Raw genomic sequence first — 72,089 nt, forward strand, 5'->3', positions numbered from 1 at the left:
TACAAATGGTTCATTGACCTCCTTGTAACATTGTCGCCTTGTAATCAAGGGGTCCCGGGTACAATACCTGGTGGAGGCACATGGCACAGTGTTTCCGATTCTACTTTAAACTGTACCTACAGTTCCGATTAGCCTTTCTGTGCATAAGGTGGACTTAAAAACAATTAAATTCATTGACCTCCTTAATATACGTATGTTACCAGAAGCACCAAGCTTTGAAATGCAAAAGCTGCTGCATATTTAGACATTTACGCCAGCATGGAGGTCTGCTTATCAGGTCATGCAAATTGCCTAATACAGTGGAACCCTGATTTAACGTTCCCAGTTTTTGCATTTTCCCACATTTCTCAACATAGCAAAATGTTATAAAATTTTCCTCGATATTACATTTTCCTAAATTTTAAGGGTTTCTTTTTTAGCTTGGTCCCCTGAAAAACGTAAAATCAAAGTTCCACTGTATATGACAGTTCTTTTACCTGCTAAGTGGTATCTGCTCACCCCTGCATTACACACTATCATCACATCAACAGAAATGTCATGATGGCAAAGTCATAGGGCTCAAACTCTGCTCCTTCAAATCAAATCATGTATCACCATCCATGCATACGATACTTATCCTATTATATGCTGTTACATTAAAGATAAAATCTGTAAATACCATGTTCTTAATTGTGCTATAGTAATCAGCACATTGTTCAATAAAAAATCCAAAAAAATCAGTAGCAACCATGAAAGTGTGCATGTAGGACAGAAAATACAGTTCTTTTGGGGTCTTTCAACATCAATAAAAACACTTGATGAGAAAAGTAAAGTTGTTGGTGGTTTGTAGATGCACATTGCAAAAGTTATTTTTTGTAAATTTCTACAGGATGGCTACTCTAGGACCTTGATAAAATTTAAGTATAATTCCCGGTTTTCAAGATATCTTGCAATAATATTCCATCTGCCTATAAATCATTCTCCAAAGGACACTAACAAAGCAAACAAACTGAGATAATTCTGTTTTATTTTCCATGCAGCTGTCTTTTCTTTTTCCTACTCAATAAAAAAAAAACTGAAAAACTTCCCTCAACACATTAATAAATATGTATAAATTCAATGGGATTTGGATTAATAAAAGTTGCATTTTTCATGTCTATGAATTCACTAGAATTCATGCATAATTCCCAGAATTCCCGATGAGTAGTCATCCTGTACTAAGTATTTAAAGCAAGTAAATTAAATTATAAATATTTAGGAAGTAGAAAAAAGTAGTAACTATGAATGTGCATTCATAGCACCAAAAGTTGAAATTAGAACACTTCAAAATGAAATCAAAACATTTTATTCATTTAATGCTACATTTAATGTTAAAGAATAATCCACCTTCACACTTGAGCAAACAAATCACAAAAGTTGAAGTTGTTTTCTGAACAACAAGTGTTATACACTTTCAGGTACTTGGTGATTATAATTTGAATCAAATCGCTAGCACCTAACATTTTTCTGATAAAAGGAACAAATTAAATTATAGAACTAAGTAGAGCCAAGGACTCTGCTCCTTTCAGCAGTCTACAGTCTCTTCCTTGTGTATGCACCTACAATACTAACTTCTTGCTTACATTCCTAAAAAGTCTTTTTTTTTTTTAACATACAATCAGGTACCTGTTTCAACAACTCAAGAGCAAAATCTTGCTCTCAGAAACTTTGAAAAATGAACACTAACATATTAAACGCAAGCAACTTTAAAAAATGAACACTAACATATTAAAAGCAATCAAAAGCAAGTAAATTAAATCAAATATTTAGGAAGTAGAAAAAAGTGGTAACTATGAATGTGCATTCATAGTACCAAAAGTTGATATTAGAACACTTCAAAATGAAATCAAAACATTTTAAATCACAAAAGTTGAAGTAGTTTTCTGAACAAGTGTTATACACTTTCAGGTACTTGGTGAATATAATTTGAATCAAATCGCTAGCACCTACAATACTAACTTCTTGCTTACATTCCTAAAAAGTCTTTTTTTTTTTAAACATACAATCATGTACTTGTTTCAACAACTCAAGAGCAAAATCTTGCTCTGAGAAACTTTAAAAAATGAACACTAACATATTAAAAGCAATCAAAAGAATAACATATAATTACTGGAACACTTTTTGGTGATACCCTGAGAATAATTTCTTTGGTTACAATCCTAATAGGATTGTTTCTGTGCCACAAATCAGCTCTCAGGCATTCAATGACGAAAGCCTGCATACTCGCAAATGTTACCAAAGAATACACTATGCAGCTTCCGTGAGCGCTGAAGCTGAATAACAGCTACTCCATCGTCTTCACTTGCATATTCCACCTTAGCTAGCTGAAAAGAACAAGAGACAATTTGAATCAACTTCAGAAGTAATGTAATTGTAAAATCTTTTGGAACAATAAGCTTTTTTGTAGACCATCGATATGAATGTATAGCCAAACTCCAAATTAGACATCTCAGTTTTAACCTTTTGCAGACAGCTGGTTTCAAAGGAAACCACAACCATGTGGTAGAAATTAACAAATCATTACTTGAAAACTTCAGATGATAATTCAGTTCCATCTTTTGCATTTATTTATACACATATGGAGGTATGGAATGACAGAACAATATATTTATTAATATTATTTTTAATAAATGCATTTTGAAAATGTCGACCCCTTCCCCCCCCCCAAAAAATGCAATTTCATATTGATGGGGTACTACTCTTCAACCACTACTTTATCTTGATATGTTTTACTTTAACATGTAATAATGAAAACAAATGTTCACAAGATGCAACAATTAGGGGTCCCGTGGGAGACATCCAATTTTCAAGATTACAATTATCTAAAATTAGTTGCATATTTTCCATTTTTTTTTTCCAAAATTGGGAGACAGGGATTACATGTCCTCGAAGAATGGTCTTTTGCTGTGCTTTCCTGCAAATTTGGCACATATGGCCAACGGTACAAGCAATTTACTGTTTCTTTTTTAGAAGATGGCAACACTGCTTTTCTTCAACACCGTTATTATATTTTCCCCCAAATATCTGCCTATTTTCAACATAACTTTGAAAGGTTGTAGGAATATACTAATTCAACATTCTTCATTTTACGTTCACTTTGGTCTATTGTAATGCCACAGGGGCATGTCCAAAATTTTGATTTTCTTCTGCTTTCTTTAGCTGTCATTATTGGGAGGTACAATGTACAAATTTCACATCCCCTAAGAGTCCTGTCATTCCAAGAAAATAAAAAAAATCACCTCTCTACAATAATAAGTTCTCTTGCTACGGGTTATTTTTTAAGTTTGAAAAGTGCACAAGTGGAAACTTTCCACCTGGAGTGACTTGTCCGCTGAAGGCTAAAGGTTTTTCTTTTCTCCTTGAAAATCATTTTATTTTTAACAAACATCAAACAATCACGAATTATATTTGCTTTTAATTCACAAGGAAATTTAAAGTCTCACCCAAGGGTGATCTACAGGGCTAAGTGCATAATGATGTACCATTAACTGATGGCATTAGTATTGGAAAATACCATTTTCAATTTGATCAAAAATACTACTTGACTGGAAAAGATTATCCTGGAAGGTGATAAAATATAACACAACTTTGAAGTATCAGGATTATGTTACAAAAAATTTTAACAAGTAAATATATTTGTAAATAGCCTGTAATTCAGTTCAAAATTCTGCCATTCTGTTATTATTATTATTATGAATTACTTACAATTCATTTGTCATGGTTTTTGTAAAGTAAATGCCACATTGACTGCCACAATAGAAAAAAAAATGTTTCCCTGGATCCATGATGTTTTATTACAAGGTTATAAAAAAACATTGAAAGCAATATCTTTCTTGATGATTAAATGAAAAATTGTTATTTTTTTAAAAAAAAAATTATGCACGTGAGTCATATGCAACTCATGTGGCACTAGAATCATTTATTATGCTGCATTCCACATGAGTTATATTTGGCTCACAGCATATTTATTATATTTTTTCAAGCATTCTTATTGTTTTCTTCTGAGCACTGAGTCTTTTGTTATTTGTAACATGAGACTGCAATATACTATTGCACTGATATCTTTCAAGGAGCTGGCCAAGTGCACAATCGGGAAAAACTTGGAAACAGTTCATGAGTGAAAATGTTTTTTTTTTTTTTGTTAACTTGTCAGATTTAAGTGAAATTTAAAGGCATAAATAAATATAAAAGGAAAAGTTAATGTACATCTATTCATGTGATCCACGCTTGCTTGTATTAAATGTAATAATAACAGCATCACTAAATAAGATTTTTTGATTGATTGAGTTGGTGTTTTAAGTCCACTTTATGCACAGTAATGCTAATCAGGACTGAACCTACAGTTTCAATTGGGATCCGAACCACTATGTGCCTCCACCGGGAATCGAACCCAGGACCCCATAACAAGATTTTTCATGAACGATCTGCATAATTTTGTCCACAGGGCCACTCTTCACATAACATGTATGTTAATGCATGTAGCGCAAGTTGCCGGTGCACTAGGAGGCTCTCAAGGTAAAGAGATGTATGAGTTAAATGCGCTTCATGAGGCCCCTGGCATAAAACTAGCATGAGTTAAATATAAATTATATGGCAGTCAACGTGTTAAATAAGCACTTTGTTTTTCAAACTGGAAATTGCTTAGTTACGTACATTAATTAAGAGGTGAATGAACTCTTCAAGGAACATTTGAAATTTTTTATCAGTAAAATTTCAGTTATCGATATCAGTAAATTTTATGTCTGTAGGTTACAGCTATCGGCAAAAATTTCATCAGTTCACTTTCTGATACCAATAACAAAACTAATTCAAGAAATAACTTATATCTAGTATTACTAAATTCTGTGGAATTTAAACACCTTTTCAAACTTTATTATAGTGTATAAAATAAAATTTGAAGCATAATATATATGGAACAAATATTTCCAAACTTTTGGCAAACAGTAGTTTCCAAATTAACACAATTATCAATTAATGTGTAATCCAAAATAAACATATATCACAAGCCTATATCTTCAAAGTAGCTTCAATGGGATTCATTGATCGTTATTTACTTGTAATAGCAGCCAAGCAAAATTTAAACAGTGTATCACTTCACATTTTTAAAAGCCCATAGTTATTCAAGCGAGAGGAATAAAGTTTCCTATGAAAGGTGTTACATAAAAATCAATGACAATGCTTAATACTTTCTTTAGAGCACATACAGGACATGTATGGAAGAATAAATCAGTTGTTTCAATTGTAAACTCTGGGTACTGGCTCAAGGGCACAAACACCTGAATATGTGAGATTGATGGTTACATTACAAAACAATGAGTAGAGTTTCACTTTGTTTACACAATATCTCGTCAATTAAATAACCATTTCCTCTTTTAAATTACCCTCTTCCCCTTTAAATTTATTAGTTACTTATTAAAACTCGTATGCCTCTTGTGCTGTATATATTATCTAACATTCTCTGCATGCTTTGAATCGAAATTGCAAATGCTAATGGGAATGTTATGTGAAATGCTTCCATGTAAAGTACTCTATGACATAAAAGAATGCTTTAAGATTTTTTGGAATATTTATGCTAGCGAAAATGTTGAAGGAAATGCTTCCTTCTAAAGCAGACCTATGTTAGCCACTCAAAACACTAAGCCATCAAAGCAACTACGCTTAGCTTGTACACAGCTGAAAAGCATAGAAGGGGGGTGCTCTTTATCTTGCTGTGTAGATAATGGTCACACTTTGCTCTTAGAATGACAAATTATTTGAAACTGAACTTGTCATTAGAAACAACAACAATCAAACAATTTGAAAGAGTCCCACAGAAAAAGAAATCACACAATTAACAGAATGAGTCAAAAACAGCAGCTACTTTGTAACTAACCTTTCCCTTGTACCGGCCATGGAGGACCAAAACCTCCTTATTCCTCAATAGTGGAATTACACTCACAAAACAATCTTGGCTGACATCTTTGAAAACACGACCAGCCCGATCCCTCACAGTACAAAGTCCTTCCATATTGTCAGTATGCAAGACAAGAAACTGGAAAAAGAAACACTCAATAAATGCAAGTTAAGATTTAAATACAATGTAAATCAACAAAATTGCCCACAGAACTGTCAAGATATTCTTCCCTTATCATTTCAAACAACTGTCAGTTTCTTTTGAGTTTGTTTTCAAGTCCACTTTATGCACAGAAAGGCCAATTGGGACTAGACCTACAGTTTAAAATCAATCTGAAACATGAAATTTAGACATCGTACTCTTCATTGTATCCAAATGAAACAACACAAGTGGCTACTTTTTGTTCCCATTCCTCCATGATGCCTGCCCTTCTAGTCTTCAAATCTGATTAAGTTTGTTACATTTGCTTACACTACAAAGAACACTGAATATTTGCATTATGCCTAAAGCACATGCAATAGCAAACAAGACAATAAAAAAATAAAGAAAGGTTGCAAAATGCAACACTTATTATTAGTTTGGTGCACAGCTGAATAATATCCGGTTGCCATTTGTGGTGATTAACCAATTTTAATCCTAATTAGGGATGGGACAGATTAATCGGTATTGGCCCATGTAGGCCTATATCAATATGTATACATATCTATAAATGTCTTATAATTTAGTCTGCTCTTCTGTCATTTTGTTACAATTTTTATGGATATAAACATACAGTTTCCTTTTCCTTCTTTTGCATTGCAGTCACCTTGTAACAAACATTTCATAATGAGATCAACTAACCTTTAAGGTTCTTGAATGTCCATTTGGAATTTTATATCATATCCATGGAATATCGGTTATCAGTATCCATAAATTTTATATCAGAACTTTTATCATTGTAGGCCAAAATTTCATCAGTATATCCCTAATCCTAATAAATATGTTGGAAAATTTGCATGTTATCTTAATGCAAGAACATGGGACTATTTGATATTTTAATTTATATTATTGGAAAACTAATATTTAATTTAGATACTCAATGTTATTTCATTAGTGATGAAATTCATGAATCCACAAATACAGTGGAACCTTGATTTGATGTTCCCAGATTTTACATTTTCCCACGTTATACTTGATGGTCCCAACATAGTAAAATGATAATAAATTTTCCTCGATTTTACATTTTTTCAGCATGGGCCCCTGAAAAATGTAAAATCAAGGTTCCCTTGTAAATGTCAGCTTTACAGCACCAACAAATTTGTGTTGCATTGCATGCACCTCTGTCAAGACATCACACAAGTTATATTTATAGAAATATACTATTTCTTAGTACTCACTTCCTCTCCAAACAAACGCCCTCCAACACATGATCGGCACATGCATATGACAATTATACCGGGCACCATCCATGCATGCCTGACTGGACGACCCATCCTGTAATAACAAAGTTACTAATCAAGTGTGTGTGTGTGGAAAAAAATTATACTACCCAAGTGAAGGCACTTTTTGTTCAAAATATGTAATATGTATGTTGTTCCTTGTGCATTGGAGAGAGAGTCTCCATCTCAGCTATAAGGAAGGCTACACGATCAGCATCACGCTTGTTACGTGACACTGAAAAGCATAAAATATTCATTTTGTTGTATTTTCAATGTTGCTAAATATCACAGCACTGAATTAAACCATGCATCCAATGACCTTGTGTACGTGTCCACATTTGTTTTCCCCCCCTGTAGGCAGTGTGTGAATAAACACTAAAAAGTACATTAAATTCTTTACTTTTGTAAACATTTTCATTATACAAGACCAAAGCCATAGCTGGAGGGAGCAGTCAGGGTGGTCACTTTGGGTGCTTGGTAAGAGGGTACCAAATTAAAAAAAAAGAGAGCAAAAAAATAAGGAAATTATATGATAATGCACCCATGAAAGTCTTGGTGCCCTCTTAACTTAGTCCTGATATCATTTTGCGAAGAAATAGAAACCTGTTCAGATAAATCTCTTCCTTACACAAGTTTTCATTCATAGTAGCTACGAACGTGCTAAGTCATTCTTATGATGTAATTAATAAATACAATAATTTTAATTTCATGTTAGTTCATTAAAAGCAGATATTTGTAAATAACAATGTAAATTTGCCTGTTTTTGACCAACTTCCCCTGTTGTAACTATATTATCCAACAAATATCAATCTCTATTTTTTTTACAGGTACCCCCTCATAGAGTACCTTTTATGCCACACCAGAGATATTATGGCCCAAATTTTGGAACAAAATGAAAAACTAGCATTTTTAAAGAGCTATAACTCGGAGAGGAAACCAGTAACAGAGCTCAAATATTTTCTGCTAAAACTTTGGATGTATGTGTTTTCCCTAAAAAAAAAATATATAGTTCTGATATTATATTTCCCCACTAAAAAAAAATCCTAAACTTTGATTCTTCTTCAAAACTGAGAATCAGATTTGGAACCCACATTTCAGCCATTTGCAATAGAGATGGTGAAAAAAGGTACAGAAAAATGTAGCTTGAAATGTACTGAAAATGACATTTTTACCCTATCCTTTTATCCTCTCTCTTAGCCAGTTATCATAATTATCACAACTGTCTGCAAAAGTCAAAACTTAAGGTAGTCATGAAACAAAAATTGCCTCTATCGAACGATCCAGAATAGCAGCCAATGGGCACTGCTGCTTCAGTCATGCGAGGCTGCTGGTTTCCCATCATCCATAGTGGCAGCATGACCAACTTGAGATCGGATGAGCTTTGTGCTCGGAACTGGAATGTCTACATTTTGTATAAAAATGCACAATTTTCTTACTCCTGTTATTATCTACCTTATTCTGTGTAAGGTGAGTGATATATATATACATATTTTCTGAAATTTCAACTTTACATTGATGTAAGACACACATCACAATTTTGTTTCATAACTGCGGTCACAATAATTGAAGCTACTCTTTACAATGGAAAATTCAATGCATTTGAATAGGTGAAAAACACATTTCCACTTTGTTTAGACTAAATATGTGCTCCGTTGGCTGCTGTGATGTCACCACTAACATCGTTCATTTTTATTTTTTTGACCGTTTGGTATGGATTGACCTATATGCACTTCGAACTTTTCTTCAAAACAGTTATGTTCCGTGAACTTTCGTTGGGCAGAGATTTCATACAAGGTTGATATGTTTGCAACACCTTCCTTATAGAATCAGGGAGTTTTTTTTCTGAATATCAAAAAGAGTGAGTAAAAATTAAATGAAAACAATTGCATACATCAAGCAGGGGGGGGGGGTCCATGAAATTCGGAAAAGAGGGCACCAAGAACTATTTTGGACCTTTGAATAAAACTCTCTAGCAATGGCTTTATGTAAGATACATAAAATGAGTGTATAATTTCAAACATTCTTTACGTGTGTGCAACAGCATTTGATATAACTACAAAAATATAAGTATATTCAATTAAGACCTGATTAAAATGTGGCCAACAGTGCATCCACAGTTGGTCACTAAGGAGTCATTCCATGCCAAATCAACACAGATATGTGCAATTTCCAACCTGACCATCTCCGATTTTCATGAAATTTGGGGAGTTGAAACTATGCATGGAACTTAGTAACTATGAAAATTTTTAGTCTCGTGCTTCTTGTAATTGTTAAATTATTCAAGGTCAAAGTTAGCAGAAATTGCCCTTTTTGAGCCCGCTTAGCTTTACTAAATGTGCTGTAACTCCGCCACTATTTTGCCTAGAAAGCTCAAATAAAGCTTATTGTACAAGGAATTGAACAAGCTTTCCAGTGATATATAACAAGCACACCTTTCGATAAAAATATAATTTTGTCACATGACCTTGACCTTTGACATTGAATATCTCAAAACATGTCATCACCAAAAATCGTGAAAAAAATATGTTTGGTCCCTCATTCCATACTGTAAAACGTATCAGAAACTCATTCTGGGACTGCAATGGGATCAGAAGATACAAAATATTATGTGTAACTATGTGACTTATAAAAGCCTCATTACATGAACTATGACGAGTCAAAAGTCCCTTAACACCCTTTACAAAATGTAAAGGAGTTATCCTGGTCATGAAAGAAATAAGTTAAGCACAGGGAGATCCCCAACTGTGTGTGTCAAGCGCAGGTCCGGCACATTGTTGACCGCCATATTGAATTCAACGCAAAAATTTCAAAAGAAAGGTGGTGATGTGATATATCAAATCAGGCTAGAACTTCACGAGAAATGAAGCAGCGAAGGTTTATCCAAAGTATCTTTAACCAGCAAAAAGTTATTACTGCATGCTTGTAACCATTTTCTCCTTTTCGAGGTGTTAAAAACAAAGTTTTAAGAATGCTCCTAACGTGTTAGGAACTCGTCGAGATCACGCGGACATCTTGGGAGAGAAAGAAGTATACGTACCATTGCATATGATTATAATCAGCTACAGTCACCAAATACTTGAATAGTGGAGAATATTGGGAAAAGTATCTCAAACAATTACGTGACACTTCCTTTTTAATGAAAAATTCTTCAGTGACGAGACTAATTTTTATGTTCACGGTAAAGTTAATAAAAATTATATGCAATACCTGTGATTTGATAATCTACAGTAGACAGATCCCAGCCGAATGGTTGTTGCTGGTAAGCTAATGATGTGGTATAGTGTATGGAGAACGGGAGTGGTTGGTCCATATTCAGCAACGGAACCTTAAATGGTGAGGGCTTCTTGGATGTGTTAAGTGAACAGGTTTTTCATCCTTGCTTACGGGACATGGCACTTTTCCAAAGTTTTGAAACAGGACAGTGGGTGACCACACGATGTGAACAATTTGGCAATTTCTTCATGGTAAATTTTTAGGTAGATTAATGGGCAGACGAGGATGTATTAAAAGGCCTGCACATACCCCAGATCTAACATCTTAGGAGGACTTTTACCTTCAGAAACATTTGAAGAGAACAGTGCATGCACTAAAAGTCCCTGATATTGACCATCTGAGAGAAGGCATAGTTGCTGCTTGCGATGATGTTGCACCTGCTACATTGCCAAATTTTCTGTGCGAGTGTGAGAGACGTCAACGAGTGTGCTCACAGGAATATTGACAAAACTATGATGTGCATATATCGTAAGTGAAAGATATGTGTATAACGTTTTGCTGCCTAAAAATAAGTTAGAAAAACCTTCATCATTTCATTTCTCGTGAAGTTCTAGCCTGATTTGATATATCACTTCACACCCTTCCCTTTGAAATTTTTGCGTTGAATTCAATATGGCGGTCAACAATGTGCCGGACCTGCGCTTGACACACACAGTTAGGGATCTCCCTGTGCTTAACTTATTTCTTTCATGACCAGGATAACTCCTTTACATTTTGTAAAGGGTGTTAAGGGACTTTTGACTCGTCATAGTTCATGTAATGAGGCTTTTATCAGTCACATAGTTACACATAATATTTTGTATCTTCTGATCCCATTGCAGTCCCAGAATGAGTTTCTGATATGTTTTACAGTATGGAATGAGGGACCAAACATATTTTTTTCACGATTTTTGGTGATGACATGTTTTGAGATATTCAAGGTCAAAGGTCAAGGTCACGTGACAAAATTATATTTTTATCGAAAGGTGTGCTTGTTATATATCACTGGAAAGCTTGTTCAATTCCCTGTACAATAAGCTTTATTTGAGCTTCCTAGGCAAAATAGTGGCGCAGTTACAGCACATTTCATATAGCTAAGCGGGCTCAAAAAGGGCAATTTCTGCTAACTTTGACGTTGAATAATTTAACAATTACAAGACGCACGAAACTAAAAATTTTCAGTTACTCAGTTCCATGCATATTTTTAACTCCCCAAATTTCATGAAAATCGGAGATAGTCAGGTCGGAAGCTGTGTTGATTTCGCATGGAATGACTCTAAGGCAGCTTTCAGACCAAAGTGACACATGACATACAACATGGGAATTTCACACCAAAGCGACACGACATGAGCCGCTGCGATCGGTTAAAAAAACATTTGACTGTACATGTGTGATGAACAGACTGAGGCAATGCAGCTTGTCACGTCAGTTCAGTATGAAAGGTTACATCTATTTCTGAAGGTCTGTTTCCAGTCACGAACTGCTTTCCACTTTGGCCAGAAAGTTGCCTACCACCCATCAGTGAATGATCAGAGAGAGAGAGAAAGAGAGTTTATCAGAGCTAAAGAGTGACTTTGCAGCAATTTTAGGCCATTGACACTGCACAAGGAAGTTTCAAGAGGCAGGCATTTACATGAAAGGCTTCTTGACAATCCACCATTTTTCAGGACTTGAAGTTTGGCACCCAGGAAGTATGAGCGAGTTTGTCAAGTGTAGTCAAGGAGAAGGTCCTGATTTACTTGGAGGAGTAGGCCCTAGTCATGCCCTTCTGCTGTTACCGTCAGTGCCAAAAGAGGTACTATTCACATGGAATAAGTGACCAGTCAGGTACCCAACTCATGCTCTCTCTCACTCTCACTCTCTCTCTCTCCCTCCCTGCCAGGCAAGGAATAAATGAATGTCTTAGAGACCCCTTTAGTTTCCCTGACTCACCCCAAATTGTGGACATTTGACATTTGCACAACCAAGTACTTGTGAGGACTCATTTTTCTATTATTTATTTATTCTTTTTGAAGCGTATGCAGGTTAACAATATCTGTGTGTGTGTGTGTGTGTTTTTTTAAAAAGAAAAGACAGAAGTACAAGAGCGGATAAATTAAAATTATCATTTCAATTCTACCTATAGACTACAAATACTCACACAGCTCCTACAACACTCCGTAAGCGTTTGGTATACAAAGTACTCACACTTGGACCTGTATCTTCATCACTTAAAACAAAAACAGTACATACTTTATTTACTGTAAGAAAAATAGAAACTCGGACATTTTTTGTATAAAACATTTCAAAGAACGTAAAATATTCAATTAAAATAAGAGGGTTGTCCAGAAAATAAGTTCCATTGGGCTATTAAGAAAAAAACGAATATATTTACAAAGCATTTACAATGCCATTTGATGTAGTCATTGATTCTTTTGAGTAGTAAGAATTCCATTTACTTAGAGTGGGATTGTTACAACCCACAAGTCTATGGCTGTACATACTGTATATTACTTTTCGGCACAGTTGAGTCACTTGTCATGGCAGGACACTAGTTTTTGTACGCATTAACAGTAGATCCACTCTGTGTTCATCATGTATATTCCAACATCCTTCATTGAAGAGTCATGGACATTTCTGTAACACTGAATCACTCACAGTATGTTCTCCATGCACCTCATGCCAACCTCCATGGCAGTGTTTAGCACAGCATGCTATGATGCCGGTTGTCCCGGGTTCAAATCCCAACCTGGCATGAGTGTTCTTTGTGAATGTCCATTCATTAATTTCATCTTATCATCCATCAATCATCCTCATCTTCATGATTAGTCAATCCATGTACCTCACAAACTTTACTATGAAGTTCAGCTGGTTTCATGTTTGTTGCATTCAAGAAACTGATTACAGACAAAATTTCAATGCAGCAGGCTCCTCTATTTACTTAAACATTATAAACACACGTCATGATATGCAAATGCTGTTTGAATGTCTGCAAATGGTGTTCATGCCTTGCCAAATAATCAACATTTTGGCATGCATGTGTACACATGGCCACAGTGGCAATATTTGTAAATGGAACTTATTTTGTGGATATCCCTAATAGTTACTAAGTAAATAAAAAACTTATAATAAAAGCAAACTCAGAAACTGAGAAGAGAAATCAGACACATACCTGCAACATTTAGGTTTGAACTAGTGTTGTTTTGCTTTGTGTTTTTCCTTTGTTGGTTTTATTGACTTCTCTTTGACTGCTATATTCCCCTATATACCATTCATCTACAAAACACCACCCATACTGAAGAAAAGATTCTCTAAGGCTATTGACCAGGTGAGCTGTGAAATAGATTCGAAGCTTCTGAGAGCTAAGTCACTCTCATCTTCAGGATAGAAGTGCAGTGTTGATCGCCAACTAAGTTTACGTGTGTTCCAGAGATGGAGGTTCCCGGTGAAGATTGCTTACCAATTGGGAGCTGTGTTTGCTGTGTCCACGCTGCACACAGCATCTTCACTGGGAATCTCCATCTCTGAACACACATAAACCGAGTTGACGCTCAGCACTGCACTTCTACTCTGAAGATGAGTGTGACTTTAGTTCTTGGAAACTCAGAATCTAATCCACAACTCACCTGGTCGATAGTCTGAGAGAATCTTTTCATCATTCGTCACCAGGAAAGCTTCAAGACTTACCACCCATATTGTGTAATATTCTAAAAAAATCAATTTAGCAATAAAGCCAACTATAAGACATGAGTGCATTGAAGTGGATACATTAAAACTCACTAGTTCCGTGCAAAGCTAATGGAGCAGTTACATTGACACCAGGTGTGCATAAACCCCAGAACAGATCTATCTACAAGGAATAGCACCTAATATAATTTGCATAATTCTTGACCAACAAGCTGTTGCATGTTGCATAAGCAGGCTTATTTCAAGAAAACTCAACGAGTTACAAATTCTGAAAGGTCCTTTCATTACCTGCCAGTTGTTCTAGAACTAAGAAGTCACATGGAACACTGTTTAGTTGCAAGTTCCACCTGCTGTGTGACATACCAATGGTTATAACTCAAGTTCTTCTACAGAGCCCAATGGAGTCTGTTCAAAGCATTGGATTGTGATGAAACTTTGTATAAAGGCTATGCTGACCATGGGGAAGCAAATGGTGATGTAAAATATAGTTCAAATTTTAAACACCAGTAGGAAATGTGGCACTGAATTCTGGTGTACAGTGAACATCATCTTGCTGCTGAATCATTGATTATACTGTCTTATGCGTTCAAAGGGTCATTCACGTTGACAACATGAATACTGCTGCACAAAATAAAAATAACATGTCTGACTTCTGGTTATTTCAGTGGCACATTTCCACCTGGTGGTGAAAATTTGAACGATCTTATTTTTTCACCATCATCTCCATAGCCTCAATACTGAAATCTGATGCTTCGAACAGGCTCCAGAAGGCTTCGAGTCTGGGAACTGACCACTCGGTACATGATTCACTTCAACACAAACAGTGACTGCATTGCACGTGACCCTGGTCAGTATTTAATTGTAATTTGCTCGTTATCAGCAAAATAATTGGGTCTTTGAAAGCATAGCAAGTTGTGCTGAAACCTGTAGACCATCTGGGGCTTGGAGAAGCAAAAACCAAGCAGACTTGTCAGGCAAGACGAAAACTTGGCTCAGTGACCCGGCAGGTCAAGCTGAGCCTAGGAGAAATCAGCATATTTGAGGACTCTAACTGATATACTAATAAATAACAAATTTCAGTTCATGTATGTATTTGTTAAAAAATTAAAATTGTATGGAAGAACTAAAACTGTCATAATGGAAGGGAAACAGCACAACTACGGACTAAACAAAATTCACACATATATCACAATACATACATAAAAAATATTAGTCATGCATTGTACTTGTGTGACAAAAACTTAAACAAAATTATCTCACGTTTTCCGCAAAGCTGTTTCACATTAATTTCTATTAATTTCGGTAGCCACTGCCACCATCCTCGTTCGAATTCCAACGAGAATGGTGGCAGTGGCTACCGAAATTAATAGAAAATAATGTAAAACAGCTTCGCGGAAAAAGTGAGTACCTTAATTATCTATTACCGCATCTCCCATTCCTATAATATGAAAATGATCTCTTTTGTAAAAATATTAAATAACTCTTCTGACAAAAAATTCCTTTGCTTAAGGTTTTTGAGTCCCAACTTGTGGACCTTTGGCAGCTGTTTCTGAATTTTTCTCTTCTTTCGAAAAACTGCTGATATCACGAAATATGAAAAATTACATGTGTTTAGAATTCCTTCCAGAGCATTCACGTGGTTTGCTTCAACAGTTGCCTAGATATTCTCAATAGATTCATGACTACATAAGCCTATTGTACTATTTAATATCTACACAACATCAAAAGCAAACCACACCAAGTTTCATGTGAATGCTCTAGAAGGAATTCTAAGCATACATAATTTTTCACATTTTGGAATAACGGTTTTTCAAAAGGTGAGGTAAATTTGAAAACAGCTGCCCTGGCCATCAGCCAAAGGTCCAGCCATGCCTTAAGGATGGGTTGTTTATGAATGCACTTAATCAAATTCATCAAATCATAATTTATGCTTATCGTCGAGATTAGACAAGTTCAGCAGGAAATTGTACAAAGCAAGAAAAAATAACACACAACACCTTTCCCAAACAATCTATTAGATATCTTGTTGCTGTGAAGCAAGCCCAATGTAGCGTATTTACAAACAGTGCCAGTTGTTTACTAAATTGCTTTGGTGGGAAAAGTGTATGGAGAGACTTTGGGCTGGATGAAAATAGCAGTACCTGGACTTGGGGCAGTAAAAAAATATCAAATGAATTACGGATGGGACAGAATAGTTGATACACAAGGTATACTCTTAACAGTGTAGGCCAATCTGAGTATATGGGTTATCAGCAAAATTGATGATAATTTTACTGATCCCAAGATATCTTGGAAATTCTGCATTTGTTATTATTTTTTTGAATATAAAGGTATAATTCATTTACCTTGAATTTGTAAATTAAAGGTCTAAACATGCAGTTTCGTTTTCTAAGGGAAAATCCACTCCAGTCACCCATGCTTACATGCATTAAGGAAGTGAATAGACAATTTGAATTTTCTGTAATTATATTGGATATGCAAAACATCTGTTATCAGTATAGGCAAATTAAATATTAGTGCATATCTGTAACTGTAAAAATGTCATATTGCTCTGTCTCTAAAATGAATAAAAAATAACTGGACAAAATTGTAAAACAAGGTGAGAGTGAGAATTTTTTCATTGTATGCCATGTGACAGTATTATTCAGGAAAGTGAACCAAGCTGTGCATAAAGCACAAAGATCTTTTAAGATCAGAGCATTTTTATCTGTAAATGTATTGTATCAAACATTGAGTGAAGAGTCGTGTAATGTCTCTGCAGTTGTTGTCAAGTTTAGACTTTCTATGCACGTTCATTTTTGCATTCAAAATTATGCCTAATAATGTGTTTAAAAAAATTCAAATTCTAAGGACAAAGAATTAACTATACTTTGTACTGACTGAACATCTGTACTAAAACAAAACAAAAATATGCCTACACCTAACTGAAAAATATGCATTGCAGGGAAAACATATTACATATTAGTAAAAGAAAGAAAAACTAAGGTAATTTGTATCAACCTTTCATTGAGTGAAAGTGTCATGCAAACAGATTGTGCTTAATGTAATTGTTAGGGGTTATCTAGTATGTTTATCTCTAAACTTCTTCTCTGGCCCTTGATGGATATGCCAATCATCAAAACAAAAATGTAACATACATCTTAGCAAGGTTTTTAGAATGACAATCGAAAACTCACCTGGAAGAAGTTGAAGATGCAGCTGTGTAATTAAAGCAATATGGCTTAAATGACTTCCATTTTACCCATCCCCTGAGGGAAATATCATCCCTTATCATTGAATGGTCATGCCATGGATGATAGTCTTCTTCACTTGAAACAATCACCTCCTCACGTTCTCTTTCTAAATCCACCTCCTCGCGTTCTCTTTCTAAATCCACCTCCTCGTCTTCTCTTTCAAAATCCTCCTCCTCGTCTTCTTTTTCAAAATCCTCCTCCTCGTGTTTTCTTCCCAAATCCTCCTCCTTGTCTTCTATTCCCAAATCCTTCTCCTCATCTTCTCTTTCCAAATCCTCCTTCTCATCCTCTTTTTCCAAATCCTCCTTCTCATCCTCTTTTTCCAAATCCGCCTCCTCAACTTCTTTTACAAATTCCACCTCCTCGTGTTCTCTTTCCAAATCCATACATTGCATTTCAGGCAATGCAGTACCTTCTTCTGCATTTGGGTCAACTACATCTTCATCTCCCCTTTCCACAGGGTCACTGGATATATAATATATATCATTCGGTGCATTTGGATCTTTCAAATAAGTAACCTGGCAATCCGACCCGCTGCTGGCAACAGTTATCCTTTCACTCAACTGCATCACGCTTTCAGCACTAGATATAATGATAATATCAGAACCGATACTGGAATTTAAGCAGTCTTCTACAGGAGGACTAACATTAAGCACGTTTTGGATGATGTCTTCTGCTAATCTTAAAACAAAAAGAGTGATTTTCTTACTTACTGCAGTGAAAACTTGCAAATCCAACGTTTTCAAACACACACAAATGGCTTGAAAAATTAAAATGGAACAGCTGAAGAAAGAAAAGAACTTAATAACAAAAAAACTCAGAATGAATAGAAATCATGCACGTACCTGCAACAGCTAGGTTTCACTAACTACTTACGACCAGTGTAAATTTGTCTTTCACCTATCCTGTGTTTGTTTTGGAACTGATACAATGTATGTAATAAACATTCATTAGATAACTGCAAATGTTTATGGAACAGTTACGATGACAGACTAAATTAGCTGCCAAAATTTATGTATGTATGTATCTGTGTGTGTGAAAAGGGAAGACAAACACATGTCTAAACGAGAATGGAAAGAAACAGTAAATAGTGAAATTCTCAAATTAGCTACCAAATGTTAATTCATTGTCAGTCAGAAAAGAATGGGACTCACCTGATTTGGACATGAAGATCCCATAGCAGAAACTTGGGATATATAGATATGCTGGGCATATTGTCCCTCCTGTCTTAATACATCAACGCCATCTTTCTGGAACTTTATAAGTACCCGACAGCACCAGTCTTTTAGACAACACCGAAAGTGGACAGCTTTCTATTAGTACTTGGGATTGGTAAATTTCTGACTACATATTGGCTCTTTCATGCAGTCAAACAAGGTGTAATCAGGAGGTGCAAGGTTTGGCAAGTATGGAGGATGTTATACCCAAGCTTCTGTAGTTTTGTCCTAGTCTGAGCAGACATATGGGACCTGGCATTATCATGGAAAAAAGACATGTTGGGTCCATTTCCTCAGCCATCTTTGAGGAATTCTTGTGTAAAGACAATGGAGATGGTTGCAGTACAGGTCAGTTCTGATCTTTTCACTGTGTGGGAGCCATTTTGATGACGGCTGGCATTCGGGACGTTTTAACCGATTCCCTTGGTCACTCTCATTTGGATCCAAGAAAGCCTGCATCCAACAAAACACATCTGCTCGGCTAGGAGCATTTCCACACACTGCCTGTAACAGATTCACAATCTCAGATGTTGGTACATCACCTTTCCAGAAAAGTCCACCATTGTTATGTCACATTTCATGATGACACAACAGCATGAATGTGCCTCACTTGTTCACATTACCCCTGACCTCTTGCCTCGTGGCACCAACTCACAGAAAAATTCTGTGCTTCTGCTTGGAGTTATGTGAACTACGGTCGCTTTCTCCTTAATGTAAAGCATGTTACATTCACGAAGTTGGTCTCATTCTTTTCTGACCTCTGTATGTGTGCGTGCGTGTGTGTGTGTGTGTGTGCACAAGAGTGTGTGTGTGCTTGAGAAAGAGATAGGAGTGAAATGGAAAGACAACCAGAAGAACTAAAAATGCTAAAATTGGAAAGAAACAGCAAACATTTAGTGAAATTCACATACATTTAAGAGTAAATACAATATTTGAATACAGTGAAACCGCCATTTACATTTTCCTGCATTGTATATTCAATCTAGATGGTCGCAACATAGCAAAATGTTATAAAAATTACCTCAATTTTACATTTTCCCCATTTTAAGTTTCTCCAGCTTGATACTTCGAAAAAACATAAAATCGAGGTTCCACTGTATTGGTTTGGCAGAAACAAAGATGATTCTAACATACTCATCATTCATCCTTGGTGTCATGATTATCTAAAAGTGACCAAAAACAAGAGATATATATACACTAGGGATGGGACAGATTATTCGGTACTTATTTCACCGATCCGATATGTCAATAAATCTCTCATAATTTAATGCAAAAATTCTGCAATTTTGTTATATTTTTATGGATAATCTCCATGCCATACTTGTTAAAAAAGTAAATGTCTAAATATGCAACTTCTCTTGCACTGCAGTAACTTGGAAAAAATCATTTATTAAGGAGGTCAATGAACTATTAAGGTACCTCAAGGCCTATTTAGAATATTATATCGGATCAGTATTGGTAATTTTTTTATCGGTAGCTCAGTCATCAGGGCATCTGACTACCATGAGAGAGACCCAGATTCAATCCCCGATGGGGGAGAACCGGGATTTTTTCCATCTGTTCAAGCGGCTCTGGCTCCCACCCAGCGTCGTATAAAGTGGGTACCTGGAGAAAACTCTGGGGGGTAAAGGCAGCCAGGGGCATGGTGCTGATCACATCATCCCACCTTCGACCGTGATCAAGAAAGTGTGGAGCCCTAACCCCACACCCCCTATATGCCTTCATGGCGTGGTGCATAGCACTTTACCTTTTACCTTTACTTTATCGGTATCAGCCAAAATTTCATATTGATCCATCCATAATATACACACAAAATTAGGATAAAAAAAATGAAGCTGTTCAAGGTAGATAACAAAGTTCCAATACTTTTCCAGGGAAAAAAATGTGGATTTTTCTCTGACCCACATATGTGTGAAAAGGGTGTAAATGGAAAGAAGGTTTCCATGGATCTCCCCACTAGACTGAGTACCCAATTTATCCTCAAATTCCCTGAATTTTTACTGATTTTCCATGTTTTTCGTCACTTACTGTGTGTACCAAAACATAAGGTAATATTTAGATCTACGTTGGGAGATATTTGGCACCATCAATGTCATCAACCAGTGTTTCGAAATGCAACAGATTCCATTGCTGCATCACTGACTAAGACAGAAGCTGAAAATGAGACAAAACAAGGCTTGGCTCAGTAGTTCAGTTGGTAGAACAATGGCAGAGTCTGACAGAGACCTAGGTTTGGGACCCGGTCAAGGCTGTATTTTTCACTTAACCCTACATTGGCCAAGCCGTAGGGTTGAGATACATGCACCTAAAATTGTTTATTTTCTGGGAAGCTATTAGGCATGTGGGTCTAAGCTTCTCGGTAGCTTTTTCTCTATATATATCTGAATACAGACAACTACAGTCTCTGCCTAGTTGCCCTTCATGCCCTGGGCTTAGTAAGCTGTTTGGATCAGTGGGATACAGAGCAATCAATTTCAATTGGGTTAGTGGTAACACAGTCTGAATGGACCCTTTGAATCTGGAAAGACACTGAATTAATTTGTTCCAAAATCTGCAGCAGCGAGTGTAAATGCACTGAAGACAATGATATCAGTGATACAGCAATGAGAAACTGATTCAGAGACTGAACTGGAATGTGACAAGTGCAGTGAACAAAAATGTAGGCAAAGTTCCCTGTGCATATAGCACCATGCCATGAAGGCACATGTAAGCGATGTGGGGGAAGGGTCCCACGCATTCTCGATCTCAGTCATTTTGGAGGTGATGTGATCGGTGCCATGCTTTGGCCACCTATATCTCCAAGGGTAGCCACTGATTTGAAGCTGGGTGAGCCCCGCAGACACTTTATGCACGGACAAGGATGGAAAAATTTCGACCTTATATCGCCCACCCCATGAATCAAACCTGGCTTCCCTGTGTGGCAGTCAGATGCCATACCAACTTGACCAGTGGGGCTCCTCGAACAGCAGACACATATAAATAAATGTAAGGTGAAAATAAATATCTCATGTAGGCCTAAAGAAATGTTTCAAAGATGTATAAGCATCATCATATGTAAGTCTACAATAAAAGTGAAAATTAAGAAGTAAATTAAAAAGTAAACATGAATATATTTGTAAAACTGCACTAGTATCTCGAAGATACAGTGTGACCGATCATGTTACTTTTCCAGGTGCCACCGATGAAGGGTTACATTTCTGCAATGTTTGCTGTTGTTTTAAGTCGACTTTATGCACAGATAGGCTGAACATAGAGTAATGGACATACTAAAATGGACCACATGAAAATCATGACAGGCTGGATGTGGACAATGGTTATGGGTTCGCTAAAGTAATTTTGATTTCTGTGGCAATCACGCAAACACAAATAAAATGAACATAAATCTTAGCAAGGGTTAAGAATAAAAATTGAAACTCACCTAGAAGGTTCATTTGAAGATGTACTGCACTCTGCTTGATTTGACCGAATACTCACTTTGGCATCAATATTCGGATCAGTATGCTTCCTCTTTGCAGTTCTTTTGATGTTCACAGATGTTTCCGGAGAATCAGATGAATCGGCAGATTGCTGATCTTGTGCCCGTTTTACTCCTCGCATCTTAATAGGCTCAAAAGAAGTGTCATCTTCAGATTTTGGTTTCACAGTAGTTTCTTCACATTCTGCAGCCAACATTTGTGCAAGCTTTGAAGAGGAAGAGGAAGCTCCACTTTGATCAAAGCGTCCTAAATCAATAAAATCATTGCTTTCCGGGGTCATGACCGACTCTGTATATTCTCCAAGAGAAGAACTAACAGGTTCATTCCCCTCCAGTAACACATCAAAACAGTCAAGTATGACATCTTCAGGAACAGTTTCAGATATAGAATCAGTATCCACTCCATGAGTTGAATTAGCATGTTCATCTTCTTTTGCACCTTTCATTTTTAAGAAAGTGCTATTTTCTGCCTTTAATGAATCAAGCTCTTCTGCACGTCTTTCCAGTTCCAAATTACGATTCTCATCATCAATGCAAACCTGTGGTTCATCCTTCCTTATCAAGACACGATCATCTGTGGTATTTCCAATGTCTGAAGTATGTTGATCATCAAGATACAATTCATACCTTTTCTTATCTAAAAAAGAAAAACAAGAAAAGGGAACTGAATTATAATAATTTCTAATTATATCTGTTGGTGATTTATCCCCCCCAGATATAAAATTTAGGATCAATTTTTTGTAAAAAAAGTTTATGATCATTTAAGATCCACATTTCCTGAACACTCCCTCCCTAAATTCAACATCAACACTCCCTTATGGAAATGTCTGGGTAAGGTTTTCAGATCTGTCAAAGATACTACAGTGGAACCCCGATTTTATGTTCCTCAGTTTTACATTTTCCTACATTATACATTCAATATTCATGGTCCCAATTGAGCAAATTGCTATAAAAGTTTCCTCGATTTTACATTTTCCCACATTTTTTTTTTTCAGATTGGTCCCCTGAAAAATGTAAAATCGAGGTTCCACTGTATAAGAATTTAAGCTCAACCTGCTTCTTCATCTAAGGTGTAAGGGAAAACCTTCTGTTAAGACACTCAAAGACAACCTCACATGCCTGTAGCTGGTTTCTGAGACACACGAGTCTCTGCCATCTGGACCCACGGCCAGGATAATCCTCTGTGGAGTCATGTTGTCCTCCATTTGTCCCTGTGTGTTGAGTGCCCCCTTACAGCCTTAACTTTTAATGGGTAAGGAGTAAGCCTGAGTCGATGCCACTTTGAAACACGATCATGGAAACAAGGCTAAATGGTGTTATAATTGGACATTTTCCAAGGCTGATTAGGAAAATTAACAACTGGAAGGACTTGAAGAGGATAAAAATACACAAAGAGGAACAAGAGACGTTTCTGAGAAAATGTTTGGGGAGAGGCACAGCGCCGAAAGGATTAAAAATAAGTAAGAAAGGAGTGGTTTGCAACACGAGGAGATGGAAGATATTGGTTCAGAAAATGGAAAAAGAACTCATTTGGAATGAAATAAGGGCAAGAAGAAATGAGTTAAAAATAATAAAGGAGGACCTGACAAGAATCTATTGAAGATGGGCTCACCATGAAAAGCTGGCAGGAGAAGTTTAGAGAGAAAATAAAAATAAAGTTGAAGAAGAAAGCAGAGGGACTAGAATGGAAAGAGGGAAGAAGAGAAGAAGAGGATACCAGAAGAAGAGTTGTGGTAATAGGGAATGTTCAGCTATCAAAAGAAGAGGAAGCTTTTTTAAATCTAGGAAGGGGTTCCAAAGCTAAAGAAAGAAACTTGGACTATGAAGAAGTTATATATGACATTGAAGAAGCAGTGCTCCATTTAAAACAAGAACCAGAAAAAGACAAGATTAGAAGGAGAACAGCAGCTATATTGAACAAAGAAATTGAAAAGCAGGGTAAAGTAGATAATTTGAGTCCAAAAGAAAGGGAAGGCATGAAGAAAATCAAGACAAGAAGTGATGTGGTGGTAGTGCAGGCAGATAAGGGAGCAGCGAGCCATTGTGGTGATGGAAAGAGACAGGTACGAGAGGAAGTATGAAGACCTAAAAATGAACAGATATGAGATTTGTGGAACAGAAGAACAAACTATAAGAGAAATGGTCATACAAGACTGTAGGAGGAGAGGATTCAAGAAGTTCATAAAGGAAACAGGAAGACTGCCAAGTTTGAAAGGCTTTCCAAAGATGCACAAAGGGGAGATAAAGTTGAGATCAGTAATGGACTGCAGAAACAATATTTTGGAACCCATGGAAAAGGAATTGAAAAAGTTATTGAAGTGTTAGTAAGACAGCAAGAAAGCAGAGCAGTGAGGAACAGTGAACAAGTGGTGGAACTTATACAAGGACTTAAGTTGAATGGGAAAAAAATGATAATGTTTAGCTTAGACGTGAAGAGTATGTTTCCAAGCATCAAGAGGGGACACATTTTGGGCATTGTGAGAAAGACAATGGGACACGAAATTATAGGAGAATGGGACAGTGAAAAGGTAGTGAAGGCACTGGAAACCATTTGGAACAACGATTACAGTAAAATGGGGGATAATATGATGTTAATGAGTGAAGGACTGAATATAGGCTCTAGCCTAAGCCTGGAATTGGCTGAATTCGTTATGAATGAATGGGAATAGAAAGTGTTCGAAAAAGAGGTGACAATATAATTCTGTTTTGCAGATATGTGGATGATTGTTTTGGCATATGGAAGGGAACGAAGAGGCAGCTCAACATATTTGCCAAATAAATACAACATGTTGAAGAGGAATATTGCTGGAACTTGAAATAGAAGAAGACAAGATAAGCTACCTAGATATATTGATGAAAAGGAAGAGAGGACATGCATCAGACGAAGTGTGCAGCAGGGGTATTCAGTCACAAAAGAAGTGATGTACGTGAGGTGGCAAAAATAAATTTTATAAAGAATATGGAGGATAGAATCAAGAAAATATGCAGAAAAAGAATGTGAAACAGAAGGCAAAATAAATAGCCTATGGAAACAGCTGGAAAAGAATGGCTATGACAAAGAGGATAGACTGGACATACACAGAAGAAGGAAGAAAAGAGGCAGAGGAGAAAAGGAAGAGAAAGGAAAAGAGAGGTGGTTTGGTATAAGGAGTATGGGGAAGACCACAGAAAAGATATGCAAAGTGCTTAGGAAAGTGGGCATTAAAACTTACAGGAAGGGAGGATGAAGCATCTTAAGAATAGCGAAGAATGCAAACAAGAAAAAGGAAAACAGAGAAGAGGAAGGGATTGTCTACGAAGTGAAGTGTAAAGAATGTCAGAGTGTGTACATAGGAGAAATGAAAAAGAGGCTGAAAGACAGGTTGAAAGAACATAGGGATGATGTATGATTTAAGAGAGAGAAATGTGATATTTAAGCACACGAGCGAAACAGGACATGACAGAGTGGGATGAGGCTAAGCAGATAGGAAGGGAGAAGAGAGTACTAGTGAGAAAATGGAAGGAGGCCAAGGAAATAGAGAAGAAAGGGGAAGAAGACACAATGAACTGGAATGGGGGACTGAAGATAAACAAAGAATGGAAGAAGGTGTTAGAAAGAGTGGAAAGGACAAGAGTGAAGGAGGAGAGAAAACGGAAGAGGAATGAAGAAATAAAGGATAAGGAAAAAAGAGCATGAGATAAGGATTTCAACCACCTTCCAGATGAAAGGAAATGTTTATCAGAATGCCTGTCAGAATAAACTACAGTTAACAGGAGAAGGCCACCTGTTGGAACACCTGGATAGGAATGTTCTAGATAAACAACTTTCTAATTATCTTGATTGATTGATTGATTTAGTTTATTTTACTTCCCCTTTTGTGCCTCTTGGCTAATTTGCGAAGATGGGGATGAGTGATGAAATTGATGAATGGACCTTCACAAACAACCAAGCCCGAGTGGGATTCGAACCCGGGACCCTTGGCATTGCATCATGATGTGATAACCACTCAGCCACAGGATCCGGCTCTAATTATCTTGTGTCTGGATGGGAGTTATTTTTGTGTATATATATATCTTCCTGTTTTGTTATTTCATTTGTACTTGGTACAGAGTCTGAAGAAGACCTTGCTAGAAGGTTGAAACGTAACGTTTAGTTTATATTTTTTACAATACGGTAAAATAAATTCTGCCTTGGTCAGCATATTGAGTATGTGTTTATCATGGAAACAAGGCTTCATGGTATTATAATTCTGTGTAAGGTTTGTGTTCTGTGTCTTGTACAAGTGTGTTTGTGGTTGTCCTCTCATCAACTTCATCCTCATCATTGCTATTAGCCAAAGTGGCAAAAAAAAAGCAACATAAATAACCAGAACTAAACAAAAATCTAACTGTTCATCATTATGATCAACACATTTGTCCTAAGACCCGTGACAGGTTAAGTTTCCAGCAACTTTTCACATATACAGACCCAAATGTACATGCAGAATAGTTCCGCTTTAACACTGCCAATTTTCTAACTGTCTGTGATATGAACAGCTCAGTGGTTGTGGCAAGACTGGGAAGGAAGATTCTAGCATCATTATCACATGGATTAGTACAGAAAATCTGTTGCACACTTAACCTGTTGGTATACATAGGTACAAAAGTGATGTTAACACATTGACTGCTACAATAGAAGAATAAAAAATTCCCATCGGCCACTATGTTTTATTACGAGAATAAAATAAAAACGAAAGCAATGTTTCTTGATGATCAGAAGAAAAATTGTTATTTTTAATTATTTTAAGTGTGTGAGTCATATGCAACTCACACAGCACCAGAATCAATTATTACGCTGCATGCCACATGAGTTATATTTAACTCACAGCATATATTTTTTTAAAAGCATTGTTATTGTTTTTTCTGTGTATTGTTATAATTTCTTTCTGAGCATTGAGTCTTTTGTTATTTGTAACATGACTCTGCCATATACTAATATACCGATATCGTTCAAGCAGCTGGCCAGCAATAAATCAAATGCATAATCGGAAAAACTTGAAAACAGTTCACGAGTAAAAATGTTATTTTGATACTTGTCAGATTTAAGTGAAATTTTAAGGCAAAAATAAATATAAAAGAAGTTAATGTGCAACTACTCATTTGATCCACAAGTTTTAAATTGTTTGTATTAATTGTATCAATAACAGCATCACCAAATAAGATTTTCAGGAACCATCTGCAAAATTTAGTCCACGGGGCTAGTTACAGCATGGTAGCACGAGTTGCCGGTGCACCATGAGGCTCCCAAGGTAAAGAGGCATGCGAGTTAAATATTCTCCACGAGGCCCTGGGCATAAAACTAGCATGAGTTAAATACAACTTGCTTAGCAGTTAACGTGTTAAATCACTTTCAAATCTGTGTAGAAAAATGAACTGTAAGTTGATTAGAATAACTACCTCTCACCATGTAGCCACCAAATGGATATCTTTAGAGTCAAGCAATGGTGTTGTCAACAAAGAGAAAAATCAGTTCCATAAGACGTTAAAATACAACAACAATATTAACCTTTTGCCTTGGCCTGCAAGAAGTCCAGACTTCAACACAACAGATAACCTGTGGAATACAATGTGCCGCACGTTGTCCAAAATGATGTCAACAAATGTTGCTGAATAGCAGCTTGCTGAGACCACTTTGTCAGCAGGTAACAGTAGAGGAATGTCGAGGGAAATAGATTCCATGCTAGAGCGTATCCAGATGGGCTTCCAGCAAACATAACTGAACCATATTTGCATCTTTCATCATGATTAAACTGTGTAAGAAATGTACAGTCACAGACAGTTCTGGATTCTAACAATCCCATTGATTCCCAATGGGATCATTACAACCCAGAAGCATCCATGACTGTACATGTGGTATTTTTTCTTGGGTGTCCAAATTTTTGATGAGACTACACAAAAAACATGGATTATGTTTTTAGCCTTTATGGCCACATTGAATAAAATATCAAATTTCAAACATAGAAACACAATTTTATAAAGAAACAGACTACTAGATATAAAATTACTTACTCAAAACCTTTGAATTTTTGGCATAATCCGACTGTGTGACTACTACAACAGCTACCTGATTTACTGACACAACATCTCCACCGAGTGTTTTCTTCACAATCACCCTGGCAGTATCTTCATCAATACCCTGAACCTGCAAGAAACAAACAATTACTATCAATTATAATTAAAATGCACTTTCACAGCAATGTTATCGGTACAGTGAGTGCTTTAACTCTTACAAACAGCCTGTACTGTGCGACACTTTCTGCAATTTACTGGTTTCTTCCTGATTGTCTGATTACTGTTGATAGATAGTGATTTCAGCATAACCAGAAACAGATTTTAGTGGGCCAAAAAATGTAGACCCACGAGTGAAAAAAACTGGCGAAATCTGCACAATGTGACAACAATTGGTGTAATTGGTACAGGCATGCAAATTTCGTTGTTGACAAAAACACGAAATATGAAATAACATGCTGAAATGTTCATTTTTCATGTTTCTGAAAGGTCTGAGGTGCATTTTGATACCCTGTTTGTCATGAAATAATGCAAAATGCGAAATTGACTCTTAAACACGAAATTTATCGTTTATATACTGACGCGACACTTTCTGAAGTCTAAAGTATCCTGTGAGTTATGCAATTGATTAATTGTGATTAATTCTGCTGTAAATATTTGAGAAGAAAAAATGGACCCCTTTACACAGGAATAAACTTAGTACTCCGGTAACTACATAATGTGCTATTAGAAGGGACAAGTTTATTTTGTGTAATAAGTGCAGTTTTTAAATCTAATTTAGGATTACATTCACAATTTTAAAACCAAAATGTCATTTTATATAGGACTTTTGATGTGATTATTCACCGCTATAACACCGAAATTTTATTTTATTTACAGCTTTTGAACCCGAAATAGACTATGTTGTTGTACCGAACATTTGCTTTTTATTTACCAAAAATATGTGCCTCTTGTAATTGGTGTATTTACTTATTTTTTAGGAAAAATTACAGATAACTAAACAACTTTTCATTGATGTATTTCCCTACACATTCTTTACTCCTGCTTCATTTGTCAAAATTGCTACTGCTGCAGATAACTTGAAGGAAGTTATTCACAGTTTGTAACACTGTATCATGTGGAGTCAAATTGTGACAGTCTTCCCGAATCAGCTTTTGGCTTCTGTGAGGTTTTGAAAGCAGCTGCTCTTATTCCCAAAATAATCATACACAAACGATATAAAAATTCTCATGAACACAAACAATAATTTATTGGGGAAAATCCAAGGGTTACAGCAAAAGTCATAGTAACAATTTTTTTTCATGATAATGCGGGTCAGGCAAGAAATTTTAAAATATACAGTGGAGACACTATCACATGCAATGTATTGTGATGCCACTAGATGTCAGTGGCTGCCAAGACATTGAACTGAAGGAAGTGGGAAGTCAGTGTGTGTTTAACAGTCTTGCAGGATGAATGTGACCCGGTGTGAACAGCAATCTTATGTGAAAATAGCAGTTCTTCGTGGAAGGAATGCGAGAGAATGTCACACTGAGCTCTTGAAAGCTTTAGGGAATGATGCTCTACGATACCGAACTGTTGTGAGGTGGGCAGCAGCATTCGGAGGAAGAAATTTCGGTGAAATTCCTCCCCTGTCAAGTTAATGGTCATCGTAGTATATGACATTAGGGGGATGATTTTGTGCCATTTTGTTCCACATCACCAAACAGTGAACACACTCTACTACTTGCTCACTTTCCTGCAAAGACCCCTACATTGGGCTATTAGGGAGAAACACCCTGAACGATTAATTAGAGAAATAAACACATTTGTAATGAACGATTGATGTTTCTTATTTTGTCTTTTTCTCTATCCTGATACAGATCTCTATGTTGTTCAAAATTTATACATTAAATGTTAGCATATATCGTGACCTTCCAATTGTATATTTTACAATTTTGGCCTGACCTGCATCATTGTGGAAAAAAATAGTTGCCATGACAATTGCTGTAACCCTCGTATATCAAAAGTCCTATCAAAACGTAAAGTTGCAACAAATCGTTGGACGAAACATGCCAATGTATCTAGCAAATGCAGAAGAGATTGTAGAAGAGAGAGAGAGAGAGAGAGAGCTCAAATAGTTGATCAGAGAATGCTTCTTATACACTTAGTCTGTCATTTTGATCTGCTGTTTGAGTCTCCACTGTTTGAAATAAGACAATATTAATACATTTACACTATAAACCACCATCCACCAAAGAAAGATAAACTAATAATAATGACTGAGTGGAGACTCAAACAGCCAGTCAAAAATCCCCACAACTGTTTGGTGGTGCTGTGATCGATTACAGCCTCTTGCAAGTTGGTCATATCATCCAGGACTAGTCTGTTACCTTGCCCCCATGTAAGGGAAACAGTGTTTTTCTTCCATTATTGTAATATTTTATTAATATGCTAATTAATTCGGTAATTACATGCACAAAAATATGTTGTGTGATTAGTGTAACTCAATTTATCATTTCTTTAGGTTCGTATATTCCCTGTGTAGCAACTACAGAGCATTCCCTGACATTCGCTACGAGACACGGCAGCAAGCGGCCTGGTATCAGCACTTGTCTTTCCCGGTGAACGAGTCCACGACAGTCGGTAGAGTCAGCTATTAAAATTACAGTTTTCATATTGTGTACTAACCTTGACTACAGAAGGTGTTGAAAATGATGTCCCTCTGCTGCAACACATTCCTGGCATCTCCCAAGGAAATTGACATTTACACATGCAAGTTTGCCTACTGTAATTCTCACAATTTCTTGTACTATACTCTCTTTTAACTCACGGATGGTGTGCGGATTGTCTTCGTATACTTTATTTTTTAGATTTCCCCCATTTTCTTTCCACTTTTATTCAGAACTGACCCGGTTACTCTAAACTTTTTTACGAGGTTTAATATAGTGGTCCTATGTGGAACGGGAACACTAGGAAATTTCGTTGCAAAACGTCGTCGCGCTTCTCCACAATTCCTCTTTCTGAAGTAACACTCGACAAGATAAATCCTTTGTTGTAATGTAAACTTTTGTGGTGCCATATTAAGCCACAATCTTCAACACACGGACACGACACAACATAACTTGTGAGGGAAGATTATACTGGCATCAGTCTGCAACGTCAACAGAAAGGGAAAGAGAACGAAGGCAGGGAGAGCAAAAAAAACAGACTGTAGCAGCATGTGACTGTCGTGGACCCGTTCACCAAGAAAGACGAGCACTGATGCTGGGCCGTATGCCACCACGTCTCATAGCGAATGTCAGGGAATGTTCTGTATGTAACACAATGTGTTCTTTCATATCACAAACATTCAAGAAAGGCTGTTGGCAGCAGATGCCAACCTAACATCTGGCAAATTTGAAAAGCATACACCTGGAAAGTTCTCATCCACAGAGGCTAACACATGGGAGTGGTTTCTGTCCACTTAAGGTTAAACTACAATGCATTAAAAAAATATATTCCACACGTACCTCTCCGTAACAACCATTGTTGCTACCCATCACTATCTGCACATAGGATCCAATCTTTAAAGTCAAATCCTCTTTACACTTAATATCCACTATGTGACTAATATTTGGTTTCTCAGCACCTAGACCCATTCCTTTTGGACGAACAATGGGGACATCAAGAAGGCTAGTCCTAAAAAAATAAAAAAATTATAATAATAAATGTGATGCTGTAACTTTATTCTATATTGTGAGTGAACAATCTTGGATAAAAATCCAAGCATTTTACATAATTAAATAATTAAGTTAGAAGGAGTTTTACATATTGCTTTATTTTAACTTTTTAATTTACTTTCATTTCGTATTGTGTCCCACCCATGAATCCAAGAAACAATTAATGTCTCCTGTACCTGTTACATTTCCCCTCCAACTCGACTACATGTCAAAAGGTCAATTACTTTGTCTTAAGAAATTAAATTGTTCAGCATTTCAAAATTAACAGAAATTAAAACAATTTTTTTATAAAGTAAAGAGGCAGTGCTTCTTATTTATCTGTCCCACCTGTGACAAAATTGTTCACTTACAGCTATAAATCTTGGAAAGCTTGTAATGGTAGTTAGTGCTAAGTTTCATAATTCATTGCAGAGAAACAGTAAGTAAAGCGTTGGTTAACTATCAGTAGAATAGTTACTTCAATATCAAAAATGTAGTCTGTTCACCCCACCCGTGAAATTGAATGCCACTCCACTTATATGCAGAGTTCTGATTTACAATTCGGGATGGGACAGATTAATCGGTACTCTATCGTATTGGCCGATATAGGCATATCGGTGTATCAGTAAAATTACCGATTACTTTACTAATCCAATATATCTATAAATATATTATAATTCAGAGCAAAATTCTACCAAGCCCTATTTAAAATATTCAACATTTACATGAATATGAAAATATCTGTTACATAACAACAAAATCCAGTTTCTTCTCACAGTACTGGCACAAAATAAAATAAATCTTCACATCTTGCATAATTTTCAGGATAATCAGACTGTAAAAATATTGTGTTGCATTTCTGCAGACCCTGCGAGACACTTATATACCGGAAAAGTATCGGCTTGTACTGGTACATAAATTCCAACCAACATGTAGATACGACTGGTATCAGCCGATTCTGATTCATTGGTATCAGCTCAGCCCTGGTTTTAATGTAGTGTGAGGTTTTCAAACACTTTTCAGCATCAGTCGCATCTCTACCAGGTAGAAAAAGACTGTGTACATAATAGACAGTGCACTAATTGAGGAGACATTACACAGGAAATGATGGTTTTGGTTGGTGCCTAATAATGTTTTCATTTCGCCAAAAGTGGTGTTATGTCTGTTAATATGGTTGGTAAAAAAAAAAGTGGGCCAGAAGTGCTAACATGAAAATTACAAAGGAAATACAATAAGTTTGCTTACTTGAAGTTTTTGTAATATAAATAAAACAAAAATGTGATGCACATAAAATATACAGCAAATAACCATAAAAGTAGAGAGAGAGAGAGTTACGTTTCAAAGTAATGAATAAAACTTGTTGTATTAGGCCTAAAAGAAAGAAATTTAACATAAGCTGGAACCTCATTCAAACAAAAACATATATAGGGTGTTTCATACTATACTTCGGGGATAAGGTAATTACAAGAATATTACACTTACTGTAATGAAACCAGCACTAGTCGAAACAGGAACTCTGTTTTCTTTTTGCTCACACCATAGTTCACATGCCCACCACTGTGTAGAACTAGTTTGATGCATTCGTGAAAATGGTTGTCAAAAAATCGTTTTGCATGTTATAAATCCATGCAGGGAAGTCACCACCGTGCAATGTGCATTTTCTTTAAAATTTAATAAAGACCCACCTAGTGACAATCCAATTTGTGCATGATATAAACAGTTTAGTGTGAAACAGGTTTGCTTGCATAAATTCAAATTAACTGGTTACCCATCTATTACTTCAGAAGAAGATGTGGAATGTGTTTGCACACGATTTCTGTGTAATCAAAAAAAAAAATCAGTTGAATGTGTAACCACAGAACTGGATATGTCAAAAGCAACTGTGTGTAGGGTTCTTCGTAAATATTTGTGCTTCAAACTATATTGACTTCAACTACTTTAGTAGCTGTCCAATAGCAAAAGCAGGCAGGCATCAGTATGACTTTTGTTGCAAGTTCCCGGAAAAGATGGTGAGCAATGAAGCTAATGTGGACATGATAATTTTTAGTACTGATGGAACATACTCTATTGGTATCGACCGACATAGGCATATCAGTATATTGGTTTATCGGTAAAATTTCTGATTATTTTACCGATCTGATAAATCTATAAATTCAGTGCAAAATTCTGCAATTTTGTTCTAATTTTTATGCATAATCACCATACACTACTATTTAAATAAAGAAAATGTTTAAATATGCAACTTCTTTGTCTCCTTGAAACACAATTATTATGGAGGTCAATGACCCATTCAAATTCCTCAAGGTCCATTTGGAATTTTATATTGAATAGGTAGATTATCAGTTATTGGTAACTTTTATATCGGTACTTGCCAAAATTCGTATCGGTCCATTAATGATTTTTAGTGATGAAGCTGCAAGCCAAGTAAACTGACAGCATATGGAAAAGTGAAAATCCAAGTGCCTTTGAGAAACATGTACATGATTCACCGAAAGTGAACATGTTCTGTGCCACATAACATGTACATGCAGTTCACATTTCAATCAGGGCTTATGACCCAATTATGTAATAACCTGCACTCCACCTATCAGCACGGTGGCAGTCCCACCCACTTCCACCATAAAGCCTTTCGCTACCTGGACACATGAGCTACCAGGGTGTTGGATAGGACGTGCAGCTGAACATGACCAACATCTCCAGCTGTAGCCCCCAAGATCACCGGACCTCACACCTTGTGACTTCTTTTTGCAGGGTTATGTAGAAGATGAAGTGTTAATCCCACCACTGCAATGTGACATTGGTGAGTTAATAGGGAACATCACAACAGCAGTAAACTCTAGCAACCCATGTTGAAAAGGAATATGAACTGAAATTTTATGTCTGTCTGCCGTGTCACCCAAGGAGTGCATAATGAACATTCATAGACGTGAAAATCTGTTTTGTTCCTGTTTCGACTCATGCTGGATTAATTGTGGTAATAAATTATCCTAACCCCGAAGAATAATTAGCGTACAGGTGTGTACATACAGTAATGAAGGAAAGCTATTTTGACCAGAACAATACGTTCTGTACTTTGAAAATGCAATGACTACAAGAACACACATAGATAAGTGATAGAATGCAAACAATAGTAATGTCAACTGTGTGGTGTTGTGAATATGGGAAAAATAATTTTAAAAATGAATGTAACTCACCCTTCATCGCCAGTTTTTTCTTTCTTGTCATTTGGTTTCCAACCCATTCCTTTCAGCATCGCCAAACCAAACTGCTCAATTGGTACAGATTCATAGTGATCAAGCGAGGACTAGAAGAATCAATAGAGTAACTAAATATAACACAATACACATACACTCAAAGAAAGCAATTTTCACAATTGAAAAATACTTATAGTACTCAGGTGCATTATTTTATATTTGAACTATAATTATAGAGAAACTTAGTACTTGCTGATTCCACAAAGCTTTCTTTATTTTGTTCTATTAATTTCAGTGGCCACTGCCACCATCCTCGTTGGAACGTGTTGGACTTTGGTATGTTCGAAATTATTTTCAATTATGTTCTTGTTGTATGCAGAGATTTTAGTGAACCTGAGGCCCAAAGTGTTTTTCAATAAATGAATATTCAGCAAACAATGCAATTTTCTTTTGTAATCACTTAATTTGTAAACATGATTTGATAAAAAATCAGAAAAAAAAATCACAAAATTTGTATGTGGGATCTCAATCTTACATCTGACCTAACTCCCTTCCCAGAAATTGCTGTGCGTTTTCCCATGGTGCGCCAATGTCATTTCCCAAAAAGCTTGTGTTGGAAGCACAACCTTTCTGTCCTTAACCTCCCATTTTTACAACACATTCATTCACAGAGTGAATGTTGCATTCTTCACAGAATGAAACCCCCTAGGGCAACACTGAGGAAATAAAGGATTTTCTTTTTTCCCAGTCCAGTAGGAAGGCAGTTGAACGCTCAAATTGGACAACTGTAACCAAACCAAGAACAGCAAGATTCTAAAGTCTGCTGAATGCCAAGGCTTTGAACACAAATGAAGAATATGACTCAGGTGACTTTCACTAAAACCACATGTAGAGAATCGACAAAATTATCATTTCCTTCTTTTTCAAGCACTCACATGAAACCATTGCAGAAGCTTCAAATATTACTTTCGTTTTTCATTGATCAATTGATTTGGTTTATTTAACCATACTTTTCTGCCATCTGCCAATCGTGAAGATGAGGATGAGTCATGATATGATGAAGGGACATTCACAAAGAACACCCATGCCCCGACCAGGACTCGAATCCGGCACACCTTGCATCATAGCATGTTGTGCTAACCACTCTTACCATGGAAGTTGGTTCTCCTTTTCCCTTGTCAACAGCATTGTTCTTTATGGAAAAAATGAAGTACTTATCAAGAATTTACCAACCTGAGCAATGCAATATTGTAGATGAACAACAACCTGAAGCTTCTTGCATTTCTATATAAACTTTTAGTCGCATATGCAGGATACTGAACATCATTCTTAATGTCACAAAATTGTGAGTCATCCATGGTAAATGTGTATGCTAATTGTGTTTGATGAGCACAATAAGCTTAAAAACACTACTGCATTGCTTTTTCAATAAGATCTTGCGACATAAAAATTACTTTTACAACAAACCTCAGTCACACCCATTTTGTCACATCAACAATTATGGAAAATTACAATTGAAAATAACAAACTATGCTACATACCTCCTCCTCTCCCTCATCACTTGGTAGACGCAATGGAATTGGCACAGGTACAATTAGAGCTGGGTGCGTAGTGTCATGCACATTCTTCGCATCTAGTAAAGAAGAAAAAAATATATATATATATATATATCTGCATACAATTATTAGAAGATATAAATTTGTTTCAGCTACATGTCAAATTTGAGGCCTCTTGCTTTCCCATATTAATAGTGCCAAAATTATTTCAATATTAAGCTTACAACTTTCAACAAACATTACATGCACTCCAGTTTTTAATTGGAATAAATCCAGAAGTAGAGAGAAGCTGAAATAAGGTGCTGGTAATTATTTATCAACAGCACTGGTATGCCCACAATTTCACTACATATTGCACATTTAAACTGGCCTACCAATATATTACATAGAGAACAATACTTCTACAGTATATGGTCTACACACACAGCACATAGGTAATCACTACACTTTAGGAAATACATTCACCATTTAGTTACTAATCACAAATAAATCAATTGTCACTGTTCTGAGAAACTTTCACCATCAGACTGCACGTACAGTCATGGACACTTCTATGTTGTAACAACCCAACTGACTTTCAGTGGGAACAGAGGAAGAAGTGGCCGGGATTCAAATTACACTACTGCTGTGTCTTGCAGGTGATCTTGCGGTTATGCAATGTTGGTAAGTAACTGAGGGGCCATTGACCCACAATACCCCACAGAGAATTAAGTTTATTTTTCTTTTTAATCTACGGATTTTGATGTTTTACGCAATATAAAATTGGCTCCAGCACATGGGCAACACAAATAATGGAGATACTTGATCCCAAAATATGACCCACATAAGTAAAAGTTTTTGGAGTACTTTCACTGCTTTTTATTGGTAAAACCCATTTGTGAAAGAGCACGTTGAAAATAACTATCAATCCTAATCCAACAATGTAAAATTACAGCTGCTGTTGTGGTATGTCATGTTGGGTGCTATACTCAGTTGTGCGAAGCCTTCGGACTCTTCTGCTCCATGGTAAGGTAACGGGCATACTTTACTTCACAAAAACATATTTCAGCAAGCTAAAAACAACTTAAAGAGTTCATAAACATCAAAATCTTCATAAACCATGCAAAGTATTTCACTTTCTCAAAGGGGTACTGAGAGACAAGGGTACCAGCAATGGCTTGTTCCAGTTGATGTCTGAAGAGGTAAGAAAAAATAGAACAGGACTTTAAGGAAGGGGTACGCATGATCAAAAATTCAAATAATCTCAACAACTACTTGTGTGGAAATTTTAATTCATCATGGTACAACACAATTACTCTGAAAAACTTATCCTCTTCAGGCATCAACCGGAAAAAGCCAGTACATATCAACACTGCACGACTGCAATGGCATCTTCTGGAAGACACACCAAGCAGTATCGTTGAAACCCCAGCCGCTTCTTCGCAATCTCTCAACCAACCCTGATGACGACTCCACGATGGGGTCAAAAGCATGGATAGACTTATAAAGTGTATTTTATCATGCTGTATTATTCTGTTTGTATGGTTTTTAATATGCAATCTGTGTGTCTTGTGATCAAATGCTTTGATAGCAGGCAATAGACAAAATATAATACACCGCTGATCCTAATTACTTAGATCCAGGTTAACAATTTTGTCTAGGCAGAGGATTTTTTTTTTTTTTACTTTTCTCCATCAGCAAGAAAGAACAACCCCAAGCCTTGTAATAGTTGAACCTGATATTCCAGCAATAACATGGGAAGATATCAACTTTCAGGGCCAGTTGCACCATCTCCACTCAAAGTGCCGTGTAACAAAAGGTGGGAGTTTACACTGCAGTTGGTTGCACCAAGCGAAACCTGGCTTCTAATGTTGCACTTTCTCCTGCTTGCCGTACGGCCTGGCAACAGAAACCGAAGAAAGTTGTACATCCGATCGTGTCTGTTTCTGCTTATTACGTGTTAAGGTCTTATTTATAGAAATAAAATTAATCAGCTGATGGAAATAGTAATACATGTGTTGTACTATCATTTAATATGAAATAAATCTGTGATATTGTGCAATATAGCCTGTAATCTTTCTAAGAAGTGGGGAATTATTCTTACAAACTTTTCAAATTATTTTCCATCTACTCCAATCAACATAATGCAAAAAAAGAATATTCATCTCATTTTTCAGTATGACAAACTGTTACTTTTTTTTTTACTAAATACAACAGTGATTAAAATTTTACAACTTACAACTTGAATTTTTAAAATTTGTAGTGTAAGTGTGACATGTCAAAGTTGGTGTAAATATACAGAATGAGATGCGCGATTTGCTGTACTTACGTGAAATTTAGGAATTTCACACTTCCGCATTGCACAATTTAACGGTAAAATCCTATTAATTTCGAAGACCTTCAAAGAAAAGATGGGCTGCGCAATACTAGACACCCCCTCCCCCAAGACATGTGGGGAACAAGAACTGCACCGCACCGAGCAGCACAGCTCAGCCCCCCAACCACCAGCGCCACCTGACAACATGAAGCAGACGACACACGCCAGCGCCGCTGAATGAGAGAAATTGCAACTACCGCACCCAGGAACAAACAAAGCAGTGATGCGATACCATCTCCGCTCCAGATGCCGTACCCTTAGTGAATGAAGAAAGAGGGTCTTCGAAATTAATAGGATTTTACCTTTAAATTGTGCAATGCGGAACTGCAAAATTCCTAAATTTCACGTAAGTATAATAATTTTAAACCACGTTACCGCATCCAATCATGAATATTTTCTGCTGTTACTAATTTATCATTCATTTTGGAATTTATCAATCTGCAAACCCTTCCTTCGGCGAATAGTGAAAATCTGTATTTTCAACACTGACCATTTTTATGGATTTCTTTATTATAATGCTGCTTATGTGCAACATTAATATTGAAAGTTGGCTGAGTAATAACGATGCAAATGAATTTTTACATTCAGAATAAATTCGGAGAGCACATTATAATAAAAAAATATTCATTCGTTAATCAACGGTTCTATGTACAAGGTACTATCATCTCAGCACGAAAGGAATAATCAAAGATAATGCAGGCATGTACCGTAGTATCCACGCATGTTTCATTTAAAAAACTCCAAGCTGTATATAATTGCAGATATGTATTTTCGTGCAAGGTTATATGGAAGTGCAGTGCAAGAATGCACATATTGGTTTACAAAACACACTAATATCTACCTGGAAAATTTTCCTTGTAAATATGTACAAGCTGTAGTCCTCTTTTGGTCAGTTATTGTGAAAAATAAAATACGATGTAAAATATAAAATATTGTATTCCATGTGAATGTTTTCAAAGGTGGAAAAAAACTTTGGTATTTACGATTTATGCATCTTCAGCATTGTAGTTTCCTGCAATGCTATTGTAATTGTGCACATATTTGTTTCTACGAAACGTACCACCATTCAGAATTTTTTTCTTGTACATATGTATCAATGCTTTCAGGACACTGAGTAACAACGTACCTAGCTTGTTTCTTTTATTTGCCAGTTTTAAAGTTGAAATACAAAATCACACACAATATAATTAAAACATATTAGCTCGCAATTTGAATAAAACATTTCCTGTAAAGAACGAAAAATAAAAACTTTGGTTTTTACTTCATACACACTCCCATGTATGTTAGGGTAGCTTAGGTTAGGCACAAAACCATCAGGAAATTGTTCCTTGTACATTCGTGTCAACACCATAAAAGGATAATTGTTAACAGTAAATCTGTCTTTCTTGTACACTTATGGAAGTTAAAATACATCACACATAATTAAATAGATGTTTCTTTAAAGATTGGTATTTATGCCTTAGGTACATGGTACCATCAGGTATGTAGTCGCTTGCAAGGTTATTATTGTAAGAATGGTAAGGGGGCTGCTAAAAATCATACGTGCATTCTTTCTTGCCAGTTATTATTCGGAAACAACACATTACTATTTATTTGCAATTTTACATGCACATCCATGGTGACAGAAGTGACTCGTAATAATATTACATATGTTTTAATTTTAAGATTATAGATTTGGAATGTGAAAAGACAGTTATGCATGGCTTATATTTCATGCATTGTGTTGTTTGTTGGAAGAAATTTGTTATAGCAAACACACATTCATTTATTTGGAATGCCATTTTAATATAATTTTGTAAGCATCAAGCACTACTTTAATGTGGAACCATAGTTTTTATTTATACATCTGTACCAGCATGCACCCATGCTGTTGCCAGCCCTAAACATGTTAGAACCAATGGAAAAAGGAAATAACTCTTAGGAATACCGGTATGTCCGAATCTTAAAAAGAGTCAGTAAATTGGAGATGCTTGACTCTACTTTAGTGCTAAGATTAGAAGTGGAGGTATGTTGATCTGTTTCCAAATAAGAGTTCTTCAGAGGGTATATGTTAAACAAAAGGTAAAACTGTGCTTTTGTTATGTTCCTCTGGTTCTGAAATGATGATATGGTATACTGACTTCCATTCCTGCAAATTTTTAGTCTCATAATTTTAATCCTTGGCAAGTTATTGATGGTCAAATATGTGTGCGTCAATGGACTCGCAAGACAACATAACACATACATGAACAATGAGATGGGTGGATAAAAGCATGCTGAATACCTCAAACTATCATACCTTGTACCAGTTCCCTGACAGCCATAGCTTCCAATTCATCTACTGTTCCACTCTGAATGGAAGAAACATCTTTCACTTTTGATGATGTCCCAAGAGGTAGAGTCTGTGGTTTCTTCTTGGGCAACGGGATGACTAATTCTACAACTTCACTTGATTCAACAGGCACCGAACTAGATAAAAATAAAATAAAGCAGATAATTAAGAAATTGTGTATCAACAGTAATAAACAGAGGTATGCTTTGCTAACAAACCACTCAACAAGTACATGAAAACATCAAAATCTGTACATTAAAAGAAAGTCGAAGTTTTTGGGGGAGTACAGTCAGTCACTGGAGCCCTTTTCTTTGACACACATTCTCCCTCTTTTATTATTTTCTTCCACACAGAGTAATAAAGAAGAGAAAGAAAACAGAAAAAAATATGTAAAAGATAACAAGTTATTTCAAACAACTGACAGGCACTTACTATGTTCGCCTAACCTAACTGAACCTAACCTTCCGTGAATTGTTTGTGGATCAATGTTAGCCTAAAAACCATCATTTTTTGGTTAATAAGTGTTAGTGTAGCAACCACGCGTTGGTAGTTTTTCAAGATGACGTGAGAGCGTTTTTTTTTTCCAATTTAATTTTCTGTTTCCTAATCTAACCTAACCTTCCGTGAATGGTTTGTGGATCAATTTTCGCTTTTGTGAAAAGTTTGTGCGGCATTTTTCGGTTCATAAGTTTGGAAACACTGCACATCAGCTGACGATAGACAACGTGAGTCAAGATTTGCCCGCCATATAGCAACGACCAATAAATACTTGTAATGTGAAAAATTACGCTTTTTTCAGTGAAAAAAAATAATCCCAAGTTGAAAAATGTTCCGCTATACATATAAGGTAAGTACAAATGTAAAAAATTCGGAAATAAACGAGTTAAATGTGTTTTCACTATATCTAACTGTTACTGCAATTACAACCCAATCATGAGAATCTCAACTTGGTCTGAGTAGCTTAGCATCTGGTTGTAGAGTCCCATGTGCAATCCTTCGGGCCCAAGTTCCAATTGTTTAATTCTGAATTCAGGATGTTACACAATCATTTTGGCCCAAGTTCCATTTATTTTATTGGGAATTCATCATGCTACTAATGCAATTTTAACATGATTTGATTCACTTCTGTTAACACATACTGCAGAGTTTTAGTGATTACTTAAGATCTTGTTCAATATATGCTTTCGTAGCTAGGTTAGGTTAGGTTTGGTTCTCTTAGAATTAAAATAAAGTCCCTAAAATCATTCTACTAAGGTTCCGACTTACTTCTACATTAATTCCCAATAGTCTACGATACAGTGACTTGTCAATAGAAAATACATTGTTCATGAGAAGCATGCATGCTTGCATAAGGTAATTTTGAAGGTTTTTTTTCAACATAAATAACATTCTTTTCCAAATTCAAACAGTACTCATTACTTTAAGGAAGGTTCAAATTTCATGTGACAATGTTTGCCAAAGTTCTACGATAATTAGTCTTCCTGCTAGGAGAATTTAAAAAAAAAGTATAAAACAATCTGAACCATTACCGGCATTTTTTTCACATGGCCCATTTTCTAATTATGTCTGTGGTAACGGTTCCGATTGTCTTATGATTTTTTTCAAAATTTCCTTGCAGAAAGACTAATTATCACAGAATGTTGGTAGTCATTGTCACACGAAATTTCAACCAGCCTTAATGTAAAGAGCAATGTTTGAATTTCGAAAAAGTAGCTATTAATGTTAAAAAAAAAAAAATTACAAATACCTTATGCAAGCATGTGCATTATCAATGGACAAATCATTTTCAGTTTATAAATGCGACAGTAAGTATTGGAAAGTAGTGGAAATGAATGTAGAGATAATTTAGAACCTATTTTTTATAAAGCATTTAAGGATATTATTTTAAAGCTAAGAGAACAAAACCTAACCTGCCTAACCTTACCACGAAAGCATTCGTTCGTACCCAAGACGATAGTAAGTGAATGGCTGTTGGTAAGTACAGAATTATATGGAAGTGAAAAACCAGTGTCAAGGACACATGCAGTAAGTAATGACTAAAACTCTGTAGTATGTGTTAACACATGTAAATTGAAATCAAACCATGTAAAAATTTAATACAAAGCATGATGAAATATCCTGAATCATACCATAACATTGTCTTCTATCTTATTATGTTATATTAATTGGTAGTGTTGCTGCATACAAAGTTATTTGAAATTAAAGTAACAGTTACGCATGGGCACAACACTTCTCACTCGTTTATTTCGGCATTTTCAACATTCGTACTTACGTATTCTGCATTGCATTTTGCTTCTTTACACGAAAATAATTCCAATTTTTAACATTAACAGTAATTATTGTTCTTCCTTTTTTCGCTTGCGTAACACACAATATGGCGGGCTCCGCTTGAGTCGTGTCGTGCATCATGAGTGGGGATGCAGTGTTTCCAACCTTCTTCACCGAAAAATAACTACTTTCGTGTTAGTCCCGTGTGCAAACTGTACATTATGCATGGATTTTTTTTTTAAAATTTTAACTATGCTTGCCTAACCTAACATTACCGGAAATGGTTCGTGGTGCTATCCGTGAATGGTATGTGGGGTTACCTGGGCATGTAACTATGCTTGCACAGGTAGCCCCACGGACAATTTCCGGTAAGCTTAGGTCAGGCAAGCATAGTTAAAAAAAAAATGGTTCATACTGAAATTGTTCTAAACAACGAAAACAACGGCGTGGTTGTAAACACTGACAGGAACATCCGGTACACATAGAGGAAGCAACGTCTATATCATGAGAGATATTTTCTTGAAAAACACATGAATTCCCGGTCACATAGATTCCACGACGAAAGAAAACACCTCCACGAACTTTCAACATGCTACAGGAACTCATTTCCGTAAGTAGTTTCTTCTGTAAAAATGAAGAAATATGTTGTGCCCATACGAAACTGTTACCGAAATTGAAAATGGGTGTGACTATGATCACCAGGCAGGGAGACATGATCAGGTGCTGGAAAGTATTTACAGAATTAATTTTAATGCTAATAGACCCAAACCTGACCTGTCTAACCTAACAACAAAAGCATGTATAGGGAAGTGAAAAACCAGTGCCACGGAAACATGCAGTATGTTAACAGATGCAAATCAAAATCGAACCATGTAAAAGTTGCATATGTAGCATGATGAAGTCGCAATAGAACAAAAGGAACTTGGGCCATCAAGCATATGCACAGTTTAAAATCTGGTGAAAATAGCTCAAAAGCTAGGATCACCACACGGTGAAGAGAGTAACTCCGTAATATATTCCTACATAATTTCATTGTTAAGTTCGGTGGGCCAGGGTGTAATGTTCCTAGCATTCAAAATATGCCCTTAAATGCTCTAAACATTTAAGCACGTAATATCTGGTCTCGACAACAAAACCCTCGTCGAGCCTCGCATGAAAATCAGCAAAAACTCGTGCATCGAGTCGACCAGAAACCAAGATTTTAACTGTGCTAATTGGTGTCTTCAAGCTTCTTACTCACTCCCACAATAACTTGCACTACTGTAATGAACTTCATAAGGCTACTAGAAAACTTGCGAAAAATCATTAAACATCCGGAACGTTTACCATTTCTCTAATGCATACCTAGTTTTCACATTTGTCACGTTGAAGTACTGATTCCAAAAAGAAAAATCTGATCTAATCTGGGTAAAGTCACAAGTTTTAAAAAAGCTATGATCTATGAAAAAATAGGTACTTGGTTGAGTGCGATTAACATTCAAATTAAATTCAATAATACATTTTAGATGTTGCTCAAATTTGCATAAAATTTACCTCTGGATTACATTTCCTTCGATGGCTTCCACATACTCTACGTGTGGATTTTCATCCTTTGAAGTCTTCTTCTCTTTCTTGGAAGTTTTACTGAATGTGAACTTCAGTTTATCTGAATTTCCAGACATCGAACTATTCTCAGCCATGTCAGCTTCTTCTGTGAAGCTTCTTCTTGCAGCTTCTTCTTGCCCTGCCAGACGCTGCTACGCTACCGACGATCACAGATTACTACTATCTACGATCACCGGCTACGGATATCGCACTCGACTCTAGCAACTATCGTGTTCTGACGTCGTAGTGAGATCTTTGTACTGTTAGGCTAAATGTCCTCGCTGTTACGTTAGGCTTTTTAGATTTAGTACTCTTAGTTTAAATGATACGTTTGCAATGTATGTATGCAAAGAGAACTAAACCTAATAACGAAGTTGTCATACGCTTACGTCAGAACACTAACGTTGTTAGAGTGGTGTGCTATAAATGATACCCACAGGCTAACGTAGTCACGTAGGATGCTAACGATGTTGCCAGAACGTGCTTGCTTGCTGGCTTGTGGTGCCAGTTGGCCTTTTTCTTCTCCGTAGCATGTCCGTAGTGGCCCTATTAACAATTAGTAGCTTGCGGACCAAATCGGAACATTCTCTACATTTTGTAAAAGTGCGGGCGGAAGTTGCTGACATTTCGACAATTTCCCGACACCTTGGCATTCCCAACTGGTTTGAATTTTTAGGATTTTTCGACATCAGGAGCTTACAAACACTTCAGGATTCCCGTCTTCCTTAATATCCCGACTACAGCGCATTGAATAACGTATTGTGGAAAACGACCCAAGAAACTGGTTCCCCAGACGGATGAGAAACGTAGAGGGCAGTGCGATCAATGTCGGTGCTAATTTTCTTATGAAAGTAATGCGGCTTTGTTAGTTTTTGGAATATATTATGTAGATTTGTTTGTCTTGAAATGCGGAACGTGTATTGATGGAAACAGTTATATTTGTGGGGTGATTTGCAGTCACGAAAGGACATTAATTTGGAAAGAAAAGTAAAATAAAATTAATAAATAAATAGCACGCGTAACACAAGACGAAACATTGCAAAGTGATTCCGGACGTCAGGTGTTGGATTGTATATTAGAGTTTTATTTTTCTATGTTATTAGAATATAAATAGTATCCTGAGAGATATTTCATACCGAGGCGACAAATCACAAGTGTCGCTTGAAAGAGAGCAGTCCGTAATCAATGCAGCCTTTCGAACCGTAGGGACACAAGCTCTGACTGCACCGTTTCCTCAAGGAGATTTTACATCAAAGCGACACGCGACAAACGATACGAGGATTTCACACCAAAGCGACAAGGGTCCTTCGGTCCAAGGCAACTTTCACACCGAAGCGACACATGTTGCTTGGACACGTGCCAATCAAGAGCAACATTTCACATCGTAGCGCAATGACGGGAAGCACAGGTCAGCGTTCGATTGGTGAAGTCCTCAAGCGACAAGTGTCGCGTGCCCCTTGACGCTTTGGTGCGCAATCTCCCTAAATCAAGGCACTCATTGCATCGCGCATGCGCGAACAACAAACCACGGCAACATGTTGCAAGCTATTGAGGAAATGGACCAGTTTGAGCGACGCAGAAGCGACACGTGTGACTTATCGTGTCGCCTATCTGTTGTTCGCACAATTAGCAGCGAACGCTTACCAATAGACTGAAGGCACCATGTCGCTTGTCACTTAGCTGGAAACTCCCCCTGTAGCGCGTCCTTTCTGTCTGAGCGCCCTTCCTTTAAGGAGCTTTCCGACCGAAGTAACAAGTAGCACGCGAATACGCCATATGAACGTGTCGTTTGCTGTTTGGACCCTCATGTGCAATGAATGCTATTTTAAAGTCTGGAAGTGTGTGTCACTAGTGTGACAGTGTGAATATCTCGTGTCGCTTGTCCCATTGGTTTGAAAGTTTCCTTACACTCATGTCGATGGCACTAAGAAAGTTTTGTGGGGTTCCCCTTGTCGTTTCATGGAATCATCATTATCATCATCGCCGCGATTAGTTTAAATCGGAAGAAAAGAGACAGTAAATATCCAAAATACAAATGATTCTGTGTGTATATCTTTATAAGAAATGATGATGATGATAATAATAATGAACCTAATTCATACACAAAAATTTAGTTGCCAAGAGAATTTCACGAGTATTTTTTTCTCGTATTATTAACGAAAGTATGACGATAACAGGACGTGGTCGACTGTCTAGAATGTTCGTTAATATCTTCGCGACCACTGTACCAAATATCATAGCAATTATCACATTCATAGAAATGCTTCATGTAAAAGAATCAGACATTGCAGGGAAAACTCCATTTACTTCTCTTATAAGCAGACGAATACCAAGCACCGGGTTCAACACCAGCGCCTCTAGCGGATCATTTTCGAGTGGAACCAGCCAAATCACGCAGAACTGTGCCGTTTTCCACAATACGTTATTCAAGGCGCTGTAATCCCGACATTCGAGGCCACAGTTCGAGACTTCCGAGTCATGAATATTCCAGACTTCAGGGATTCTCCGATAAAAGTTTCCCAACACTTCGAGAATTTTATGATTTCTAATGGTAACTAACTGCCCATCAAGGTCGCATTTAACTGCAGCAAGACGAGTTTTGTTTTATGTCCACTTTATGCACAGTTAAGCCCCTATCACACGGAACTGGAATTCTAGTAGGCCTAGTTGGCGCTGAACTAACTTTCTAGGTAGCAATCATGTCCGCCTGGCTGCCTGCTTGACTGGTTTGGAGCAATAGGACATGTTCTAATTGCTACTTGCTTTCCTCGACTGGATTCTGTGGAACAGCCAATCAGAGCAAAGTTTCGCCATGTGAAGATAATCTGTGTGTGTGCAAAGGAGCGCTTTTGTTTGTGGTTTCCGACTGTTACTCCAGCAATGTATAACGTATACAGCATGAAAGGCATGTTGAGTTACACCATCTATGCTGAGTGCACGGTGTTTACATTTGAAACAACTAAAGCCCCTATCACACGGAACTCGATTTCTAATAGGAATGCCCTAGTTGGCGCTGAACTAACTTTCTAGGTAGCAATCATGGCCGCCTGTTTGACTGGTTTGGAGGAATAGGACATGTTCTAATCGACATTTCCACTTTGACATGAAAAACGTTTTAAATCCATTCATTTTACAGATAATGACACAAACGAGATGTGCAAAATATCTCGGCGATATTTGTTTTGGTTCTCGAGAAACACGCCTTCAAACACCGCTGAAATTCACCTCCGACGTCACGGATTTGAAAACGTCCTCTCCACAGACAGGAGGTCCTCTGACGTCATCACTTAGAAATGCGTGCAGGCAGAGCTTCTGCTCGTCCCGTCAACTTAGCATGAGCCACGGAAACGACAGCAAAGTCACTTGTTACTGTGTAAAACAAGTATCTTGCAACTTCCAGTGCAAAAATATGTGCTCCATTGCTTGGAGATGAATTATGCCCTAGCAGTATAACAGTACTTACTATAATTCAGCCACTCGGTAGACGGTTTTCCCATAAGGGTGACAAAGCAAACCTTGTAACAGTCAATGGCTGAACACGTGAACAGCCTTGTTCATTGCGAATACATAGGTTGGTTCTGACTGGCAAGAACTTAATGTTATAGGAATGTCTTTTCTGGAATTACAATTATTTTCGTCATAATATTTTCTTCGCAAATTTTAAGATAATAGTCCAGGGAGTCCATAAAGTCCTGCAAAAAACTAAAAATCCATAACTTGAAAACTCTTAAGTTTATTAACAAAATATTTTGTGTGTACTTACACCAAGGTTCAAAGTTTATTTCCTGCTTGTTAGGTTCATCGCCAAACCTCCAATTGTGCACCATTCACGTCCAAACACTGTTGCAGTATTTTTGTGAAACCGAGAATTGCGTGCTGACGGTGCTCTCCTGGGATATTCAGAATCACATCTCTTATTTTGTCCTTCAGGTCGTCCAGATTAGCTGGTTTCTATGAATACACATCGGTCTTTACATGTCCCCACAGCCAGTAATCGCAAGGTGCCAAGTCTGGTGATCTTGCAGGCCAAGGTGTGGGTCCTCTTCGGCCAATCCATCTCTCCCGATTCACAAAATTCCATTATCATGTCACAGTCTTCGTCTATCAGCTCGTGTACAAATTTTAACTTGTAGGGCCGGGCCTTTTCCTTCTTGCGTACGATCTTGTGTAACGTTGACTTAGGTATTTCCAGTCACAAGGATCTTCGTTTAAGCGATTTCATTGGACTCCGGCCTACGCAGTGCTGCACTGTCTGAATCACATCGTCACTCGTTCCTGGCTTTCCACACACTTCCCGTTGACTTGAACTTTTCATACCATCTCTTGATACTTGTATCTGCTGGGGGTGGTTTCCCATACGTTGTTTGGAACTTTCTCCGCACTGAAAGGCAACATTTTAACTCTGCAAACCACAGAACACACTGTGGCTTTTCCTGGATGGACGCCATCTTAAGTCACATGATCACGTGATTACCAGTGCAAGTGTCACTGAGCAGTATGGCCAGAACAAAACTTTAAACTTCCACCCTTCTCACCCAAAAAATGTGTAGTGTTAAATGCAACAGCTAAAAAGTTATAGAGTTTTAGTTTTTTGCAGGACTTTATGGACTCCCTGTACTTTTAGAACACTCTGGTTTACACGCCAATTTCTGCAATATAAGAGGTGATACGGTATAAAAATTTACGGTGAGATTTTAAATTTCCTGCAGTAAATGACAGTTTTCTTCAGTTAATATATATATTGCAAATTTTTGTATTTAACCTACTTTTATGTCGCTTTTCCGTTCACTTTGTTTAACCGCAACGATGAGAACGCATGGTTAATTTAGTATGTATCTTCTCTAACATCACATTTCTTCCCACTTTTGGGTAATCGCTACAATGAAGATGAATGACTACAAGCAGTATTTGAAGTCGGGGTGCAGGAGTACACCCCCCACCACACACACACACTACCACTAACTGCACAATCTAAGTAGCACCCAACCTGCCACGATACGAGACGAACTTTTTCTTCTCTCCCATCTCATTTCGATAACATTCACCTGTCCTATCTCCTTTTATGAGACGAGACGGAAAATGTCTCGTCTCTTGAGCAACACTAACATTAACAAGAGAAGCATGCCCCTAGCTGTCCCCAAAGTCTCGAGCAAACATCCTCCCATGTAACAATTTCCAGTTCAATGAAATGTCACTCACAAGGAAACAGTCATGGCCAGGTCGAGAGTCAAACCTGGACATGCGACTTCCTCAGATAAATCATGAATTTTATGTATAATAATTACAACGCCAGTTCATTCCTGGTAATTCTGAATCTGCAGTTTGGTTTGCATATATAAGCAGGATAATATTCAGTTTTCGAGGGCTGTACCGTCGAAACGAGGAGTCAAAAGAAAACAACAAATTTTTCACATCAGACAGACACTTGAAAAAAAGTGGGAATATAATCAAAATGTCCATCAGTTATTCATTTTTTTCAAAAAAGCATATGATTCGGTCAAAAGAGATAAATTATATAATATATTAGTAGAGTTTGGAATACCTAAGAAGCTTGTTAGTATCATAAAACTATGCACCAGTGAAACAGAAAGTAAAATTCGTGTGGGTATTAATATGTCTGACAAATTTACGATTCATGATGGGTTAAAACAAGGAGATGCATTATCTCCATTGCTCTTTAATTTTGCCTTAGAATATGCTGTTAGGGAGGTAAAATAAACTAAAGAAGGAGTAAAATTAAATGGTGTGACTCAGTTGTTAGCATATGCAGATGATGTAGACTTACTGGGGGATGATGTGAATACAATTAAGAATAATGCTAAAATATTTTTCAAAACTGCTAAAGAGATAGGTTTGGAAGTTAACAAAGAGAAAACTAAATATATGCTTACAGGCCGAAACCAAGTGTTAGGTAATAATCAAAATCTATTTATTGATAACAACTCGTTTGAACCAGTTTCGGAATTCAAATACTTAGGAGTAATATTAATAAATGAAAATTATATTAAAGAGGAAATAAAAAGTAGGCTTAATTCAGGAAATGCATGTTACTTCTCTCTTCATAAACTTTTGTCTTCTCGTTTAATATCTAAGAAACTAAAAGTTAAAATATACAAAACAGAAATTTTGCCTGTAGTATTATATGGGTGTGAAACTTGGTCCCTTACATTGAAAGAGGAACATAAATTGAGAATATTTGAAAATAAGATCCTTAGGAAAATCTTTGGACCTAAAAGGGATGAGGAGACAGGTGAGTGGAGAAGGTTACATAATTTAGAAGTACATAATTTGTATTAATGTCCAGATATTATTAGAATAATTAAATCAAGAATACTTAGGTGGGCAGGCCATGTGGCACGAATGGGAGAGGAAAGAGGAGTTTACAGGATTCTTGTTGGGAAACCTGATGGTAAGAGATCTGTAGGAAGGCCAAGACGAAGATGGAGGGACAACGTTGAGATGGACCTAAGGGAAATCGGTAGGGATAAGAAAGAGTATATAGAACTTGCTCAAGATAGGGAAAGATGGAAGGCCTGTGTTGCTACAGCCATGAACCTTCGGGTTTAAGAAGGCTAGGGACTTAGTTAGTTAGTTAGTATTTATAATGATATGCCTTTGGATATGTTAATTCTATATTTTTCGAGACTTGAGACGAGAACGAGGATTGCCCTCCCAAACCGAGACGGATGTTTATAAATTGAGACGAGACTGTCAATGAGACTTTTACAAATAAACACGAGACAGACATTTACAACTCTGAACGAAAACGAGATCAAGGCTGCCATGTCTCGTCTCGATAGGATCCTTAGTGGTGAAGTTGTGAACCAACCAATTAATGCGTTCGGGGTAACGAGATGAGGCGGCTTTTTTCGCAGTACAAAATTCAAAATATATCGTACCATTTCAGTATGGGATATTGTTATACACATGGGCGTATATATACTTCACGGGGAAGGGGGTGGATGGATCAACTTTTGGTATGATTAGGGTTGCTTTATTTCGTAAGTGAAAATCCAGGACACTGCTGGCCGGAAGCTTGTTGGGGAGCAGGGAGGGGGGGGGGGTGTTGGGCCCGACAAAGTTGTGTGTTTGTTGTCACGAAGTCATGCTACTTAGTATTGATACTTTTCTGTTCATCTTGTGTCACTACGTTTTTAAGAACAAAATTTCTTTAATATGATTCAATAGGGAAGAAAATACTGTTTTGACAGTCTCAATGCAGTTTCTTATCGCAGAAATTCCAAAACTATCAGGAAATTGCAGACATTGGTCTGCAGTCCCATCTGGTGTGTGGAATTACAAAATTTCCTTCCCATCCGTATCCCGTCCTATACTTCTCTAATTTAAGAGAATGAAATAAGTCCGAAGAATATTTTATGAACAAGCGGATAGAACAGGTAAACTGGTAATTTTACTGAACCAAAAAAAAAGGGGGTTGGACCCTGTCACGAACCCTGACTCGAACCATAGACTCCCAGGTCTACCACTAGGCTACCCTCAGAGTCCGTGAAACATATGTTTGCCGGGGCTCACCAGGGATCTCACAGCCACTGCGCTCACCTGACACAGAACTAGGTTCTTGGGCTGTACACTCTTTTCTCATCTGTACTCCCGGCAGAAGAGTACAAGATACAAAGAGAAAAGGGCAATTATGGGGGTTCCACCACTTAACTTCTAAGAGTTAAGAAATCAACGTAATTAGGCAGTCACCATCACTATTTAATAAAGATTTGACACTATATCTATAGCTATGACGTCTATGACTATTGGAAAGGTACTCGTATGCATTACCTTCTGAAATCAAGATGAATAAAAGAGAAACACAAAGATAAACTTAATAAACGTATATTCTTTGGTTAGTATAAGTTACAATATGATCGTATACATGCACGCTGAATATATCTTCAAGCGTGTTTCTTGACAATATATTATAGACATCTTTAAGAGAATCTTCCTTCTCTTCCTTTTGAAAGAAAGTAAATCTTTCGGTTACATGGGCTCTTTTGGCCTACTGTTACATAGAAATATACAAAAGCACATACATTACCTCTGCAGCTATACTTCTAGTGAATTTGGCTTCATAACTCAAGCATCAAGCTTGGTTTCGAACTAAGAACTCTTTCTCTGACTCTCACTGAATGACTGACTCTAAGACTCTAAGACTCTAAGACTCTAAGACTCTCATCTTAAGAACTCGAACTCGAACTGTCATTTGAGGCAAAACTTAAGCTTTTATACAATTACAAAAGGCTTGTCACTGGGTGGGGTCGCTTACTAGCGCCCTCTGGCTGACGTATTATTCTTTGAACTCTGACTTATGTTAAATCCTAAGAAATAGCAATTTTCTAAAGAATGGGGAAATTTCCTATTACCATATATGAAAGGTTAATAAGTTTGGCCTTTCGGGGTTGGAAGGTGGATAAGGAAATTATGGAAATCAATCATTCTGTTCGACACATAAATGGTGTAACCTTATCAACTCTGCAAACAAACAGGAAGCTCTTTCTTTCTATCTGCGGCTGGGCTGGGATAACCCTTGACAGCGTGTGTTTTCCCTCCGGAAGACAAACAATGCCAATCATCAACCACAGCGGGCAGACCTCTGACATATGCGGTAAACTTGTATCCTGTTATGGCTTCGTGCCAAGTTGATAAGCAAGTGTTTTCCTTGTCGAAGCAACTCTTCTAAGCCTCTTAAAAACTTACCATTGCCGGCTGGGCAATGCAAAATATAAAGGAAAGATATGGTTAAAGGAATATGGTAGTCGGAATAAAGTACTGAGTTCGATTCTGGTGGGCGACTGAAATTCTGGATGTGACAATACCCTCCACCTGAGATTGAAATATCTCCTGATGTTTCATTTTCTCTGGGGCCTCTATGCTAACTTTTGGGTGAAATACATCTGTCTCGTTGACATTTACAAGGCTTTAGGCTATGCAGCTATTGTAGTCTAAACAAATGGACGATTAATGTCATTATTTATGCAGATTGTATTGGATTAGATTGTCGAATAGTGTATCTTCGACAGACTTAAATCAACTATTGGTTTTTCAATAGCAAAGCCAACTTCACTGGGAGTTTACACATAAAGTGCTGCATATTTAAAAGTATAAACACTTATGAATAACCTGAACAAAACTTGATTAAGATTTACATGGTTAATTCACCGTATAGGTTGGCATGATAATTATACATATATAGAAATATTCTGTTACCTTTATAACTTTAAACCTAAAACATATAATTAAAGATACTAAGAAAAATGAAATTAATTAAAATACTAAACATTAAGTTTTCATTGCTCATTCATATTCAGGAGTACAACCTGACTAAGAAACTAAGTGATACTAGTGCCATAGCATCATACATATTTTTCCGTGAATGAAACGGATCAAAGGGATCTAATGAGATCCTTACACTATTGTCTGTAAGAAGAGCTCTAAGCAAACTGGGCTTAGGTTCTGTTTCTGATACATGAGAATAGGCTATCAATGTAGGGAAGGGTTTTTCTTCCGTACATAACAAAGTAAAAGTGTTAAACACACTAGATTCTTTTGGTACAATAATTTCATGATACTCTTCTATTACTCTGAATATACATTTAAGAACATGTTGATGTAACAGGGTCTGTTCTCTTAGCCTTTTACATTTACTTAAAGCGAAGCACACGAACTCTTTTAAATTTGTCGTACAAGGTTGACAAATTGGTTCGATTTCTCCATATCTATAGGATATATTGGCTTTATCATAGGCATATTTAATGAATTGGTCCAATATGAAAGTTGGTTGTTGTATAGTGTATGCTGTGAACAATTTGTGTTCTCTTTGATTCTTAGCGTTTCTCACTTGTTTATTGATATGCCACTTGACATATGTATCATTTTCAGCTAACATGAGCTGTATAAGAGCTTGGGAATCTATGCCTGGAATACTCATGATTTCGTTATTTCTCTTTTTGTTTTGACGAGAAATAACTATCATTACTCTACCTTACCAATTGCACAATTGCGAAAATCTGAATAGAAACATAAAGTAATTAAACTCTATCAAAAAAAAAATAACATATTTGTTAAAAATATTAATATATATATATATACGATATAACACAAATAGTAGATGAATATGTAGATTACATTGAATATGTGAGTAGATATATATATACCTTTTGCTAATTTGCGTGAGATATTTATAATATTATTTTCATATAAGTTTATGTGTGCACTATTTTGTTTCCTCACAACACGGTTTATGTCTCATTACTATAAGTTCACTTATGTCTGTAGTTAACACCTTGATAAAGTGTTTGTGTTATGACGATTAAATCGTAGCACTACACTGCAAATAAACTGTGCAGAGTCCTTGTGAAATTTCACTAGTTAGTTTATATAGTGACATGTCCCATTCCTCTACAAAGGAATATACACACAACATATTAATATATATATATTTTCTATAACTGTATAACATAGTATTATAATATTACACACTTGACAATATAATGTCTTTAGGAATTACACGTTATGTAACCTATTGGCTTGTTCAACAGTGATGTACTCAGGTTCGTTTGAATCGTCGGGATGTACTACATGAATTGGCTCTTCATAATGTCTGTCAGCTTCATAACGAATGACAGGTGGGGAAGGTACTGGTCTTGAAATATTCATACTTCGTACTCTTAACCTTCTATTATAAGACCGTGGTCTCTTACACTCACACGTGTTTATATATACTTTCCATATTATGTAGAATATGAGAAAATATGTCTGTATAGTTAATATTGTTAACCATAACATAATAGATATTTCATATTTTGTATGTTTTAAGCTTATATGACATTCTTCTTTACTACATAAGTAAGGTATAGTTATGTTCTTGTTCTTCATATCTATCCACTTCAGTGGAATTAAATGACTTATACTCGCGGTAGTATCTGTAGGTAATATACAAGGAAAAGTACTTCGTATATGAAGTCTTTCATCATACTTAATGTAACATGAACAACCTAAATGAATTAAGGTAACACCATATTTAAATTCTACTTGAAAATTTATCTCTATATCTTTACATACAATACGTAAAGTACGATTATATTCTTTGTTTCCAACAAAAGCTTGGGTAGAAACGTTAAATTTATAGAACTCTAGATCATTGTTATTCGTAGTGCATGTCATATTGCAATAGTTATACATCTCATGCACATTCTTGGTTATAGTAGCTATAATACATCTTTCAAAATTACTCAAAAATCCATGTTTCGGGTGAACGAAACATAAAGTGTCTTTAACAATATCACATTCAGTTGTTAATAGATTTTTAGAATTATCATCGTATGCTATAGTCATATCTTCATTATACACACTACAAATTTCTGTTTGTTTTCTGAAGTATATTTGTTTTACTGAAAAACTACGTAAATATCTCTGGTTTGAAATGATCGGAACTTTTATAGCAAACAATACTTTGCTTTTTGATATTACACATTCGACTAAAGGTACATTGTAGAATTGTCCTAAATTCGTAATGTCTATACTAATAGAATGATTAGTCTTTACAAACTTTTGTCGTACATTTAACAAATCTTGCTGAAGTTTAGCAAATGATATCAATTTTGGATTTATGACTTTCTGTTGACAAGAATTTATTAATAATACCAAATTTTCAGTCGTACATACTGATAAGTTTTCAAAGTTTAGCCATGATAAAGCTGGTGAATCATAAATTTTACTCCTTATAATATCATAACCTTTTCTATCTACAAAAAGTGTTTTAACATGCACTTTTTCAATTCTAAAATATTGCCAACCATATGTAAGAGGATCAGCGTTAAAGGTATGATTACCAACGCGTGAAACTATATTCTCCCAATCAATTACATGTGGTTGTGGTATTGAAACTGTTATTTCATATATAATAGGCAAAGATGTTTCATAATATATAGGAGAGCTTAACTCTTCTATTTGCAATCCTGAACTTATATAAGTAGGTATTTGTAAAGCTGACAATAATGAAACATTTATAAGAAGTACAAATATAGATAGTCAAGATGAAGGTGTTCTAGTTAATGTAGCATATTGTGGTTCCTTAGTAGGATCGGCACTAGTTTCAAATGATACACAACTAGGCCTCCCTTCAAAATTTGGACTATGAAATTTTATTCTTGTTTCATCAAGACTTGATCTTACATTTGCTCTTCTTAATGCACTATCTCTAAATTCTCGAATTTCTTTACAAGTTGTCATCCATATCAAATAAACTGTAACTACTATGACTAAAAATGCAATTACTACACATATGTAAACAGCAATCTCTTCGATAGTGGTTAATTCACAAGCATGAGCTTCTACTTGACTTATTGGTATAGCACTCATAGGTATAGCAACATTTTGTACTAATCGATTTGTGCGGTTTAATTTAAAAATACACCATAATAATAGAATACTAATTATTCCATTCCAAAGATAAAATACTAAATTATCTGTAGTATCGGAAGGTATTAATTCACTTCCTATATCTGTAACCATATTTTCAACTTTATCTAACAATTCTTTCCTATCGGTAACTGATTGATTTTCAGTTGTGGGTTTAATATAGATATGAGGTAGTTTCTGTGTCCAATTATTATCTAAACAATCTTGAAATGATTTAAACTCTAACATTTCTTGTTTTGTCTTCATATCTGTGACCTTTAAGGTAGGTATGTGAGACCAACTGGCAGGGATAACTCTAGATATCTGAAAGTTCGTTTCAGCATTGTCTGAACAGGGAAAAGTTTGAGGGATGAATACATCATCACTAATTTTAGCAGAACATGTGCAAGGTAAACTTAATTCACTAGCTCCTGGCTGATTACCATGAGTAGGAAATTTACGCTTGTTTCCATTACATTCTACTTCAATTTCATCTAAAGCGTTTGTGATTACATATTTGTCTGGCGATATTTCAGTGATAACTATAGGATTTCCTTGAGTACATTGAAATGTACAAACTTTTGCTAACTCTTCTATAGTAGCTCCTTCTCTAATTTTCTGTGGGCAACCGGTGCCTATTACAGCATCGTGTCCATAGCGTGGTAAGTAACATAATTTATCTGTGTGAGGATTACATGTTGAAAGGAAGGTTCCTGACAACATTCTAACACTCGTACTTGTAGTGGCAGCGTAACTTGTGGAATGTAATAATATACATGTCGAATTATGCCATCTAAATGGTACAGTCTGAAATCGTTCTAATAACACTCTTTCTCCTATCCTGATTATAGGGATTTTAATATGAAAAACTACGTTCGTATCTGAGAAAATACACTGCGTTATTGGTAAACTATAATATTGACTTAATTTATTCAGTGAAATGGCTAATGTAAAGCCTTTCTTAGAAATTTTCTCGACTATGCTGAGTAAGTCATCTCTTAAAGTTGGTGGTCTAATAGAAGTCATGGGCAAAGTATTATGAAAACATGCATTCTGAATTTCTCTATATTCCTGTTCTATTACCTGATTTAACATTATCTTATGGAATAACATATTTCGCATTTGTTCCAGTAATCCTTTATACTGTAAATTCTGGGATGCGTTCATTAATTCAGCAAAATGAAAGTTCTCTAATGATTGGATTCGTTCAAATTTTCCTTCCACTGCATCAAGTGATTTGTTTATCTGTTTAGCCATATCTTTTAATCCATACTTAATGGTGATTATATCTCTATCAAAATGTTTTAGACTTCTAGTGATCTTTACAATTGCTTGCTTTAATTTACGATTTTCTACCTTAGAACTTTGAACTTCTTTATCGGTTGCTACTGAGCAACACCATCCAAGAAAATCTCCTAAAAATGGCAGAAGTCCTCTTTTCTTTCTAGCTGATTCATACTCAAAATATTCCTCTGTCGGAAATTCTAATGATGATTTATTCAAATGTGCAAGAAAAGCTTCTTGTAACTGTCCTATGGCTTCATCTATAAAACAAAATAGTGAATCGGTTTCCTCATGTTCATTACATAAATGACTTCTCTCTGAATTTGATATTTTCCATAAACTGGGTTCTATAACTGGAGGTTTGACTAATACATTTTCATATACTAATGGGATTGTGGCCTCATACATTGTTAGTCCACTAATGATATTCCAGTATCCTCCTGATACTAAACGTATTGGTGGTAATGGATTTCCATAAACCTGAAAAGAGATAGTTACCAGTATACCGAAGTAGATTTCCAACAACAATAGGCGAGTCATCTTCTGGCTCGGTCTCGTCTGGATCTATCTGGTTGATTGGTATTTCCAAAAACGTACTGAGATTTCTGAAACTGGTTAGAAAACTAAAAATACAATTTAGTGGTTATTACAATTTTTAAAAATTTTGTACATCATGTATAAAATTCAGTTATTCTTAAAATTTTCACTGGACACCTTGAATAGGATGTGGTTCTATAGGTAGGCTAACAAGTCTTAGCTTAGCCATAGTTGGATCAAAATGGCAACTAAATTTCCACTGATCACCATACATCCATATGCTACGTTGTATATAAGCATCTAATTGATAGGCATTTTGCTTAAGCCATATCTCTCTATCTACCTTATTTGGTCTCAAACTTAAACCAAAACGAATATAATTCGTATAATGTTTTTCAATTGTAGATTTTCCTTGAATCGGACTAGATGCTACCAAAGGTAAAACATTGGTTCCATACGGAATGTGTTTATTTTCTCTGGCTAGAAAACATTTCTTAAAAGAACCTTTCATAAATTTATGCGCAAGGCTAGCTATTTCTAGCATATCTTTCATTTTTATGGTTTGGGCTGTTGATAACTTTGGGCTTTCTACTATTTTTGAGGTTACGTTATTTCCACTTGTACTTGCGCCTTCATTTACCTTATTAACATTCTCCTTACTTTCTTTACTCTCTAATTGGGTTTGTCTTAGTTCAATTGAACTATGGGCTCTTCCTAAATCAAAATAATCAGAAAATGTGCTGATGGACATGGTCGAACATCTAGACGTGACGTCGACAATATCACTTTCTTCTTCAGAAGAAATTGTAATTGTCTCTTTGGAAGAAGGGTCATCACTGCTTATAGTGATAGTCCCTCTCCCTACTGATTTTTCAATGCATGAAGAATCTAAAATATCTATAATGGTATCATGATCTGACATACTCACAACTGTCTTTGGGCTAGAAGTTGTTAGTGGTGAAGCTTTTTCAAACATACTGTAAGTAACACTTGAGGGTAAGGTTTCATTAACTGAAATACTTTCGTCAGAACCTGAACTAGAATCACTAAGAGTTATAGTGTCTGGGTTTAATTTCTCTAATTCTTTCAGGGCGTATTGTTTCAATAGTTGTTCGATGGAATCATCCTTACTACTTTCAGCCATTTTTCTTGTATAATTCTACAATACAATGCTTACTTTGAGGTTGCAATGTTCTTCTCTGGGTTGATATACGCGATCAATTTGATAGTATTTGTCTCTCTATCAAAGGCAGACGTGAATAACCATTTACTACCGTATTTCTGGAAATTTTCTAATACAAACTTCTTTGTATCCCTTGCAACTTTCTGAAGAAAAACATTTATGTCCATATTATGTGTAAGGGCAAATTCTACGTTGGTGTCTAAAAATTGTTTCCATTCAAACAATGTTCCTTCTTTGATCATATAATTTCCTCGAAATAATAAATGTTGTATGTCAAACAAAGAGTATACATTCTTTAGAATCCAAGTCCATAAGTCGGGTCTGGTAAGATCCAAAGCCATCAAAATCTTGTGGGTTCCTTGGTTTGTGTCTGGGGAGGAAGAAAGTATAACATTACCTGGTATACTTAAGTTCTCCATTTACTTTGCTAAAAGGAAAAAGTTTTACTTTTGGGATTCTATCATTATAGTCTCTTATGAACAAACAAATATCATCAACATGGTTATTGGGTTGGTGCAATACCAAGGTAGGATGATGTTCAAATAAAACATCATTGACAAGATCTTTGAAAGACTGGACTACATGAACTTCGTCCTCATGTCGTAAGTTTCGCAATTCATAAACATATAATGATTTATGTGGGTTTTCTCCATATTCTTGTATGACCTTTGTGGCTCTAATGAGAGGTTCATAAGGGAAGGTAAAATGTCGTCTCGTCGTATAAATTATCGACTGATGGGTCGGTGGATAACAGAAATATGGTAGGGAAAATCTACCTACATGTGTTATCAAAGTACTGCATTTGTTTGTCCAATATCGAGGAGGTATTATGTTCCTCATAACTTCAATCATATCACCGGATACAGAATTCATCATTTGTCAAAAACACAAGGTCTTTCTTCATAAAACCTTAAGCATGTTGTATATTGTTGGACACTTTTATGACAAAATTCTTTACAATATCTACAAAAATAGCTTCTGGGTAGTCTTAAGGTGTATGGTGCTTTGAACAAGTACTCCTTTTCTTGTCTTAAGACATAATATCTATAATATTTACAAAGCATATTAATGCAATACAGTCGATTATATCCGAAATCATGGAATTCGGCTAATTCTTGTCTCTCACAACAAGGACAATATATCTTACTTCTGTCATGTACAATAGCTAACGGTTGAAGATTCATTGATTTAACTTCCTCTTTTTAAATGGTTTCGCCAAAGTATCTAATGGGTTTGTTCCCTGTACTGTTTGTATAGTTACTAACGGCGGTGGACCGTATGGCGCACACAATTCAAACAATCTTCTTATTAAGACGTAATACACGTCGGCGAAGTTTACTGCGGTAACCTTGGCAAGTATATCATTTAACACATACTCAAATCTGGCTATGCTCTGGTTTGCTAAAACTTGATCTACTGTATAACGTTTCGTATCAAAGAAATAGAGCAAAAATTCTCTATACTTAACCTTTCTATCTTCCAATTCCATTGGAATATGAGGATATTTCTTTATATAATGTAATGACATTGACTCTCAATGATTTGAGTTTTTCTTAGCAGGGTTTGGTATGCGAGCAAGTTTTATATGTCCTGTTGAATCGGTGGTAACCTTTAGTTTCCAATTCAATCCGTATTTCTTTCTCCACTCTGAGAAAACTATTACTGTGTTTTTCTTTACATTAAACAATAATCTGCTCCACTCTAAATATGGGATTTCCTGAACTCCTCCACTAATCTCGGGATTTATTTGATAGTTTGCAAAAGGGACGTAATATGAACAAAGGCTCTGTGCAAGGAAAACAAGAGCACTTGGTCCTATACTCGTCTTGACTTCAATCAAAGAGCAACCAATAAATGTTTCAATTAAAATCTCATCTATCGTTTCCTGTACTCGTCTTCTGACGGCGTTGGGTACTAATAACACTTCAAAAATATCTAATGCGGGTAATTCCCTCTCAGATTCAGACATTAAATCACAAAAACACTTTTGGACAAATAAAATGAGGTTATGTTAACTCTCTATTCTTTGTGATATAACTCAAAAGATTTCTGAACTCACCTAACGGCTAACTGCTCTTCTCGCGGAGAACAAGCGGTTGATTCTATTCTTAACTGAAGATATCTCTTACGTCAATCTTTCAATCTTTAAGTAGAACCTGTTAAAGATAAATCCTGATGTAGGAATGTTTTCGCTATATAAATAGACGAAGTAATAAATGAAAAAGATGATACCGAAATGATTGTCTCTTAAATGAATGGCCAGTTCACTCAATTGACGAGAAGATGATAATGATAATGAAATACATATTGAAAGAAAATGTATATACATTCTTCTTTTAGATATATATAACTAAAATATTAGTTTCTTGGATTATCTTTTCTTTTAAACACTAGTTCGATCCTTCTTTAAACAAAGGAACAAGATTACGTGTGATTAGGATGAGTTTCTTCCCTTTCTGAGTTATTTGTGATTTTGGTCCTTACTGATTTACATTTCAAAAACAAATGTAATTACCATTGATTCGGCGAATAATATCTCTTCAAACGCCTAACGTTGACGTTCATTTCCTTTCGCCCTACTAACTTCCTTACATGGAATACATTATTTCCCAAATATCTTATAATTTCCCATGGTCCATTCCATTTTCGTCTTAACTTCTCTGTTAATCCAATTTTGTGTGCAGGTTGGTATACCAAAACCAAATCTCCTGCAACAAATTGTACGTCATTTACTTTTTCATCATGTCTCTTCTTATCATATACCTGTCTTTGTTCATGTCTTTTTCTTGCTATTTGGCGTATGTCTTCCAAATGTTGAGATAGATGCGTCGTATGTACGGTGGGCTCTTGTGTCTTAAGTGACTCGATTCCCATTGTTTCCAAAGGGAATACCGGCTTTCTACCGTATACTAGTTCAAAAGGCGAGAAACCAATCTGATCTACCTTTGAACAATTGTACGCAAAAACACACAATCTCAAATAATCACTCCAATCCTTTTGATGATGTTCTACGTATTTACTTAGCATTTGGGCTAACGTAGCGTTGAATCTCTCTACCTTACCATTCGTCTGAGGGTGGTAAGCTGTGGTACATACATGTTTCACTTTCATAAGTTCCAATAATTCTTCTGTTACCTTTGCCATATATACAGATCCTCTATCGGAGAGTATCTCTCGAGGACATCCATGTCTACATATAACATCTTCTAGTAGAAATTTGGCTACTGTTTTCGCTGTTGTTGTTCTCAGACATCTTGCTTCTATCCAATTTGTAAGATAGCATGTTGCAGTTATGACATACTGAAATCCTTTAGAATTTGGCAATGGTCCTAATATATCCGTGGATACACGAGCGAATGGTTCTCCAATAGGTATTGGGTGTAATAAACCTTGAGGTTTACCAACATTACGGTTTCTTTGCTGGCAAGTCGGGCATCCTTGGACATATGCAATAATTTCCTTTTTCATATTAGGCCAATAATAACGTTCCGTGATTTTTCCACGCGTTTTACTTATTCCTAAATGTGCTCCGGTGAGAGGAGAATCGTGAGCTTCTCTCAAAATTTCTCCTTTCAATTCTTCGGGTACTACTAACACGTATTGGTCTCCAAACTTTCGATACAATATGCCATCTTTCATCTCAAAATATCGTACATTTAGTTGATCTGGGTCGATTTCTTTGTCTGCTATTAATTGTGTTACCACTGGATCTTCTCTCTGCATTTGTCTGATATCCTTGATTTCTTCCTCCGTGTTATCTGCCTCTTTATGAACCTGGGCAACGGCGACGATGGCTCCTTCTTCTATGATCTCTCTTTCTTTCGCTGATAATGAAGTAGATGGAATACGGCTAAGACAATCTGGTGCGCAATGCAACTTTCCTGATTTGTGAACAATGTCGTAGCTATATTCTTGCAATCTTATCGCCCATCGAGCTAATCTTCCTACAAGATCTTTACATCGTTTTAACCAACATAAAGCATGACTGTCAGTCACTACTGTGAACTTTTGATCTATTAAGTACGTTCGGAAGTGTGTGATTCCAAATACTACAGCTAATGCTTCTTTTTCCGCAATGGAATAATTTTTCTCTGGCCCGTTCATGGTCCTACTAGCATAAGCTATCGGATTTACAATCCTCTTCTTTGATGATGGGTCCTTTGGATTCGGTCTACTCTGACATAGTACGACACCTATGCCGGATTCTGAAGCGTCGGTATGCAATTCTATAGGAATACCTGATTCAAAATGTCGTAATACAGGAGCATTCATCAAACATTCTTTTAACTTTTCAAAAGATTTTCTTTGCTCTTCTCCAAAAATAAATTCTTGATCTTTTCTCGTAAGCTTTGTAAGCGGTTGTGCAAGCTGACTGAAATCTTTGACGAATCGTCGGTAATATCCGCACATTCCTAAAAATCTACGAATCTCCGTGACATTCCGAGGTTCCGGAATTTCTCTGATTGCTTGTACTTTCTTGGGGTCGGTTTTGACTCCATCTCTCCCTATAATAAATCCTAATACTTCTGTTTCAAAGTATCCAAAATGACATTTTGTTGGTGATAGTCGTAAATTAGCACTTCTTAGTCTTTTTAACACTTCTGACAAGCGATATACCATTGTTTTCCAGTCTTCTGCGAAGACTATTAAATCATCTAGATAAACTGCAAGGCTGTTCCACTTCATAGAAGCAAAAATTTGGTCCATGCATCGCTGATACGCTGCTGGAGCTCTGTGTAAACCAAATGGCATTCTTTTCCAATGGAAAAGTCCGTCTCCCGTGATGAACGCGGTTTTTGGGCGGTCTTCCTTCTTGATCGGTATTGACCAATATCCTGAACGACAATCTAATGATGTTATATACTTGATGTTTCCCAAAAAGTGTATGATATCATCTATACGAATTAAAGGATAACAATCTTCTTCTGCAATGGCATTTAATTTTCGGTAGTCTACGCAAAAACGAATCTCGTTATTCTTGTTCGGTACTAACACTACAGGTGAAGCATAAGGTACTAGGTTCTATGACTCCTATGTCAAGCATCTGTTGAACTTCTTGCTTTATAAACTCACGCTGCTTCGGACTCGTCCTATAAGGCGGTTGACTTACAGGAGTTTCCGTCTTCAATGGCAGGGTAAATTCATAAACGTCTGTTTCTCCTAGCTGATCGGCAGTCCATGCTAAACAGTCTTTATAACTTGTCACTAAATCTAGAACTTCGTTCCTTTGAGCTGGTGTCAATTCGGGATTGATGTCTAACTCTTTTGCCAGGTCATGTTCATCTTCTTTCCCTGGAGTGGTTCCACTGTGTAACACATCTAGATCCACTGCATAACAAGATTTCACTTGGGGTTGCGTTAGTGGTGAAAGACATTCCAATTTTCCTATCACTGTTCCGGATGGAATATTAATACTGGTATAACCCATCTTAATTATTGGCACAGCTTTTAGATCGGAAGGTTTCACTAGCATTCGTGGCACTAAACACCTAAACTGATTGTATAGACCATCAGAAGGTTCCAATAAATATTCATTATCACTGTCCTTTAAAGTTGTACACGGATAAGTTACGGCGATTTGCGTATGCTGACGTGAGGGAAGAAATGTATTGACCATCAGTTTAAACACTTTCTTTTCCTTTCTCCTCTTTCTTTTCTCTTTTCTGGCTTCTAAACTGGTTTCAAAATTATCATCAAAACCTGAACATTTCAAAGAAGTTATATTTACCTGATCATCTGGTAAAGAAGTTGGATAATTCAAAATCTCTGTAGCTGGTAGCTTTCCAATATGTGCTGGATCACAATCACAACGTGAAGACTCACTAAGTTCAGACTCACTGTTGATTTGCGTTGACTTACTCGAAACTTTATGTTCGGCGCTATCTTGCGTTACTATTTGCTTACGCACTTGGGTGTGGTCGGCGCTCCTTGAGATAACCTCTGGTTGGTTGACTCGATCATGTGTTCCGTTGCCAAGAGGGAAACGTGATGGCGTCATATGCGCGCGCAACTGGGTGCGGTCGCAAGACTCGACGGTGTTCCCGGAGTGGCTAAGTCCTGATCGCTGATGTGGCGTCACAGCGTTGCTACCGGACGTTATCACGTGTTTGCTGCCTAGTGGCGTGATATTTTGGCGTCGCCTCGACATCACGTGGGCATCAAAAGTTGGCGTTAGAACGCTTTGGTTGATAAGAAAAGCGTTGGCTTGCTTCAGCTTTTTGATAATATTAATGAGCTTAGTTAAGATTATCTGACTGGGCCTTTCTTTATTTTGAAAGTCACAATCCCTCCTCATTAGGGATCCGCACTCCTTATCTATACAGGGCGATTCTTGATTAAAACCTATTTCTTGTCTTTCTTTTACTTGGGAATGAAAATTGACAACTTTTATAAGACCAGAGTATGAAGGAATATTACCATTTCTGTCCATTTTTACCAACGGAATTATTCTTTCCATTTGCTGGAATTCTCCTGGGCGTTTTAAGCATATTTCCTTTGGACTGATCCATTTCACATACTTATTAAAGAAATCACTACCAAGTAATACAGGGGAGAACCTCTCTCCTCTTTTTGGTTCCATCAAAACGAAGTTTATCCACATTTTTAAGCCATTTGCTCTCAAATATACCCTATGGACTGGATATAAATCTGAATCTGTGTCAAGCAAGGTTCGAATACTCACTAAACCTATCTTTTTACTGTTGCTGACGAATTTCTTTGGCAATAATGCAGGGTTAATAATACTAATTTCTGATCCTGTATCTAATAAAGCTAGTTCCTTTTTCCCAAATAAATGTACATGTAGGTGTGGTCTCGGATAACGGTGAGACTCATATATCACAGATTTTAACGGGTTCTCTAATGGTTTTTGGGGTTTTACATAGTTCGCCTGATTTACGAAGCGATCCCCATCTCGCTCCGTCCTTACTCGTTTGGGGTTCGAACGGCATGGGCAAGTGCGTCATTACCCTCCGTCAAACGTGTTTTTCCAAGCAGTTCGGACACTAACATCTCGGCTAACATTTCGTTGACTTGATGTTCTACTGGTTTCTGTACTAACCCTTGTACACCTTTTTGATTTCTAAAGGAAGCTTGATTACCTGTGGGTGTTCGGTTTTCAAATTCGGACCTTCTTCTTTGTGGGCATTCTCTAGCATAATGACCGTAATTTCGACAAGAGAAACACTGAATATTATTCTTATCGCTGGTTCTATTCTGGTTGAAATTGATACCCCTCTCATTTCGACTATACTGATTAGAAGTACCTCGATAAATGTTACCTCTATAATTATTTCCTCTAAAATCATTGCCTCTATACTCGTTTCTAGGTGGTCTGGTTACTTCTGCTGAAAAAGTACGCTTGGGAAAATCATTTCTAGGTGGATTCCTAAATGTCCTACCTGTTCCTCGCTGATATTGATTTTCTTGTCTTTCTGGTCTAGGCCTAAGATTATACCTGGTTTGAAAGAACTTATTCAGTGATACCTGTTGGTTCTGGGGTCGATTCAATATTTGGTTTGGTGGTCGATTCTGTGTTTGATTTGACCCTTGATTAACCTTAGTAAAGTTTTGTCCTTTATTGTCAAAAGAGGAAAGAACATCTTTCTCTTTTTGTTCGGTTACCTTTTTCTTTGATAACGCACTATTTGTTAAAGAAGCCTGCTTTTTGGCTCTTTCCATTAATCGAAGATTATTTAGCAAATCACTTAACGATTCCGGTCTCATGGGGACTAGTTTCTCAACTTGGTCCTCACTGAGTCCTCTATAAATGTAATTCATTTTGCTTTCAGTGTTCATATGTGGGTCAGCTCTCTGACACAATTTCAACATAGAGTAGTAATACTGCTCTATTGTTTCATCATCACCCTTCTTTCGTGCACTAAGTTCTATCAAAGCGTCGCCTTCTGGATAGACAGGTGAAAAGGCTTCTTCTAATTTTGCTTTTAGTTCAGAAAACAAATCTAATGTCTCTAAGGTATTTTTATGCAATTCCCAAAAATCAGATGCGCTATTCTTTAAATAAGCTGGAAGGTACTTTTTTTTATCCCTTTCGGACCATCCCAATATAGTTGCTACCCTTTCATAGGTCTGAATAAACTGTCTGACATTTTCACCCTTATTTCCTGAAAACGTGTCGGGCTGTACGGACGGTACTCGCCCGTGACATGGAACTGACGTTGTCGTCGTACTAGTGCTTTCTGAGTCGGTCGGCATTGTGACTATTTGTCGTTTTCTTTCTGCTATAGGCTGATTACATTCACTAAGAATACAAGGAATTTCTATTTGTCTACGTGATGCAATTCTTTCGCTACGTCGTGTCTCTTTTATTTCTTGATCAGACATCCAAGTATTTCCAAAGTCATAGTTTCAACAATTTCAATAATTACATTGGTGAGTGTCTCCTCACTGTTACTACTACTTTTGGTGAGATGCCTTCTCACTTTTACTATTACTTTTGGTGAGATGCCCCGCACCTCCACCATTTAATATGTCACGAACCCTGACTCGAACCATAGACTCCCAGGTCTACCACTAGGCTACCCTCAGAGTCCGTGAAACATATGTTTGCCGGGGCTCACCAGGGATCTCACAGCCACTGCGCTCACCTGACACAGAACTAGGTTCTTGGGCTGTACACTCTTTTCTCATCTGTACTCCCGGCAGAAGAGTACAAGATACAAAGAGAAAAGGGCAATTATGGGGGTTCCACCACTTAACTTCTAAGAGTTAAGAAATCAACGTAATTAGGCAGTCACCATCACTATTTAATAAAGATTTGACACTATATCTATAGCTATGACGTCTATGACTATTGGAAAGGTACTCGTATGCATTACCTTCTGAAATCAAGATGAATAAAAGAGAAACACAAAGATAAACTTAATAAACATATATTCTTTGGTTAGTATAAGTTACAATATGATCGTATACATGCACGCTGAATATATCTTCAAGCGTGTTTCTTGACAATATATTATAGACATCTTTAAGAGAATCTTCCTTCTCTTCCTTTTGAAAGAAAGTAAATCTTTCGGTTACATGGGCTCTTTTGGCCTACTGTTACATAGAAATATACAAAAGCACATACATTACCTCTGCAGCTATACTTCTAGTGAATTTGGCTTCATAACTCAAGCATCAAGCTTGGTTTCGAACTAAGAACTCTTTCTCTGACTCTCACTGAATGACTGACTCTAAGACTCTAAGACTCTAAGACTCTAAGACTCTCATCTTAAGAACTCGAACTCGAACTGTCATTTGAGGCAAAACTTAAGCTTTTATACAATTACAAAAGGCTTGTCACTGGGTGGGGTCGCTTACTAGCGCCCTCTGGCTGACGTATTATTCTTTGAACTCTGACTTATGTTAAATCCTAAGAAATAGCAATTTTCTAAAGAATGGGGAAATTTCCTATTACCATATATGAAAGGTTAATAAGTTTGGCCTTTCGGGGTTGGAAGGTGGATAAGGAAATTATGGAAATCAATCATTCTGTTCGACACATAAATGGTGTAACCTTATCAACTCTGCAAACAAACAGGAAGCTCTTTCTTTCTATCTGCGGCTGGGCTGGGATAACCCTTGACAGCGTGTGTTTTCCCTCCGGAAGACAAACAATGCCAATCATCAACCACAGCGGGCAGACCTCTGACATATGCGGTAAACTTGTATCCTGTTATGGCTTCGTGCCAAGTTGATAAGCAAGTGTTTTCCTTGTCGAAGCAACTCTTCTAAGCCTCTTAAAAACTTACCATTGCCGGCTGGGCAATGCAAAATATAAAGGAAAGATATGGTTAAAGGAATATGGTAGTCGGAATAAAGTACTGAGTTCGATTCTGGTGGGCGACTGAAATTCTGGATGTGACAACCCGTTGAATCCCCTTTAAATACGACCATGGTTATACACATTATTTCCTTGTAATAATTATACATAAACTAAGTATAGATACGTACTGTGCAACTAAAGTAATCTTCTCAGTGTATTTTCTCTTATCTGCACAAAAATCAAAGATCATAATTTGCGCAACAGAAATGGAACACAAAATGAAATTTCTTTATGGAAAAGAAAGTTAAATAGGCTCTATAAATAAAGTGAAGAATGTCAAAATTCTTATTTTGCACTACATAGGTTACGGTAAATTTCGATAAATATAAGTTAAAATATATTTTTGAGTGTCTGGTCAGCAACCAATTTTATAAGCAATATTTTTCGCATGGCCTGAGAACACAGACGCAGCTGAACCCTTTCATTTATCTTGCACGTGAGCAGCACGGATATTTCATAGAAGAATGATCATTACACAGCGCAGCTTTCCTGTCTCCTATAGCTCCTTCTTCCATTATTTAAATCGGTACAGATTTGTAAAACTGCTGCACGTGTTCGCTCACCATGGGATACCCATCCGGAACTGGACGCTCGAAGCAGACAACAAACGAGTTCTCCCTAAGTAGTGACTTAGTAACATGGCGGCGGCGTGTTTTCAGCGCAACGCTAGCCTCGCAACTTTGGAAGTCTCGTTTCTGCCTTAAACGGGACGCAGAGAAAAGCGAGAACTTGCAGGGGTAATTTTTCCAGGGTGTAGATTTTAAAATTGTAAAAAAAATTGAGTGGAAATGTCCATTGCTATTTGCTTTCCTCGACTGGATTCTGTGGAACAGACAATCAGAGTAAAGATTCGCCATGTGAAGATAATCTGTGAGTGTGCAAAGGAGCGCTTTTGTCTGTGGTTTCCTAGTGTTTCTCCAGCAATGTATAACGTATACAGCTGAAAGGAGCGTTGAGTTACACCATCTATGCTGAGTGCACGGTGTTTACATTTGAAACAACTAAAATATTCTTCCATACGCGTACAGTAAACGTTGTAAAGTATGTATTTAAGCAGCGCAATTGTTTTGTACCTAATAACGTTTTATACGAAACGTTATTCCTCTCGGTTGAATAGTTATTGGCTTTTAAAAATGTGAAGTGATACATTGTTTACATCTCACGCGGCCGCCATTACAACTTCCCTCGTATGGGAACAAAAGTCTATCGACAAGTACGCTGATAAGTATCGTGTGAGGCGAAAACAAGGAAATTGGTAGCCAGTCCAGCGCCAACTAGGGCATACCTACTGGAAATGCAGTTCCGTGTGATTCGGGCTTTAGGCTAATGGACATTTCCACTTTGACATGAAAAACGTTTTAAATCCATTCATATTACGGATAATGACACAAGCATGAGATGTGCAAAATATCTCGGCGATATTTGTTTTGGTTCTCGAGAAACACGCCTTCAAACACCGCTGAAATTCAACTCCTACGTCACTGATTTGAAAACGTCCTCTGCGCAGACTAGAGGTACTCTGACATCATCACTTAGATATGCGTGCAGGCAGGGGGTTCTGCTCGTTTCGTCTACTTAGCTTGAGATGTCTTGAGCTGTGAAAACGACAGCAAAGTCACTTGCAGTGCCGGATCTACAAAGCGCAGAACGCCCCAGAGTGGAGGGGCCCGGAGACAAGTAAGCCTTTAGGTGGCCCTCGGTCA

General features: G+C 36.7%; 2 protein-coding genes across 2 annotated transcripts; both read right to left on the reverse strand.

Annotated features, from left to right (window-relative positions):
• Positions 1-1,468: 1,468 nt before the first annotated feature.
• Positions 1,469-45,298, reverse strand: LOC145984236 (uncharacterized). Its single transcript, XM_083117815.1, has 10 exons — positions 45,098-45,298; positions 41,264-41,433; positions 36,615-36,706; positions 35,074-35,183; positions 31,691-31,859; positions 28,200-28,332; positions 22,116-22,809; positions 7,288-7,384; positions 5,891-6,049; positions 1,469-2,342 (listed from the first exon to the last, which is right to left on the reverse strand). Exons 1-10 carry the CDS (start codon positions 45,241-45,243, stop codon positions 2,220-2,222), a joined length of 1,893 nt encoding a protein of 630 aa, XP_082973941.1. The 5' UTR covers positions 45,244-45,298; the 3' UTR covers positions 1,469-2,219.
• Positions 11,822-20,691, reverse strand: LOC145984237 (uncharacterized). Its single transcript, XM_083117816.1, has 2 exons — positions 17,424-20,691; positions 11,822-12,790 (listed from the first exon to the last, which is right to left on the reverse strand). The coding sequence occupies exons 1-2, from the start codon at positions 18,047-18,049 to the stop codon at positions 12,718-12,720; spliced, it is 699 nt and encodes a 232-aa protein (XP_082973942.1). The 5' UTR covers positions 18,050-20,691; the 3' UTR covers positions 11,822-12,717.
• Positions 45,299-72,089: the final 26,791 nt, after the last annotated feature.

Source organism: Lepisma saccharinum, chromosome 2 (genome assembly GCF_977018435.1).
Source record: "Lepisma saccharinum chromosome 2, izLepSacc3.1, whole genome shotgun sequence".
In the NCBI taxonomy this organism is placed as follows: domain Eukaryota; kingdom Metazoa; phylum Arthropoda; class Insecta; order Zygentoma; family Lepismatidae; genus Lepisma; species Lepisma saccharinum.

What these genes read in the sequence shown, in the direction of transcription:
- LOC145984237 (XM_083117816.1), bottom strand. Translation starts at nt 18,049, where the DNA reads ATGCAGTTGAGTGAAAGGATAACTGTTGCCAGCAGCGGGTCGGATTGC. An exon ending in GCATCTTCAACTTCTTCCAG is followed by an intron (nt 12,791 to 17,423) that starts GTGAGTTTTCGA and finishes TTTTGTTTTAAG; the next exon opens with TGATGAAGATACAGGTCCAA.
- LOC145984236 (XM_083117815.1), bottom strand. Translation starts at nt 45,243, where the DNA reads ATGGCTGAGAATAGTTCGATGTCTGGAAATTCAGATAAACTGAAGTTC. An exon ending in TGTCAGGGAACTGGTACAAG is followed by an intron (nt 36,707 to 41,263) that starts GTATGATAGTTT and finishes CTTCTTTACTAG; the next exon opens with ATGCGAAGAATGTGCATGAC. An exon ending in ACAATGGTTGTTACGGAGAG is followed by an intron (nt 28,333 to 31,690) that starts GTACGTGTGGAA and finishes TGTTTCTTGCAG; the next exon opens with GTTCAGGGTATTGATGAAGA.